At 43.3% G+C, this 69,696-nt stretch overlaps 1 protein-coding gene across 3 annotated transcripts; it reads right to left on the bottom strand.

Annotated features, from left to right (window-relative positions):
* Positions 1 to 18,250: 18,250 nt before the first annotated feature.
* ric8b (RIC8 guanine nucleotide exchange factor B) lies at positions 18,251 to 60,588 on the bottom strand. 3 transcript variants are annotated; one of them, XM_046310181.1, is made up of 10 exons: positions 60,457 to 60,588; positions 43,876 to 43,923; positions 43,140 to 43,760; positions 37,935 to 38,029; positions 37,127 to 37,277; positions 36,227 to 36,325; positions 31,229 to 31,373; positions 23,058 to 23,202; positions 22,387 to 22,506; positions 18,251 to 18,517 (listed from the first exon to the last, which is right to left on the bottom strand). In XM_046310181.1, the coding sequence occupies exons 1-10, from the start codon at positions 60,472 to 60,474 to the stop codon at positions 18,415 to 18,417; spliced, it is 1,545 nt and encodes a 514-aa protein (XP_046166137.1). In that variant the 5' UTR covers positions 60,475 to 60,588; the 3' UTR covers positions 18,251 to 18,414. The 3 variants fall into 3 exon arrangements, with proteins under 3 accessions (XP_046166137.1, XP_046166129.1, XP_046166121.1); XM_046310173.1 differs by lacking the exon at positions 60,457 to 60,588 and adding an exon at positions 44,641 to 45,368 and having other exon boundaries at positions 36,227 to 36,322; XM_046310165.1 differs by lacking the exon at positions 60,457 to 60,588 and adding an exon at positions 44,641 to 45,368.
* Between the last annotated feature and the right edge of the window lie 9,108 nt (positions 60,589 to 69,696).

Consider the following 69,696-nt stretch of genomic DNA (forward strand, 5'->3'; position numbering starts at 1 on the left):
TGTAATGCATATATGATACATACAGATCTGTATGTCCAAGTTAGTAGTATTGGGAAGGATTGAGAACCATTGGAATTACTGATAGCCTACCTGGAGTTTGACTCTGGAGCCTGGTTACAAATTATATACCGCAGAGATTGCAGCCTCAAACTGCAGTTGGATTGAGCGTGTTTCTGTTATACTTCAAATGTATACGAAGACTCCTGGACATCAACCATGCAAAATGACTGTCACACCAAGAACAATAGATATACGGCCACCATCATCACATCTGCACTAGCCATCATATTCCTATCCAATATCGGCACCTTTACCTGTAATATCCTGGGAGGCCAGCAGATGACAGTGCATTCTAACAGCCTCTGTCATAAGTGAACCATCAAATTCAGTTTTCACAGTTCCACACAGTTTACATACCAGTCCAATGAGCCGTATCCAATAAGTAGTCTATGACAGGTAGCTGCTACTAGTAGTCCTGAATGTTGAGTGGTTGAGTTATTCATGTGGTCAAATTTTTGAAGATTTCCCGAGTGGACCATATTGAAAATTGTGATGAGCATAAACAGGCAACTAATGACCATCGTGCTTAATCTTACACTTTGAACCGCCCTTTATTATACTGTCCATTCTCATTTGGTTTGATTTGGTTTGCCTACAAGCATTACTTGTTTGTTAAAAACAATAGCTTTACTTTTGTGAAGATTGATCAAATACCAACAAGCCAGTTACTGCTCTTTCTGTCCTATAACTACAGAGAGCAAGAAAATCCATGCCTTTTATTCATTCTGCTGGCAGTACTTCATTAGAAAGGTAACTGGAGTCAACAAAAAAAGAAGTAACGAGTCAGAGGTGGTAGTCATTTGTGTTGACTTAGAAATCACACTACTAGGCAACGCGGCTCTCCCCCACCCAACCTTCCCTTCCCTTCCTTTCTCTTTCTTTCTTTCTCTCGCTCTCTCTCTCTCTTTGAGCAAACAATATACCCAACACAAATGAGTTGCTTTGTGCCAATTGAGAATACAACACAGATGCAACACTAAGTTATATGTCATTAGTGCAGGGGGGACGACGACAACGACGGACCCTTTTGCCTCTTCAGAAGTGTTCAAGTGGTCTCCATGGTGACTGACCTGCCTGTCAATTCCGATCCTTGCCATAGAGGGGCAGCATTGATCGACAGGTTGGCCGGGGGGAAGAAGTGAAGTTTGGCAGCAACCAGAGGGTTAATGATTTTAAGTAACATTTTTACTGCCTGTCTTTTGGCCTCTGACTGTGTCTTCTGGTTTATTAGCGTGCAGAGTATTCGTTAAAACACACCAGGATTCTGCGACGCTCTCTCTCTCAACTTCTCAGTGTCTCTTTAGTAAAACACCATGTTCAGCTACATCTTTGATATTGCATAATTAGTGTGGCACTTTTTTCTCTCCACATAAGGCAAACTTTTCTTGTGAAGTAGCGGGTATAGGCTATTGTGGGATCCTGGCTGGATCTACATGACATGTTTTTTTTTGTTGGGGGGGCAGAGCAGTTTTGGAGGACAGCTCTAATTAGATTACTGTAACCACCATACGAGGGGCCACCTCACCCCTGGTGGTCCCTGCACCCCACTCCGTCACTGAGGCAAGACCGGGGCACTGGGGAGCGGATTGGGACAGGGGAGACTGAGCTTTAGGCTGGGGAGAGGTAGCTGCCCCAACTCATAGGCCATGTCGAGGGCTCTCAAATCCTCTTAACCTTTTGTCATTTATACAGGGATTTATTAGTCATTAAAGAACAATCATGGGATCAGAGCAGCATCAAGTAGCATAATTACATATAATAAGAGTTTTATTATGGGGAAAAACACATCCTTACTGGCCATTCAATGTAGCCTAACCCATTTTGCTAGAGAGATTATCAACGCACTGGCTATTCATATATTTTTTCTGTGTTTGGTTCTATATTCAGAGGTGTTATGGATGGTTATGTCCCATGAATACGGCGAATTGGAATTCACCTGCTGCACTTGTGCTGCCAGTCAGGCCTAGGCTAAAGAAATAATCAATTTGTCAACACAAACAGCTGACCGATTATTCCCAATCTCTCTCATCGCTTGGGTCAACTCTGTGTATTTCCCCCAGTGTCTAGTTACCACTTCTGTGGGGCTGCTCATTCCATTACTGACAGGCGGTTGCTAGCCTCCTCACCATGGTTTCCTCCAACTCCGGCGACCATGTTGGTTTTCCCCTCCCCTTTGGAGTTAAGCCCCCATGTTCAGGCTAGTTAAGTCTCTCTTTAGCACAAGACAACTTTCTCCCCCCTCACTCACAATAGAGCGGACCTCTGGAGCATGTATCAGCTGGACATTACCATTCAACCTCCCACTGTAGCTGTTGTTTTCTGATCTAGTTTAGCATTTATTAGACTAACCTGTGCTCAAGTTGAAGGTGAAATTGACCACAATTATATTTACGTTCATTTTCGTTTTAGTGTGATAATCTTTCTCTGAGATTCATACTTACCTAGTCCTTAAGGTCCCTTAATATTCATACTTAACATATCCTTAACTAGGCCTTTCTTTACTATTGAATGGATAGGCTACCCATTCTTTAAAGTTAAGACATAGTTAACGATTTTCAGTTATTAAGCTCATACGATCACATTATCTATACAAATTCTCCAACCAATTTTCATGAGGTCTAAACTAAAGTCCCCATTTATCCTGGTCCTCCTCTAGAGCAGTGTCATGTGGTTTAATAAGATCAGCCATCAGGTATGTTGACATGAATGTGTTGAGGTGAGTTATGGTTGTAATTAACCCACTTTTCTGTTCACAAGCCAGGCTATATGTGTGGGAGAAGACCAATGAAGCATTCAGCCTACTGCTTAATTTATTGTCCCCAATCATTCCACCCTAATGAAACTTGCCCTCCCCCCTTCATCATGGCTCTCTGGAATGCCCCTCTGCACAAAAAAGGGCAAACAACATCAGCACACACACTCTCGTTGCTGTTTCTTGCTTCTGCTGTTCCTTTACTTGAATATGACTGTAATACCATGTCTTATGCCAGGGGACTGGGTGCTGGGAATGAGTCTACTAGCCCGTAACCCTGCACCATCTGTGTGGGACCTTAATAACCAGTGCAGTGATTTATTGGCCCTACTCAGCAGTGCCTTTCTGGGGGGACCACGGACAAAGCCAGTAACCCCCCCCCCCCACGACCCCCTGTGGTTTTTAATAGTACTGCAGGAACATACATTAAAACAGTGGTGATGTGGAGGCTTCAGCCTTTCAGGACAAGATGCCACTGGTCTGGTGGTTAAAAAGATTAAACACCCTGAAAATGAGCTTGGCGTGTTTTCTTGGCCAACATTTTTTCCCCCTAATAGTCAAGTTGCTGTAATTGTCCTTCTAAGCAGGCCTATTTCTTCTTCAAGAACACCAGCCGTACGTTGACTACAATATTTTCTACCATGTCAATGCTACCCACCATAGATGCACTTACAGCAGAGCGTTTATCTCCCCCTTCCCTCAGTCAGTAGCCTAAATGTTTTTATGGCCTTGTTGTGTATTGCAGCATTGTCATGTGAACTGCTTTCATTAAGCCCCCCCCCATGTCTCCTCCTGAGGCCGATAAGGAGCCCTAGTGAAAAGCGGGGTCTTATCTCCTCCTCATGCTCTGACGCTGGCCCTGCTTTATGGGTATTAGCTCTTTTGTCCCCCCCCCGATCACTCTCACCCATTGCCCATGGAAGTTTGAAGGCCCAGAAAAGCTTTGCAAAAGACACCCACACCCACCCTCCTTCCCTCCCTCAAATCCGCTGTCTTCCTCCTAATTTATCTCTGCACCCCCCCCCTTTTCTCCTCCATTTGAGGGGGCTTTTGAAGGGGCATCCTCCTTTTTCTTCCAGCTGAGTTTGTTGACACAGTCAATCTAGGGTTCCCTTTCACCCCTGTCCACCACCCCTCTTTTTACCCTCGCCTTTGCCACCCTAACCCCACCCCACCCCACCCCTCCTCTCTCTCTGAACAGTAAAGCTGCTACAGCTGTGGACTGTATTAGCATAGCTGCTGAAGAGGAGGAGGAGGAGGGGGATGCTAAATATATCACAGCCATTACCTTTTGTTTGAGCGGTGACAGTTTTAAAACATTTCAGGTTTTCACAGGGCCAAGGGAGCGAGCACAAGGAGCGCTACTATGATTTTATTGTAACTGCTTTTTAAATATGGGTCAAAAAGCTATCAAGAGAGCAGGAGGGGGTTCAGAGTGGTAGAAGCTGTGTGAATCCTGTTGGAGCCAAAAACAAGTGAGTAAGTCATTTGTTATAGACAAATGGATTAAGAACAAATTCACATTAAAAAAGTGGCTGAACAACAAACAAGTCTGGTGGCCTTTACATCCTGCAGATGTTTCTACAACTTCCACCTGTGGTAAATTGAATTGATTGGACATGGTTTGGAAAGGCACACACCTGTCAATAGTTGACAGTGCATGTCAGAGCAAAAACCAAGCCATAAGGTCGAAGGAATTGCCTATAGAGCTCCGAGCTCCTTCTGCAGCATTGAAGGTCCCCAATAACACAATTGCCTCCATCATTCTTAAATGGAAGAAGTTTGGAACCAACAACTCTTCCTAGAGCTGGCCGCCCAGCCAAACTGAGCAATCGGGGAATAAGGACCTTGGTCAGGGAGGTGACCAAGAACCCGGTGGTCACTCTTACAGAGCTCTAAAGTTCCTCTGTGGAGATGGGAGAACCTTCCAGAAGGACAACCATCTCTGCAGCACTCCACCAATCAGGCCTTTATGGTAGTGGCCAGACGGAAGCCACTCCTCAGTAAAAGGCATATGACGACCGCTTGGAGTTTGCCACAACGCACCTAAAGACTCTCAGACCCTGAGAAACAAGATCTCTGGTCTGATGAAACCAAGATTGAACTCTTTGGCCTGCATGCCAAGCATCACTTCTGGAGGAAACCTAGCACCATGGCTTGAGTAAAGATTGAACTCAAGCCAAATCACTTATGTAAATGTGATTTATTTTGATAAATTAGCAAACATTTCTGAACTGTTTTTGCTTTGTCATTCTGGGGTATTGTGTGTAGATTGATGAGGGGAAAAAACTATTTGAAACACAAAAAGTCAAAGGGTCTGAATACTTTCTGTACTCACTGTATTGAGTTCAGTTGCTTAACAGGGGTAAACATTTTTAAAAAAAATTGCTGATCTTAACCAGATCACAAATCCTAGTTTGGATGAAACAACTTCACCCTAGGTCGAAAATAAGTAACAACTAAAAAAAGTGAATATTATTTTTAATGATCAAAACAACAACATTCTTTGATGTATCTGACTTGCCATGTCTCACATCACATGGTTCTTACCAGATTGAGCCCTTTGCCATCTTGGTGAACACATTGAGGTCCACGGTCCAAGACGCAATGGGTTAACAGTTTCATCCAGCCCAAGTAAGTAACTAAGACTGAGCATGTCCCCTGGGTCTGAGAAATACACTTTTATTGGTACTGCAAAAAATGATCAGTGTCTGCTTGTGTTTAGCTGGTTTTACTATCAGATGTGTATGTGCATGGTGTACAGTATGTATGTTTCATATCAATGCAAATTGGAAGCACTTGTTTTTGTTGCCATGCAGTCACATTTTCAGAAATTAGAGGTTGGCATTTCTTTCCTCGTTGTCTGAAATGAGGGGGGTGTAGAAGGGTTTTCAGGGTTTGGGAGGGGGCAGGAACTTGGGCTTGGGCCCAGCTCAGGACAGTGGTAAATTACCATGGATGGCGTGAACCCCGAGTGTGCAGTGCCCCACTGTGTTTTCACAGGCACCGCTGCCACAGAGTGGGGGGGCTCCCTCCAAAACTATCATAAATGTCTTTGCCCCTCAACAAAGGAGCCAATATCTGTTTCTGTGTGTGATCGTGTTGTTGTTTGTATGGAAGAGGAGAAACATGCAGAGTTTGCTCTGAGAGACAGGTTCCATGCTCTATCAATGTTGGTCAAATGCAAGTATTCCATTTTGCACAGACTCCATACACACGATTGTCCACAGGTCATTTGTACACCCGTCTACGCACTACTACTCTAGGGTTCAACACTTCACATTGTACATTTAAAGGCTGTTGAGCACTTGAATTTATGACAATGTTATCAGATGACCTAATGATAGTTTAGAAATATTTGTTAGGTTTTGACTTGCATAAATGGTCTAGTAGAGCACTTTCCTTTTTCATCATGCTCTTTTGAAAGGTTCAGAAGTTTACAATTTCAACGCAGCTACAGCTTGTTATTTTTTCAACTACAGTATAAGGGTTGTGCTTTAATCCCTTAAGGTCGATGTCCATGCCCCTGGGGAATCTAATTAGCATAACATACAAATCCTCATACAAATATGTCAGTCTAAGCTAGAGATATGGTATCTGTGTTTTTGCATTGGATGCCTCGCAATGTAGCACCATTTCTCTGTAAACAGGAAACAGGAGTGTCAAGAAATGATCAGACTTGCTGAAGGGGGGTTGGGGGAGGGTCTTATATGCTTTCTTTTGGGTTGAGTAACAGTGGCCTAGGACTTTATCACCCCTAGTGGAGAAGGAGATGTGTTGATAAATTGGACATCACGTGTCTTAGTGACGTGGAATTCAAATTGCCAGCAACAAGAAAAGCAGCGTCCGGGTATATGGTTTCCAGCTTGTTTTTAGTCTCATACAGTTCACTAAGTGCCAGCTTGTTGTTGTCCTGAGGTGGAATGTATACAGCAGTCAAGAAAACACAGGAAAACTCTCTGGGGAGGTAGAAGGGTCGGCATTTGACCATCAGGTATTCCAAGACGGGTGAACAATAGGTCGAGAGTCTGCATCAAGGGTTGGAACCAGTTCAGGGAACAGAACCGAAAACCAGAAAATAACTAAATGATTTGAGGAGTAGAACCCGAACCAGAAACGAAAATGATCTATACTGTTCCGGAACAGAATCGTTCATTTAAAAGCATGGGAACCGGTTAATAACATTTTACGTTCTGGGCATTTTATTCAGTCCCACAAAAAACGCAACAAAGCGCCTATGCAAAGCCCTCTGTCACTCAAACATATTCCAGAGTTTGCCTGCCAGAAGGTAATGCAGACTTACCTGCCTTTCCCCTCTGAAGCATAGGTTGCTGTAGTCTACTGACAGCGTTACAAGCATGATTCAGAAATTAGGGAGAGATGTTTAAATTAATGGATTAACTTTTTCAATGCTAGGTCAGGATACTATAGTTATCACGTTTCACATAGGATTGATTAACTACAGAAATACATGTTTTTAATTCTAGTGCTGCTCTGCACACACAAGTTGCTAATGTTTTCTCTGGTCCAATGTTAAACCAACTCGGGAGTTCAAAGACATTATCGATTCCTTCATAGAAGCCGCTCCTCCATATAATTCTGTTGGCCTAATTCAGATAATGCATGTCATAACAAGATGCCCAGCGCTTCCATTATCCTCTCTTGCACTCTCCTCACCCGCAAAATTTCAGTTGCATCTCGCACCCAACACTGTGACTGGCAGGACAGTGTGTGTGTTTGTCTTTCATTATGATTAAACTACCTGCCCCCCAGGACACCTACAGCACCCTATGTCACAGGAAGGCCAAAAAGATCATCAAGGACAACAACCACCCGAGCCATGGCCTGTTCACCCCGCTACCATCCAGAAGGCGAGGTCAGTACAGGTGCATCAAAGCTGGGACTGAGAGACTGAAAAACAGCTTCTATCTCAAGGCCATCAGACTGCCATTCAACATTCCACAGGCCACAATCAACAGCCTGATCAACTCTATGCGAAGGAGATGTGTCGGGCTGCATGAGGCAAATGTTGGTCACACCAGATACTGACTGGTTTGCTGATCCATGTCCCTACTTTTTATTTTAAGGTATCTGTGACCAACAGATGCATATCTGTATTCCCAGTCATGTGAAATCCATAGATTAGAGCCTAATTTATTTATTTACGTTTCCTTATATGAACTGTAACTCAGTAAAATATTTGAAATTGTTGTTCACTATACATATAAAATCCTTTGTTTACAGTGGTTACATTTTCTGTCAGAACAAATGTACAAAAAGAACACTCACATGAAAAGAATACACCCCTTGAAAATACATTCTTCCTTCCAAACTGGAACTCAAAGTGCTCAACAGTTTTTTTTGTGTGTGGAGGCGACTGACAAGAATATGTAGTTCAAATTGTATTATTTTACAAGTTACTTCTGTTGTTCTAGCTAGGGCATGAGCAGGTAGTGGTCATTTACCAAGGAAAACTACTAGGCCTAGATTCAGTCACATCAAGAGTTAATTAACCGGTGATAGCTGACACCTGCATAGCTGATGTTTTGGAGGTGTCCAAGGTGGAACTGCATTGGAGCTGTCAAATCGTCGAGCAGCTGCTCTTGATCATTGTCAGGAAGCCACTCCCATCCCACTCCAGCGTTAGAAGTTCAGAACAAGAAAGTGTAGGCTACATAGAAATAATGAAGTTCAATTTGAAAATCATTCAACAAAGTTAGGATTTCTATCAGCCTAATCAAGCTGTAGATTACATCTCACATTCCAGTGTTTAAACTTGTAAACAAGGCTGCATGAGATTTATCTTAATTATACTCAACAGCCAATGGCAATTCCCCCACTTTAGGTAATGCCAATAGCCGCTTGTGGATTTGACAGCTCTATTACAGTGTCACCCCCGACACCGCCAAAACAACCGCTCTGCGGATGTCTTTGGTGGTGTTCCTGCATGACTACATTGCAAACACCTTCCAGATATCACAACACGTGGATACGTGTTTAATATATCAGCAAACCACATATCTTATGATACAGCAATCTGGTGCCCAACTGCATAACATGTGGTTGTCGTGATCTAATCAAGGTGATCAATCACTATCTGTTCAAGGTTAAATCAGAACACAAGATCCATGTTAGCACCAGGTACTGTATGTACAGAGCTAAAGGAATACTCTCCTTCACACATGCCATGATTGCCAGAAATAATATTCTAAGGGACACACTAGAGACAGTGCTGCTGTGTACTAACCAAAGAACCAAACCTCAACCATGCCATTTTCTTCAAATGGAGTGATGGTCAACAATATTACAAACTCCACGACCTATACAGAAGGCCTATGCATCTATTCAATATGCAGCAATGTAACTCCGTATCTATATATCAGTAGATTACACATATATAAAATACATTGAGTCTCCAAAATATATTTTTTCTATCGTTTTAATGCCATGCGGAATCGGCTAATGAAAGTTACATTTAGAAAAGTCATTTTAATAAACATTTCTGAATGTCAAGAGTCCCCAATGGGTAAGGCAGAAACAATCCAAATACTTATCGCCCACCAGAGGAATATACAGTGCCTTCAGAAAGTATTCATACCCCTTGACCTTTTCACACATTTTGCTGTATTAGAGCCTGAATTTAAAATGGATTAAATTGAGATTTTGTGTCACTGGCCTACCACACACAATACCCCATATTGTCAGTGGAATTATGTTTTTAGAATTTTTAGAAATGTAATTAAAAAATAAAGCTTAAATGTCTTGAGTCAATAAGTCTTCAACCCCTATGTTATGGCAAGCCTAAGTAAGTTCAGGAGTAAAAATGTGCTTAACAAGTCACATAATTTGAATGGACGCATTCTGTGTGCAATAATAGTGTTTAATAGGATTGTTGAATGACTACCTCATCTCTGTACCCCACACATACAATTATCTGTGAGGCCCCCAGTCGAGCAGTGAATTTCAAACACATATTCAACCACAAAGACCAGGGAGGTTATCCAGTGGCTCGCAATGAAGGGCACATATTGGTAGATGGTAACAAAAAAGAAAAGCAGATATGGAATATCCCTTTGTGCATGGTGAAGTTATTAAATACACTTTGGATGGTGTATCAATACACCCAGTCACTGCAAAGATACAAGCTTCCTTCCTAACTCTGTCGCTGGAGAGGAAGGAAACCACTCAGGGATTTCACCATGAGGTAAATGGTGACTTTAACACAGTTACAGTTTAATGGCTGTGATAGAAGAAAACTGAGGACGGATCAACAACATTGTAGTGACCTAACTGACAGAGTGAAAAGGAAGCCTGAAGAGGATAAAAATATTCCAAAACATGCGTCCTGTTTGCAACAAGGCACGAAAGTAATACTTCAAAACATGTGGCTAAGCAATTCACTTTTTGTCCTGAATATAAAGTGTTGTTTGGGGCAAATCCTGCTACGGGTATGGTTGTAATCGTTAAGGACTGGGATGTTTTAGAGGATAAAAAAAATATGATGGAATGGAGCTAAGCACAGGCAAAATCCTAATGTAAAACCTGGTTAAGTCTGCTTTCTAAAAGACAGAGATGAATTCACCTTTCAGCGGGACAATAACCTAAATCACAAAGGCCAAATATACACTGGAGTTGCTTACCAAGACGACATTGAATGTTCCTGAGTGGCCTAGTTAGTTTGACATAAGTCAGGTTGGAAATGTATGTCTAGCAATTATCAACAACCAACTTGACAGAGCTCGAAGAATAATGTGCAAATTTGTGTGATTTGTACACAATCCAGGTGTGCAAAGCTCTTAGAGACTTACACTGAAAGACTCAGCTGTAATTGCTGCCAAAAGTGATTGTAACATGTATTGACTCAGGGGTGTGAATACTTATGTAAATAAGGTATTTCTGTTTTTTTAATCTTTAAATTTGCAAAAATAGTCTAAAAACCTGTTTTCCCCTTTTCATTACGGGGTATTGTGTGTAGATTGAGGATTTTAAAAATATGTAATCAATTTTAGAATAAGGCTGTAATGTAACAAAATGTGGAAAAAGTGAAGAGGCTGAACTCGTTCCAAATGCACTGTATACAGAAAGTATTCCTACCCCTTGACTTATTCCACATTTTGTTGTGGAATTCAAAATGGATACAACTTTTACAATTGTCACCTATCTACGCAAAATACCCCTTAATGACAAAGTGAAAACATGTTTTAAGACATTTGGCAAATTTTTTGAAAATTAAATACAGATATCTTATTTACATAAGTTCAGACCCTTTGCTTTGAGACTCGAAATTGAGCTCAGGTGCATCCTGTTTCCATGACTTGGGTGTCCACCTGTTGTAAATTTAACTGATTAGACCTGGAGACACACCGGTCTATATAAGGTCCCACAGTTGACAGTGCATGTCAGAGAAAAAAACAACAGATGAGGTCGAAAGAATTGTCCGTAGAGCTCCGAGACAGGATTGTGTTGAGGCACAGATCTGGGGAAGGGTGCCGAAAAATGTCTGCAGCATTGAAGAGCCAAGGACACAGTGGTCTCCATCATTCCTAAATGGAAGAAGTTTGGAACCACCAAGACCCTTCCTAGAGCTGGCCTCCCGGCAAAACTGAGCAATCGGGGGAGAAGGGCCTTGGTCAGTGAGGTGACCAAGAACCTGATGGTCACTCTGACAGAGCTCTATAGTTCCTCTGTGGAACCTTCTGGAAGGACAACCATCGTTGCAGCACTCCACCAATCTGGCCTTTATGGTAGAGTAGCCAGATGGAAGCCGCTTTTCAGTAAATGGCATGACAGCCCACTTGGAGTTTGCCAAAAGGCACCTCAGACCATGAGAAACAAGATTCTCTGGTCTGATGAAACCAAGATAGAACTCTTTGGCTTGAATACCAACAAGTGTCACATCTGGAGGAAACCTGGCACCATCCCTACGGTGAAGCATGGTGGTGGCAGCATCACGCTGTGGGGATGTTTTTCAGCGGAAGGGACTGGGAGACTAGTCAGGATCAAGGCAAAAATGACTGGAGCAAAGTACAGAGAGCCTTGATGAAAACCTGCTCCAGAGTGCTCAGAACTTCAGACTGGAGCAAAGGTTCACCTTCCAAGAGGACAACAAACCTAAGCACACAGCCAAGACAATGCACGCTTGGCTTTGGAACAAGTTTCTGAATGTCCTTGAGTGGCCCAGCCAGAGCCCGGACTTGAACCCGTTCAAACATCTTTGGAAAAACCTGAAAATAGCTATGTAGCAACACTCCACATCCAACCTGACAGAGCTTGAGAGAATCTGCAGAGAACAATGGCAGAAACTCCCCAAATACAGGTGTACCAAGCTTGTAGCATCATACCCAAGAAGACTCAACGTTGTAACCGCTGCCAAAGGTGCTGAGTGAAGGGCCTGAATACTAAATGTGTAAATAGTAAATGTGATATTTCTGTTTTCTTTATACATTTGCAAACATTTCTAAAAACCTGTTTTTGCTTTGTCATTATGGGGTAGTGTGTGTAGATTGAAGAGGGAATAAAAAATAAAAATAATTCTAGCATAAGGCTGTAATGTAACAAAATGTAAAAAGTCAAGAGGTCTGAATATTTTCGGTATATATAAATATATACACACCACACACACACACACACACACACACACACACACACACACATATATACATACGCACACACGTGTGTTTAGATGAACTCAGCAAAAAAAGAAATGTCCCCTTTTCTTGGACCGTGTCTTTTTAAGATAATTTGGAAAAATCTAAATAATTTCACATATCACTTCATTGTAAAGGGTTTAAACACCGTTTCCCATGCTTGTTCAATGAACCATACACAATTAATGTGTCGTTTCGACACTAACAGCTTACAGACGGTAGGGTATTAAGGTCACAGTTATGAAAACTTAGGACACTAAAGAGACCTTTCTACTGACTCTGAAAAACACCAAAAGAGCTACAGGGAGACAGGACGGACAGCTGATCGTCCTCACAGTGGCAGACCACGTGTAACAACACCTGCACAGGATCGGTACATCCGACCATCACACCTGCGGGACAGGTACAGGATGGCAACAGCAACTGCCCGAGTTACACCAGGAACACAATCCCTCCATCAGTGCTCAGACTGTCCGCAATAGGCTGAGAGAGGCTGGACTGAGGGCTTGTAGGCCTGTTGTAAGGCAGGTCCTCACCAGACATCACCGGCAACAACGTCGCCTATGGGCACAAACCCAATGTCGCTGGACCAGACAGGACTGGAAAAAAAGTGCTCTTCACTGACGTGTCACGGTTTTGTCTCACCAGGGGTGATGGTCGGAATCGCGTTTACCGTCGAAGGAATGAGTGTTAACACCGAGGCCTGTACTCTGGAGCGGTGTGTCACAGCATTATCGGACTGAGCTTCTTGTCATTGCAGGCAATCTCAAAGCTGTGCATTACAGGGAAGACATCCTCCTCCCTCATATGGTACCCTTCCTGCAGGCTCATCCTGACAATACCCTCCAGCATGACAATGCCACCAGCCATACTGCTCGTTCTGTGCGTGATTTCCCGCAAGACAAGAATTTCAGTGTTCTGCCATGGCCAGCAAAGAGCCCGGATCTCAATCCCCATTGAGCACTCCTAGGACCTGTTGGATCAGAGGGTGAGGGCTAGGGCCATTCCCTCCAGAAATGTCCTGGAACTTGCAGGTGCCTTGGTGGAAGAGTGGGTTAACATCTCGGAGCAAGAACGGGCAAATATGGTGCAGTCAATGAGGAGGAGATGCAGTGCAGTACTTAATGCAGCTGGTGGCCACACCAGATACTGACTGTTACTTTTGATTTTGATCCCCCCCTTTGTTCACGGACACATTATTCAATTTTTGTTAGTCACATGTCTGTGGAAGTTGTTCAGTTTGTCTCAGTTGTTGAATCTTACGTTCATACAAATATTTACACATGTTAAGTTTGCTGAAAATAAACGCAGTTGACAGTGAGGACATTTCTTTTTTTGCAGAGATATATATATATACACACACGTATGTATGTATGCATATACAGTGGGGCAAAAAAGTATTTAGTCAGCCACCAATTGTGCAAGTTCTCCAACTTAGAAAGATGAGGCCTGTAATTTTCATCATAGGTACACTATGACAGACAAAATTAGAGAAAAAAAATCCAGAAATTCACATTGTAGGATTTTTTATGAATTTATTTGCAAATTATGGTGGAAAATAAGTATTTGGTCACCTACAAACAAGCAAGATTTCTGGCTCTCACAGACCTGTAACTTCTTCTTTAAGAGGTTCATCTGTCCTTCACTAGTTACCTGTATTAATGGCACCTGTTTGAACTTGTTATCAGTATAAAAGACACCTGTCCACAACCTCAAACAGCCACACTCCAAACTCCACTATGGCCAAGACCAAAGAGCTGTCAAAGGACACCAGAAACAAAATTGTAGACCTGCACCAGGCTGGGAAGACTGAATCTGCAATAGGTAAGCAGCTTGGTTTGAAGAAATCAACTGTGGGAGCAATTATTAGGAAATGGAAGACATACAAGACCACTGATAATCTCCCTCGATCTGGGGCTCCACGCAAGATCTCACCCCGTGGGGTCAAAATGATCACAAGAACGGTGAGCAAAAATCCCAGAACCACACGGGGGGACCTAGTGAATGACCTGCAGAGAGCTAGGACCAAAGTAACAAAGCCTACCATCTGTAACACACTACGCCGCCAGGGACTCAAATCCTGCAGTGCCAGACGTGTCCCCCTGCTTAAGCCAGTACATGTCCAGGCCCGTCTGAAGTTTGCTAGAGAGCATTTGGATGATCCAGAAGATTGGGAGAATGTCATATGGTCAGATGAAACCAAAATATAACTTTTTGGTAAAAACTCAACTTGTCGTGTTTGGAGGACAAAGAATTCTGAGTTGCATCCAAAGAACACCATACCTACTGTGAAGCATGGGGGTGGAAACATCATGCTTTGGGCTGCTTTTCTGCAAAGGGTCCAGGACAACTGATCTGTGTAAAGGAAAGAATAAAATGGGGCCATGTATCGTGAGATTTTGAGTGAAAACCTCCTTCCATCAGCAAGGGCATTGAAGATGAAACATTGCTGGGTCTTTCAGCATGAAAATTATTCCAAACACACCGCCCGGGCAACGAAGGAGTGGCTTCGTAAGAACCATTTCAAGGTCCTGGAGTGGCCTAGCCAGTCTCCAGATCTCAACCCCATAGAAAATCTTTGGAGGGAGTTGAAAGTCTGTGTTGCCCAGCAACAGCCCCAAAACATCACTGCTCTCGAGGAGATCTGCATGGAGGAATGGGCCAAAATACCAGCAACAGTGTGTGAAGACTTACAGAAAACATTTGACCTCTGTTATTGCCAACAAAGGGTATATAACAAAGTCATTGCCAACAAAGGGTATATAACAAAGTATTGAGATAAACTTTTGTTATTGACCAAATACTCATTTTCCACCATAATTTGCAAATAAATTCATTAAAAATCCTACAATGTGATTTTTTGGATTTTTTTCTTCATTTTGTCTGTCATAGTTGAAGTGTACCTATGATGAAAATTACAGGCCTCTCATCTTTTTAAGTGGGAGAACTTGCACTGACTAAATACTTTTTTGCCCCACTGTATATATACACACACCACCGTTCAAAAGTTTGGGGTCACTTCGAAATGTCCTTGTTTTTGAAAGAAAAGCATTTATTATAACATCAAATTGATAAGAAATATACTGTAGACATTGTTAATGTTGTAAGTGACTATTGTAGCTGGAAACGGCAGATTTTTTATGGAAGGCATATAGAGGCCCATTGTCAGCAATCATTACTCCTGTAATCCAATGGTACATTGTGTTAGCTAATCCAAGTTTATAATTTTAAAAGCCTTTTGCAATTATGTTAGCACAGCTGAAAACTGTTGTCCGGATTAAAGAAAAAAAAAAACGTGCCTTCTTTAGACTAGTTGAGTATCTGGAGCAATCAGCATTTATGGGTCCGATTACAGGATCAACATTTCCAGAAACAAAGACCTTCTTCTGAAACTCGTCAGTCTATTCTTGTTCTGAGAAATGATGGCTATTCCATGAGAGAAATTGCCAAGAAACTGAAGATCTCATACAACGCTATGTACTACTCCCTTCACAGAACAGCGCTAACTGGCTCTAACTAGAATAGAAAGAGTAGTGGAAGGGCACAGTGCACAACTGAGCAAGAGAAGAAGTACATTAGAGTGTAGTTTGAGAAACAGACACCTCACAAGTCCTCAACTGGCAGCTTCATTAAATAGTACCCGCAAAACACCAGACTCAACATGATAAAGCTAACACAACGTGCCATTGGAACACAGGAGTGATGGTTGCTGATAATGGGCCTCTGTACGCCTATGTAGATATTCCATTAAAACTCAGCTGTTTCCAGCTACAACAGTCATTTACAACATTAACAATGTCTACACTGTATTTCTGATCAATTTGATGTTATTTTAATGGACAAGAATGTGCTTTTCCTTCAAAAACAAGGACATTTCTAAGTGACCCCAAACTTTTGAACTGTAGTGTATGTATACACATACACACAAAAATACACTAACAGTCAAAAGTTTGGACACACTTACTTGTTCAAGGGTTTTGACTATTTTCTACATTGTAGAACAATAGTGAAGACCTCAAAACTATGAAATAACACATATGGAATCATGTCGTAATCACCCGACCTCAACCCAACCCAACTGAGATGGTTTGGGGTGAGTTGGACTGCAGAGTGAAGGAAAAGCAGCCAACAAGTGCTCAGCATTTATGGGAACTCCTTCAAGAATGTTGGAAAAGCATTCCAGGTGAATCTGGTTGAGAGAATTCCAAGAGTTTGCAAAGCCTTAGTCAAAGCAAAGGATGGCTATTTTGAAGAATCTCAAATATATTTGAGATAACTTTTTGTTACTACATGATTCCATATGTGTTATTTCATAGTTATGTCTTCACTATTATTAAACAATCTAGAAAATAGTAAAAATAAAGTAAAACCCTTGAATGAGTAGGTGTGTCCAAACTTTTGACTGGTACTGTATATACACACACGCACGCGTTCTTTTACAACTTATTCCGTGAGCACCCATCCTAATAAATAGTCACACGTTCAACATATAAAGAACAAAATCAACATATTTATATATCTAAGGAATGATTTCCTATCCAAATTCAATTACAATTTGGCCAAACCCCACCCTGTCAACCATGCTTTTAGTGATTCACATCTATACAGCAATTTGATTAAGAACTATCTTTCATTCTATCAAGTTTGAGAGGCATGATCGGAGAAATGGTTCATTTAAAAAATTCAAACTAAACATTAAAGTAGTAACAATGCTGTGGTTGGGAGGATGTGCTCAACCGTAACCCTATCTTTTCCTCTTTTCCTGTGTCGTATCAAGTCAGGCTTAAAAATCAGCTTTTTTGTTGTATCAAGTCAGGCTCAAGTCAGCTTTAGAGAACAGAACAGCCTATGGAGAAAGGGTGAGACCCCTTCAGTCTCTGACAGACAGAGGAAGACAGACAGCAAGTGAGGGGAGGGAGAGAACCTCTGTGCTGGACACAACCTACTGTAGGTACAGTGCCTTCAGAAAGTATTCACACCACTTTTTCTTTGTTAGAGTGAATTTAAAATGGATTACATTTAGATTTTTTTTGGTCAATGGCATACATACAATACTCCATAATGTCAAAGTGGAATTATGTTCTCCTGAATTCTTAGGAATGAAATAAATATGAAAAGCTGAAATGTCTTGAGTCAATAAGTATTCAACCCCTATGTTATGGCAAGCCTTAACCAGTTCAGAAGTCAAATGTGCTTAACAAGGCACTAAAGTATAACTGCAAAAAAATTTGGCAGAGCAATTAACTGTTTATCTGGGGCAAATCCAATACAACACATTACTGAGTAACACTCCATATTTTCAAGCAGAGTGGTGGCTGCATCATGTTATGGGTATGTTTGTAATCGTTAAGGACTGGGGAGTTGTTCATGATAAAAAGAAACAGAATGGCACTAAGCACAGGCAAAATCCTAGAGAAAAACTTGGTTCAGTCTGCTTTCCACAATAACCTAAAACACAAGGCCAAATCTACACTGGAGTTGCTTACCAAGAAGACAGTGAATGTTCCTGAGTAGCAGAGTTACAGTTTTGACTTAAAGCTGCTTGAAAATCTATGGCATGACTTGAAAATTGTTTAGTAATGATCAACAACCAATTTGACTGAGCTTGAACCATTTTGAAAAGGATAAATGGGAAAATGTTGCACAATCCAGGTGTGCAAAGCTCTTAGAGACAGCTGTAATTGCTGCCAAAGGTGATTATAACATCTATTGACTCCGGGGTGTGAATACTTATGTAAATTAGATATTTCTGTATTTTCAATAAATTTGCAAAAATGTTAAGAACCTTTATTTCACTTTGTCATTATGAGGTTTTGTGTGTAGCTGGTTGAAAAATAAATTATATTCAATCCATTTTGAATTCAGGCTGTAACAACTAAATGTTGAATAAGTAAAAGGGTATGAATACTTTCTGAGGGCACTGTGTAGGGTGGTCTGATCTGTGTCGTAGTGGCTCTAGTCGGAGTCTGAGCTGTCAGCCGTGGGCTGTCTAAGAGCCTCCTCTAGGGGTGCCAGTGTGCCGTCCCTCCTCACCCCCATTGGTCTGATCAGCTGCTGCCTGTGGAGCACAAAAACAGACACAAACAACATCACAACTGGGTCGTATTCACTAGGCAACAAACTGAAACAGCCCGGGACTACCTGGACGTGTCCAATAAGAAACACTTGTTTTCATTTTCCATTTCAAAATTAATTCGACCCTGGTCTGGAGAACCGTGTTTGACGGTGATTAGAAACCACGGTTGGGCTCAACTTGAATTGAAGGCAGTAATTCAGGAAGTAAACAAAAATTAGAATTCAATAAATGAAAGAAGGTCATTTATTTTCAATGACTTCTCAATAAACTGAAAAGTAGAAGCTATTTCAAAACATTTTACTTTTTAAATTCAAATCACATCCCGAATTTACTATATTCTATTCAAATTGAGCACACCCCGTTAGAAACAAGAATATTACTTTGTGATATTCACAACAGTTTGGAAATCACAGCAGGAGAAAACAAATATTCACCAATAAAGACTAGGGGGAGTGCAGAGGAAAACAAACATGTTACAAACCAGAAGATGTCTCAGTCACTCAAGGTTGAGAAGAGGATGCACCCCAGAAGGATGAAGGATGATTGTCAAGCAGTAGAAGGGCGCATTTGCCGATGTACTGTTAGCTTATGTTTACTTTGCTACCGGTAGAAATGTAGTAAAGTTGGCTAAACATAGTGGTAAGTAGAACTAATATAATGTTTTCTCCAACCAGCATAGGCCTACCAAGCGAAGTTTAGCTAACATTATCCCATTTCAATGTTTTTAAGAGTTTAATCACAAATTGTCTATCTAGCTAATAACTGATCATGTCAATATGGCTTAGTTAACATGCTAACTTTCAGGGGATAAACTAGATGTCTATTTTAGCTTGCCATCTACAGTGGTGCTGACAGTAGTCTTGACTGACAACTACCAGGATGAGGACTTGTCGATGTCAAGGTCTTTCCGAAAGGTCAGATCTCTTATAAAACGAGCTAAATGGCACGTATGCTTAGCTAGCGAGCTCCATGCCAAATGGATAGGCTACCCTCACGTATCTGAAAAATAATTGATCAATTGATGTTTACTGATCATGAAGAGCATTCAGTTACTTGCTGTATAAATGATGGTAGAGATACATGTGGAATAATAGAAAATGCGTAGTTCTGACTGTGCTCTTCAAGAGGTGTTGATATTAAAACCAAACAGTTATAACATTTATTTAAAAATCTCTTAAAAACGGCATGCAGTGGTCAATGGTTTTAGCGGAGCTGGGGGTCTCCTTGCCCCACAGCAGCAAAACCGAACACGCTACACTGTATTGTAACGTTTTATCGATAACAACCTGTAATGGAACCGAACAAGAAGCATATAAAACATTTGTTATTTAAGCAGATGCTTAGTCCCAGTGTATGGATTCAGAAATCTTCCCCTTCAACATTTGACACAATAGTGTACAACGCCCACATGTTTCATTTGGTAGACAAATCTGTTGCTGCCACAATCCACATGCGCTGCTTTGAACCTCAAAACCCTTTGTGTCATGCATTCTACACTTTCTAAAGAGGACCGTTGTTGAGTGGTGGTGGCACTTCTTTTTTTCTTACATCTGGCGCTCAAGAACCCTGGCTGACGACCCGTCTCCCCCTTCATTCACTCAAACACATGTGAACACACACACAAACTCTTATTGTTGGTCATCTCCCCTTCCACGCTCTCCTCTCCTCTGTGGGTCAGTTTAATTACAGGATCAGTGCTCTGTGTAATCTCCTCAAAGCCACACCAGGCCCTCTATCCTAATCCAATTATATCTGCACTGTGTGCCACCAGCTCCCTCTCAGATGTGTTATCACAGAATTAGCCAATCAAAGTCTTAAAACCATGGCTACATTTGCATTCATTTGCACAATTCAAACACAAATTAACATATAACTCCTCATTCCTCTTCATTCCCCCCAAAAAACAGAGTAAAGCTCTGGAGGAGGACTATGATAAAGAAGACTTGGAGGTGAGCCATGTAATATGATTGTGCGGTATGAATACGGCACAAAGGAAATTTGAAGATCTTATCTCATGTCCTTTCAGTGGAAAGCACTAAATCATTTGTTTTATATTTTTTTAAAGATACGTAAGCTGGGGTGAGTTCTGACGACTACGCACAACCCTGTTTCACGGCGCCACATCCTCTATCTAATGTGTAATGAAACCATCAACAATAACCAAGACCAAAAAAATATTAGAAACACTTGCTCTTTCCGTGACATAGACTGACCAGGTGAATGCTATGTTAAATCACCTGTCAAATCCACTTCAATCAATGTAGATGAAGGGGAGGAAACAGGTTAAAGAAGGATTTTTAGTGAGACATTGATTGTGTACTGTATATGGCAGGCTATGGCGGAAAGATGGCAGGTTAACGGTTATGGGGTCAGTGTTGTTGAAAGATACGTTTTTGAGGTTTAGCCTCCTTCAGGACACTTCAGTATCTCCAGACAGAGAGTGCCATTCAGCCAACCACCTGTCCCAAGCCAATCCCAATCACATCAACCAGAGATGGGCTTTATAAAGATATAATAACTTCTAACAGGGTGAAAAACAAGATAATGAGAGAGGAGAAAGAAAAAGAGAAGAGAAAGAAAAAAAACACCCACTCACGGACAACACTCCTACATTGTAGTCCGTTCTACCAATTAATCCCATGGTGCATCCTGTCCTGTTCCCCACTCTGCAGGATCTGAGGACCCAGGCAATCAGATATGGTTTGTGTAGGGGGTCAGTTTCAGAGCATGTGCTAATTGGAGGAGCAGGTAAGCTGCGAGGGGAAGCACATTCTTGCAGGGCCCTGAGCCATCTCCTGAGAGCCCATCGTGGCATGTTGGATAGGAAAGGCAGCAGCTGGGGACTGTGGTTGCAGCAGCTGGTGACTGTGGTTGCATCACAAATGGCACCCTATTCCCTATATAGTCCCAGCTCTGGTGAAAAGTACTGCACTATGTAGGGAATAGGGTGCCATTTGGGATAAAAACCTGTGTCATCACCCTCTCCCTTTCGCCATGTCTACTTGACACTGACCGACACAGCAGAATAGAGAGCTGGAGGGATACAGGAGGAGGAGGATCTGGCTTCAGAGGAAAGGAATCAACCTCTTGTAGACGGGCACACGCGTCTCATTACGACTCAACCCCCTCTCTGTGGCTGAACAATGACAACGTCAGCTTTTCTTGTGTCTGTAAACATAGTCACCCCTCCACCCCAAAACCAATGCCTCTTCTTTCTAATTGTGCCTATGTCTCAGTCCTACTCCCCTGTCAGTTAGTGTACAATGTTTGGCTCGTGGGCTGAATGAAGAGAAAGGTGAATAAAGGGAAGTAGACATGTTATTAAAAACCCTGACATAAAGTACCACATAAAGGAGTAGAAAGGAGCCGAGGGCTTCCGACCCCACTGTGTGGGCCAATTAGGACGCTAATTAATGGCGTTCTGGTAATGATGCAGCAGCGGCACGCCAACAGCAGCAGCTTCCATTGACTCCAGCTGAATGCAGCGGCAGCCGAGGTGGTATGGCCGGGGCCTAATTGAGCACCGGGGCTAACGGCAGGAGATTCTTCGTCAAATGAACTGGTTGGCAGGGAGCGCGCTCAGTGTCACTCAGCCTCGCATCCACATCATTCTCTGAGTAGCGCTAGGTTCTGCTTGCTAAGGAAAGGCCAGTATGAATGAAGACAGCAGACGTTCAGGTTCAGGGGGACAAATAATAAGCCATAGGGAATCATTCAAACAGGATACAAAGCTATATAATTCAGAAAGGTTAATAATCTGGCATTGAGGGTTACAATGAATAGAAACACTGCTGGCAAACACAGTTGTTGTTGCATTCATACATGATGAGGCTGTGTGGTGGTTGGTTTACCTTGACAACTTGTCAAACATGTTGACCAATTTCTGGGCCTCGTACTCTTTCTGCTCCTCAGTCATGTCTTCGATGGGGTTAGGCATGGGCTCCTCCACGTGACCCGTGATGGGGTTGATGCTGAGACAGACAGAGATAGGACAGACATAATGTGTGTAACATTTATTTAACTAGGGAAGTCAGTTAAGAACAAATTCTTATTTACAATGACAGCCTAATAATGATGGTGAAAATGACCCAATGCTTGACTGTCCTGAATGTTTGGCTAGAACGCAGGGCTGTTAAATTCTGGAAGGCCAAAACACTTCTGTTTTTTGTTAATACCTGGTAGATAATGGCACTCACCTGGTGTCCCAGGTCTGAATAAGTCCCTTGTCCCAGGTCTGAATTAAGTCCCTTTTAAGAAGGAGAGGGTGAAAGCCAGAAGTGTTTCGGCACTCCAGAACCAACATCGAACAGCCCTGGCCACTAGAGTGGCACTTAAGTGGTGTCACGTAAAAGTGATTGATTGAAACACCTCTTGGCCCAATGGATTCTGTTGTAGTTAAATAAATGTTGTGGCACTCCCATGATACACCTAAAGCCAACACAACATTTAATCCAAACATTTAGTCATTCAAAGCAAGGCATGTGTGTCTATGGTCATGTATTCAAAGCTTCTGCCTACTCACAAAGGTTTAGCCGATTTGTACTCTTCGGTGTCCGAGTCTTCGTCGTCTGAGTACAGAGTCTCTCCTCGCCCCCCTGCCAGCAGGCCTCGAGCCACCAGGAGTCCTGCTGCATTACCATACCCAGTGTACTTCAACAGGTGGTCCACTGGAGGATTAGAGGGGGAGAAATCAGTACAACACCATGGACAACTGTACTTTATGTAGGGATGGGGGTTTGAAATCATTTCACTATTCGAATAGTGTCATACATTTTTGTTGGATATTCAAAAAACCGCTTAAAGACAGACATAACAAGGATCATTTTGGTATTTGATTTAGATTTTAGACCCCTTGAAGTATATAAAAATAGAGTTTCAAACATTTTACTTGGCCTTACTGACATTAGCCCATAGAAACACATTCACTACATGGAACAACAGAACAAAATTCCTTTTGATTTTTTTGGGTTGGACTGAAGTCTGTGGATTCAGACCCCTCACCTTTTTCCATTTTTTTTGCCTTACAGCCTTATTCTAAAACAGATTAAATAAATAAAAATTCCCCTCAATTTTTTGCCAGTTAAAACAAATATATATTTTTTTAAATACTGTATTTATATAAGTATTCAGATCCTTTGCAATGAGACTCGAAATTGAGCTCAGGTGCATCCTGTTTCCATTGATTATCCTTGATGTTTCTACAACTTGATTGGAGTCCACCTGTGGTAAATTCAATTGATTGGACATAATTTGGAAAGGCACACAACTTTTTACAGAAGGTCCCACAGTTGCTGGTTTTGCTCTGGCGAGCAGTAAGCCACGAGGTTGAAGGACTTGTACATAGTGCTCCAGGACAGGAAAGTGTCGAGGCACAGATGTGGGGAAGCGTACAAAAACCTTTATGCAGCATTCAAGGTCCCCAAGAACACAGTGGCCTCCATCATTCTTAAATGGAAGAAGTTTAGAAACACCAAGACTTCCTAGAGCTGGCCGCCCGGCCAAACTGAGCAATCAGCAGAGAAGGGCCTTAGTCAGGGAGGTGACCAAGAACCCAATGATCACTGACAGAGCTTCAGAGTTCTTCTGTGGAGATGGGAGAACCTTCCAGAAGGACAGAAATCTCTGCAACCCGCCACCAAATGAGGCCTTTATGGTAGCGGCCAGATGGAAGCCACTTTCAGTAAAAGGCACGACAGACCACTTGGAGTTTGCCAAAAGGCACCTAAAGGACTCTCGGACCACGAGAAAAAATATTCTCTGGTCTGATGAAACCAAGATTGAACTCTTTGGCCTGAATGCCAAGCATCACTCTGGAGGAAACTTGGCACCATCCCTATCATCCCTAAGGTGAAGCATAGTGGTGGCATCATCATCATATTGTAGGGATGTTTTTCAGCATCAGGGACTGGGATACTAGTCAGGAACGAGAAAAGATGAACAGAGTAAAGTACAGAGAGAGATCCTTGATGAAAACCTGCTCCAGAGCACTCAGGACCTCAGACTGGGGCAAAGGTTCACATTCCAATAGGAAAATGACCCTAAGCACACAGCCAAGACAACACAGGAGTGGCTTCTGGACAAGTCTCTGAATGTCCTTGAGTGGCCCTGCCAGAGTCCGGACTTGAATCTGATCAAACATCTCTGGAAAGACCTGAACTAGCTGTGCAGTGACAATCCCCATCCAACCTGACAGAGCTTGAGAGGATCTGCAGAGAAGAACGGGAGACACTCCCCAAATATAGGTGTGCCAAGCTTGTAGTGTCATACCCAAGAAGACTCAAGGCTGAAATCACTGCCAAAGGGGCTTCAACAAAAAGTAAAGGATCTGAATACATATGCAAATGTGATATTTCAGTTTTGATTTTGAATACATTTGCAAAAAAAATAGAAAAATCTGTTTTTGCTTTGTCATTATGGGATATTGTGTGTAGATTGAGCTGGGGGGGAAAACAATCGAATCCATTTTAGAATAAGGCTGTAACATAACAAAATGTGGAAAAAATCAAAGGGTCTGAATACTTTCTGAATTGCCTGTACATCTGAGAGATAAGAAAGATCAGGAAAAATGTTATTAATTATAGTTTGTTTTGTTACATGTCTGTAACCCCTTATTTCTGGCACTAAACAGTCTCCACAGTATCAGTCAAATGTTAGAACACCTACTCATTCAAGGGTTTTTCTTTATTTTTACATTGTAGAATAATGTTGAAGACATTAAAACAATTAAAAAAACACATATGGAATAATGTAGTAACCAAAAAATATTGGATTAGATTTGAGATTATTCAAAGTAGCCACTCGTTGCCTTGATGACAGCTTTGCACACTCTTGGCATTCTCTCAACCAGCTTCACCTGGAACACTTTCCCAACAGTTTTGAAGGAGTTCCCATATATGCTGAGCACTTGTTGGCTGCTTTTCCTTTACTCTGCAGTCCAACTCATCCCAAACCATCTCAATTGGGTTGAGGTCGGGTGATTGTGGAGGTCAGGTCATCTGATACAGCACTCCATCCCTCTCCTTCTTGGTCAAATAGCCCTTATTGGGTCCCTGTTGAAAATCAAATGAGAGTGGGACTAAGCACAAACCAGATGGAATGGCATCTTGCTGCAGAATGCTGTGGTAGCAATGCTGGTTAAGTGTGAATTGAATTCTAAATAAATCACAGACAATGTCACCAGCAAAGCACCTCTACACAATCACTCCTCCTTGCTTCACGGTGGGAACCACACATGGAGATCATCCATTCACCTACTCTGTGTCTCACAAAGAGACAGCGGTTCCAACCAAAAATCTACCATTTTGACTCCAGACCAAAAGGACAGATTTCCACCGGTCTAATGTCCATTGCTCGTGTTTCTTGAGCCAAGCAAGTCACTTCTTCTTATTGATGTCCTTTAGTAGTGGTTTCTTTGCAGCAATTCGACCATAAAGGCCTGATTCACACAGTCTCCTCTGAACAGTTGATGTTGAGAAGTGTCTGTTACTTGAACTCTGTAAAGCATTTATTTGGGCTGCAATTGCTGAGGCTGGACACTCTAATGAACTTATCCTCTGCAGCAGAGGTAACTCTGGGTCTTCCTTTCCTGTGGCGGTCCTCAAGAGAGCCAGTTTCATCATAGCACTTGATGGTTTTTGCAACTGCACTTGAAGAAACACAAAGTTCTTGAAATTTTCTGTATTGACTGACCTTCATGTCTTAAAGTAATGATGGACTGTCATTTCTCTGCTTATTTGTGCACGACCGGCTCAAAATGGGTTAATTTGATTTTTTATTTATTTTTACATTGGATAAAAGTAGAGACTCAGAGCTACAAAATGGTATATCATACAGAGAGTCGACCGATTAATCGGAATGGCCAATTAATTAAGTTTTCATAACAATCAGAAATCTGTATTTTTGGACACCGATTTTGCCAATTTGTCTTTTTCTTTTACACCTTTATTTAACTAGGCAAGTCAGTTAAGAACACAATCCTATTTTCAATGACGGCCTAGGAACAGTGGGTCAAACTGCCTTGTTCAGGGGCAGAACGACAGATTTTTACTATGTCAGCTCTGGGATTCAATCTTGCAACATTACGGTTAACTAGTCCAACGCTCTAACCACCTGCCTCTCATTGCACTCCACGAGGAGCCTGCCTGTTACGCAAATGCAGTAGAAACCAAGGTAAGTTGCTAGCTAGCATTAAACATCATAATCACTAGTTAAACTAGTAATATCATCAACCATGTGTAGTTATCTAGCGTGTCCTGCATTGCATATAATCGATGCAACGCTGGGGGATGATTTAACAAAAGCGCATTTGCGAATAAAGCACAATCGTTGCACAACTGTACCTAACCATAAACACCAATGCCTTTCTTAAAATCAATACACAGATGTATATTTTTTTAAACCTGCATATTTAGCTAAAATAAATCCAGGTTAGTAGGCCATATTGACCAGATGAAATTGTGTCACTTCTCTTGCGTTCATTGCACGCAGTCAGGGTATATGCAACAGTTTGGGCCGCATGGCTCATTGCGAACTAATTTGCCAGACTTTTACGTAATTATGACATAACATTGAAGGTTGTACAATGTAACAAGAATATTTAGACTTATAGATGCCACCCGTTAGATAAAATACTGAACGGTTCCGTATTTCACTGAAATAAAAACGTTTTGTTTTCTAAATTATAGTTCCCGGAATAGACCATATTAATGACCAAACGCTCATATTTCTGTGTGTTATTATGTTATAATTAAGTCTATGATTTGATATTTGATAGAGCAGTCTGACTGAGCGATGGTAGGCAGCAGCAGGCTTGTAAGCATTCATTCAAACAGCACTTTCGTGCGTTTTGACAGCAGCTCTTCGCAAGCACAGCACTCTTTATGACTTCAAGCCTATCAGCCTAATGGCTGGTGTAACCGATGTCAAATGGCTAGCTAGTTAGCGGGGTGCGCGCTAATAGCGTTTCAAACGTCACTCGCTCTGAGACTTGGACTAGTTATTCCCCTGGCTTTGTGGAGTGATGCGTAACGCTGCTTCGAGTGTGGCTGTTGTCGATGTGTTCCTGGTTCGAGCCCAGGTAGGCGCGAGGAGAGGGACAGAAGCTATACTGTTACACTGGCAATACTAAAGTGCCTATAAGGACATCCAATAGTCAAAGGTATATGAAATACAAATGGTATAGAGAGAAATAATCCTATAAATACTATATTAAATACAACCTAAAACCTCTTACCTTGGAATATTGAAGTCTCATGTTAAAAGGAACCACCAACTTTCATATGTTCTCATGTTCTGAGCAAGGAACTCATGGCACATATTGCACTTTTACTTCTCCAACACTTTGTTTTTGCATTATTTAAACCAAATTGAACATGTTTCATAATTTATTTGAGGCTAAATGGATTTTATTGATGTATTATATTAAGCTGGTTCTGTAGCTCATTTGGTAGAGCATGTCGCTATTACAAACAAAAAATTAATGGGTTCGATCCCTTTGGACCACCCATACGTAGAATGTATGCACACATGACTGTAAGTCTTGGATAAAAGCGTCTGCTAAATGGCATATATTATTATTATTATATTATAAGCTAAAATAAGTGTTCATTCAGTATTGTTGTAATTGTCATTATTACAAATAAAAAATTAATCGGTATCGGCTTTTCTTTGGTCCTCCAATAATCGGTATCAGCGTTGAAAAATCATAATCGGTCGACCTCTAATCATACACTACAGTTGAGGAACAATGGGAAAGTTATTCTGCTTTGAAAGTTGATTAACTTTTAAATTCACTTTTGAGAAAATGGCCTTTGAATGTTTTGGTCCTACTATTGGAGAACGCTTCTTTGTCTACACCCATTTAGCATCGTTCACACCCTCTTAAGCTTTTCCCCCACTCATCTCTTTAAGGGTGGATCAACAGCAGTCATGTACTAACATCTAAGTGAGAGAGAACAGCAGTCAAGCATGGTTAGGCCAGAGTGTTGGTGACTAAACTGTGCTGTCAGTTACTTCCAGACATCTAAGTGAGAGAGAACAGCTCACTGAACATTATTCACCCTAGCAGAGCTGGTTAGGCTGTTTTCATGTTATCCAGAGCACTGGTGACCGTCACTGTGCTGCTGGCAACAATTTAACTACACTTTTTTGCTGATGTTTACTGACAATGGCCAATTTCAATGGGTGTTGAGCATTTGTAAATTCATCAGATATTCAGCACTCTCTGCCACACTCAGACTAGTGCTCTGAAATTGGAGTAGATGGCCAGACTGAATTTACGAACACACCCAAAATAGTTACTTGCATAGTGAAGTCTTTTATTAAGATGTGTAGCTAGAAAGCTAGCTTGGTAAACAATGAACCATAATCCCTACTCATGACGTTATTACCCTGCATGAATCTGCAGGTAGCTAACCAACCAGGTTCAATGTTAGCTAGCTAACATTAGTCTATAGCTAGCTAAGTAAATGGCTCTGAGATATGAATAATAAGGTCATACACATAACATTAGCTCGCTATCTAGCCAGCCAGCTAACATTACATAGCTAGCTAAGTAAACAATGAACCCAAATCGCAACTCATGGCGTCACTACCCTGCATGAATCTGTAGGTAGCTAACCAACCAGGTTCAATGTTAGCTAGCTAACATTAGGCTATAGCTAGCCAGAAAAATGTCTGCTAAAATTAGAAACGTGTAATGTCTGAAAAAGTAGCTAGCTAGACTATCTTATCATTCATGGTTGGACACGTCTCCTGTCAGATGCCATCGTTGCCCTTCGTTTTAAGATGTAATCCTGAGACAGGCATTGTCTCCATCTCCTTAGCTATCATACTCAAATTCCACTGACTTCAGTCCTCCAGAAAGTGGTGAGCAACACTTATGCAGTTTTAATACAAGATACATGTTTTTTTTAAAAGCCGTGTTAGACAGGATTACCTAAACATACTGACCAGCTCAAATAGATAAAAGCATGCTATATGGCAGACCAATCCAAACACATCTCTCGGCATGTCCAGCCCACTCATCTCAGCCAATCATGGCTAGTGGGAAGGTTGCTCACTTTTTCTTTGGCTAAACCAACTAGGCTCGTAAATTAACAATTGTATTAGTATTTACAGATGGCATACGTGTTTGTTATTAAGGCATATGAAAGTTCACAAGTTCGAAAAGGCATTTAAAGCAAAAAAGAAAATGCATTTTGATAAAATATATTTTTTTTAACGTTCAAACAACCCTCCTGTTAAATAGTGACCCACGACATATACATAGTTTCCTGAAACGGATCACATTTGAGCTGTTCTTGCCATAATATGGACTTGGTCTTTTACCAAATAGTTATATCTTCTGTATACACCCCTACCTTGTCACAACACAACTGATTGGTTCAAATGGATTAAGGAAAGAAATTCCACAAATTAACAAGGCACATCTGTTAATTGAAATGCATTCCAGGTGACTACCTTATGAAGCTGCTTGAATGAATGTCAAGAGTGTGCAAAGCTGTCAAAGGCAAAGGGTGGCTACTTTGAACAATCTCAAATATATTTGGATTTGTTTAACACTTTTTTGGTTACTACATGATTCCATGTGATATTTCATAGTTTTGATGTCTTCACTATTATTCTACAATGTAGAAAATAGTAAAAATAAAGAAAACCCTTTAATGAGTAAGTGTGTCCAAACTTTTGACTGGTACTGTATACTTCCATTAATTCTTTTCAACTGGTACCAGGGGACATTCAGATGAGGCCTGTAGGCGTCCTAGAGCATAACAACTGACATGTACGTCTCACCTTCCCATAGAGTCATCATAATAGTTTATAGGCCAAACCGTTCGGACCCTACATACAATTTTGTGAGAAGACCAATTTGTGGGATGTCCATGGTCTGACAGACACCGCATCAGATATAAAAACAAAACATCTCTAGCTTAAACTGACAGATTTGCATTTTTTTTCATGCTAATTATATTTCCGCAGGGGCAGAGACATCAAACTTGGGGGGTGAAGAAGATATTTTTAGCTAGCCAGCCAGCTATTGCTAGCCAGGATAGGCAGCTATAGCTAGCCAGCCAACTATTGCTAGCCAGGATAGCCAGCTATAGCTAGCCAGCCAGCCAGCTATTGCTAGCCAGGATAGCCAGCTATAGCTAGCCAGGATAGCCAGCTATAGCTAGCCAGGATAGCCAGCTATCGCTAGCCAGGATAGCCAACTATCGCTAGCCAGGATAATTGAGGCCACATGCTGCACTTTCTCCGCCACCCCATTCAGTTAAAACAACAGTTGGTTAATTGTTGTAGCCTACTCCTTCTCATTTTTGCTAAACTTTTAATTCCGTTATTTTATTCCATCATGCATTGCATTAAGTGAACAGTCACTCCACTTGCTACGCATTAAGCATCTTTGCCGCTTTGATTGGCCAACATAAACAACAAGCTACACATTTACGGTGTGCAAGTCATAAAACTATAAATTATTCATTTTAAAATATCATGGTATATCCCTGTATGTAACATGAATATTTTAATTTAGAAAAAACATTTTCAGTGTTAAAATAGGTAAATCATAATTATATATTCTTTATTCTGCAAAAATGAACACACACAAGTATTCGAATACTAACGTCCGTTCGGCTATTCGAATAACCGTGCACATCCCTATCATACAGACTTCCCAGTGTCTCTCTCTCTCACCACTCTCTTTGCAGAGGACGAAGAGGAACTCTGCAGCGCTCTGCTTCACGCCCATGTCCACGTGGGTCATGAGGCGCACCAGCTTGTTCCTAACGGTGGACCCTATCTCCGGCCTGACCTTGACCTCCTTCAGCGGGGGCAGCACCTGGAGACAAATACAGCCAACGGGTGCAGAGCCACAGTGAAAATTAACACTGTAGTATACTAGACTAGTGAACTGAGTCATCAGGCCAGCTAATGATCCATCTGCCACTGCTGGAGGATATGTTAGAAGAAAAGTAATCTAGACAGATTTTATAAGGTATGTTGTAAAATATGTGAAATAAATACACAGAACAAAAATATAAATGCAACAATTTCACTGAGCTACAGTTCATATAAGGATATCAATTAATTGAAATAAATTCATTAGGCCCTAATCTATGGATTTCACATGACTGGGAATACAGATATGCATCTGTTGGTCACATATACCTTTAAAAAAAGGTAGGGACATGGATCAGGAAACCAGTCAGTATCTGGTGTGACCAACATTTGCCTCATGCAGCGCGACACATCTCTTTCGCATAAAGTTGATCAGTCTGTTGATTGTGGCCCATGGAATGTTGTCACGTTTCTCTTCAAAGGCTGTGCGAAGTTGCTGGATATTGGAGGGAACTGGAACACGATGTCATACACGTCGATCCAGAGCATCCCAAACAGGCTCAATGGGTGATATGTCTGATGAATATGCAGACCATGGAAGAACTAGGACATTTACAGTTTCCAGGAATTATGTACAGATCCTTGTGACATGGGGCTGTGCATTATCATACTGAAATACTGTATGAGGTGATGGCAGTAGATGAATGGCATGACAATGGCCTCAGGATCTTGTATCGCTGTGGATTCAATTTGCCATTGATAAAATGCAATTGTGTTAGTTGTCCATAGCTTATGCCTGCCCGTACTATATAACCCCACCTCCACCATAGGGCGCTCTCTGTTCACAATATTGATATCAGCAAACAGCTCGCCCACATGACACCAAACACACCGTCTACCATCTGCCCGGTACAGTTGAAAACGGGATTCATCCAAGAAAAGCACACTTCACCAGCATGCCAGTGGCCATTGAATGTGAGCATTTGTTGCCCACTGTAGTCAGTTACGATGCCAAACTACAGTCAGGTCAAGACCCTGGTGAGGACGACGAGCAGACAGATGAGCTTCCCTGAGACAGTTTCTGAAAGTTTGTGCAGAAATGATTCGGTTGTGCAAACCCACTTTTTAATCAGCTGTCCGGGTGGCTGGTCTCAGACGATCCCGCAGGTGAAGAATCCGGATGTGGAGGTCCTGGCCTGGCTTGGTTATACGAGGTCTGCGGATGTGAGGTTGGACGTACTGCCAAATTCTATAAAACCGCTATTCCCAAACTGGGGTATGCGCAATGCCGTCGGGGGTATGCCAAATAAAAATGTGATTCACATTTTAAAATAGTCCATTTAGATTTTCCAATGGGCCTATACATTTAAGTGATGTTTTTTTTTTCTCGAGCAGCCACGTTTCACTGCCAAAAATAAAATGAAACCATATAGTGTTCAGCGAAACAACAATGTCAAATACAGGTAGCCTAGTCAAATAATTAACATCCAATCACAGTAACAGTTACTCTCTTGCAGGAAATCCCCTAACTGTAAGTATGTAGCCAAACGGAGCTGCTGCTCATTCCGTTTGCTCGAGAATAGAGAAAAGAAGTAAGGCCCACGTCCATAGAGCCACATACCAGCTCTACTGGTAGTACTGCTACTACCAGCAGTACTACACCTGTCGACGACACAAGTTGTTCTGCTTCCACGAGCACATCCAATGCTAGCATCAGTAATTCTACATTTGTTGCTAGCCCAGCTAGCATGGACACTGACAGTTGTGAATTTGATGCAGCTGAAGAGCTACTGCCCCCTTACCCGGGAAAGCACCAAACAGACAGAGACGTTGGACCATCGAAGAGGCGCAAATATGATGAGAACTACATTGATTTGGGGTTCACTTATATTGGGAGTAGTGCCTTGCCTCAGCCACAGTGTGTTATATGTGCAAAAGTACTATCTCACAACTCAATGACACCTTCACTCTTGCACAGACATTTAGAAGCAAAACATGTCAATTTGAAAAATAAGCCACGAGTTTGAGCGAGAATTAAGACGACTATCGAGTAGTAAGACATGTGTAAAAGCAACACATATCATTAATAAGAAGGGGCTAGAAGCATCGTTTTGGTTAGCTACTGAGTTGCTATGACAGGCAAGCCCCATACTATTGTGAAGGACTTAATTCTTCCTGCTGCCGCAAATATGGCTGGGACAATGCTGGGGGAAAAGGCAAAAAAAAACCTATACAGACAATGACTTCATCAAACAACACTGTTTCACAGCACATCAGTGACATGACAGGAGATGGTTTGAAACAATTACTGTTTTGCATCCAAGCCAGTGAATTCTATGCGTTACAGCTGGATGAGTCAACAGACGTGGCGGGCCTGGCACGGCTCCTGGTACAGTTGAAGTCGGAAGTTTACATACACCTTAGCCAAATACATTTAAGCTCAGTTTTTCCACAATTCCTGACATTTAATCCTAAAAATTCCCTGTCTTAGGTCAGTTAGGATCACCACTTTATTTTAAGAATGTGAAATGTCAGAATAATAGTAGAGAATGATTTATTTCAGCTTTTATTTCTTTCATCACATTCCCAGTGGGTCAGAAGTTTACACACACTCAATTAGTATTTGGTAGCATTGCCTTTGAATTGTTTAACTTGGGCCAAACATTTTGGGTAGCCTTCCACAATAAGTTGGGTGAATTTTGTCCCATTCCTCCTGACAGAGCTGGTGTAACTGAGTCAGGTTTGTAGGTCTCCTTGCTCCAGCTTCAACTTCCTGACTGATGTCTTGAGATGTTGCTTCAATATATCCACATAATTGTCTGTATTGTGAAGTGCACCAGTTCCTCCTGCAGCAAAGCTCCCCCACAACATGATGCTGCCACCCCTGTGCTTCAAGGTTGGGATGGTGTTCTGCAGCTTGCAAGTCTCCCCCTTTTTCCTCAAAACATAACGATGGTCATTATGGCCAAACAGTTCTATTTTTATTTCATCAGACCAGAGGACATTTCTCCAAAAAGTACAATCTTTGTCCCCATGTGCAGTTGCAAACCGTACTCTGGATTTTTATGGCGGTTTTGGAACAGTGGCTTCTTCCTTGCTGATTGGCCTTTCAGGTTATGTCGATATAGGACTCATTTTACTGTGGAAAAAGATACTTTTGTACCCGTTCCCTCCAGAATCTTCACAAGGTCCTTTGCTGTTGTTCTGGGATTGATTTGCACTTTTTGCACCAACGTACGTTCATCTCTAGGAGACAGAACGTGTCTCCTTCCTGAGCGGTATGACGGCTGCATGGTCCTATGGTGTTTATACTTGCGTTCTATTGTTTGTACAGATGAACGTGGTACCTTCAGGCGTTTGGAAATTGCTACCAAGGATGAACCTGACTTGTGGAGGTCTACAATTTCTTTTCTGAGGTCTTGGCTGATTTCTTTTGATTTTCCCATGATGTCAAGCAAAGAGGCACTGAGTTTGAAGGTAGGCCTTGAAATACATCCACAGGTACACCTCCAATTGACTCAAATGATGTCAATTAGCCTATCAGAAGCTTTTAAAGCCATGACATTTTCTGAAATGTTCCAAGGCACAGTCAACTTAGTGTATGTAAACTTCTGACCCACTGGAATTGTGATACAGTGAATTATAAGTGAAATAATCTGTCTGTAAACAATTGTTGGAAAAAGTACTTGTGTCATGCACAAAGTAGATGTTCTTACAGACTTGCCAAAACTATAGTTTGTTAACAAGAAATATGTGGAGTGGTAGAAAAACTTGTTTTAATGACTCCAACCTAAGTGTGTGTAAACTTCCGACTTCAACTGTACCTATGTGAGAGTGGATTCTCAGCCCTCACTAGCATGAAAACTAAATACAGGCACAGACTGTGTGTGGAAAATTATTTAAGGCTGAGACTCTCTCCAGTACAACATTGCAGAGTTATGTGCACCCTTTCAAGTACACCCTTCTTTTTAACCTGTAGTGAGTTATTCTCAATTTCTGATGAACAAATAAGGTTTTATATATAAGACGGCTAAATAAAGAGCAAAATTATTGATTATTATTATTTGTGCCCTGGTCCTTCAAGAGCTCCTTGTCACTTCCCACGAGCCGGGTTGTGACAAAAAATTCACACTCATTCTTATGTTTTATAAAGGTATCGTGTGTGTGTGTGTGTGCAGACTTACAATGATGGCAATAAAAAAACATTTGAGAGTGCGATGGAGGTTGTATGTTTGAAGGGGTACGGGACTATAAAAAGTTTGGGAACCACTGCTATAAAACAACGTTGGAGGCGGCTTATGGATGGTAGAGAAATGACATTACATTCTCTGGCAACAGCTCTGTTGGGACATTCCTTCAGTCACCATGCCAATTGCACACTCCCTCAACTTTAGACATCTATGGCATTGAGTTGTGTGACTAAAGTGCACATTTTAGCGTGTCCTTTTATTGCCCTCAGCACAAGGTGCACCTGTGTAATGATCATGCTGTTTCTTGATAGCTTCTTGATATGCTACACCTGTCAGGTGGATGGATTATCTTGACAAAGGAGAGGTAATCAATAACAGGCATGTACACAAATTTGTGCAAAATATCTGAGAGAAATATGCTTTTTGTGTGTATGGAACATTTCTGGGATCTTTTATTTCAGCTCATGAAACATGGAACCAACACTTTACATGTTGCATTTAGATTTTTGTTCTGTATATATGTATTTCACACTGATTAAGTAGTTTCACTAATTTTGAAGATCTTAATTTTGCATCACTTTTTATGTATAAGAACAGGATAGATTAGAACATGCCCTTAAAGTGTATGTTCAAGCTCAAGCCCCCTCTAGCTCCAGCCCACTACCTGTGTCTTGATGTATCTGCGGATCTCCCTGTGGTACCTGGAACCCTCGGTCAGCAGGCTGAGCACTGGGGTCAGCCCCTCTTTGTAGTTGGCACCCTGCTTGGAATGAGACACACATGAGGCGAGTGACGACAGGCATGCCCACAGAGGCACTGTAGCAGTTGGTTTGTGGATCATTAGCAAGATAACTATTCAGGAATGTATTAGTAATTCAATGTCTATGTTGTGTGGACAGCTTCTAATAGGATGGCCAGGATTGACACATTTCATTGGCTTGTTCGTTACTACATAAACAGCCATATGAATTTCTGAATGGCCTCTAACAGTTAGATAGTCAGTTCCTTAAATGGCGGGTGAGAAGTCACTGGTGGACTGCATCATTGAGGTTAATTCTACTTTGGCTTGAAACATTGTTTTATTTAACTTGTTGGTCAAGAGGAAATGCAAAAGTGTTGGCATGGTTTGTAATAGCAGCCACGGAGATCAAGCAATCAGTTTGAAGAAAGATGCAGAATCGGCAAGTCTTGGTTTGTAGATAAGTGATTCTGTGCAGTCCAATATCTCAAACACACACAATGGGGTGAATCCTAACTTCCACTGAAGTCAAATTTTCACTTACATGTGCATTGATATCAGCGAGAGACGTTTAAGTTATTTAACAGACGCTCTTTTCCAGAGCGGCTTACAGGAGCAATTAGGGTTAAGTGATTTGCACAAGGGCACAGACAGATATTTTACCAAGTCAGCTTGGGAATTTGAACCAACAACCTTTCGGTTACTGGCCCAATGATCTTAACCGCCAGGCTACCTGCCGCCTCAGTGAAAATGTAAGTCACTTTAAGTAAACATTTGACTTAAGTGGAAGGATTCGCTTAATGTCTCTGGTCCACTAGTTCTTACCTTGTCTATCCTCTTCTCCATAAAGTCCAGTAGCACCTGCACAGCGTCCATGTTCTTCCCGCTGTACTCCTCCTGGCCCCCCTGGACCGGCAAGTCAATCAGCACATCCAGACATGACACTGGAAGGTTACTCAGCAGGTTGATGGCATGGCTGGAGGAGAAGAAGGAAGACATGAGGAAAAAGAAGGAGAAAGGACAGTGGTTAAGTCATTGGTTATAGCATGTATGAAGGATTAACACATAATAAATATGGTTTCGTTCTTAAGAATAGGCTACATGCATGTCATTGTTTTCTACCAATCATGAGACTTTTTAAAGACTACTTGTCTGTTAAAAGCACTTTCATCTAGCATGAAGATACGTTGGGTAGTTATCCCTCTTATTGTTGTGTTTGCGTCAAGACCACAAGGCATTCCATCAGTCTAAACAGACAAGGACCTAAGGTCAACTTTGGATTTAGGACAATGGGCTAACCCCGTGACCAGAGGGACACAACAACATAATCCATAGGACCACAGGGAGCAATATCAATCACTTTTACATGACACATTCTTTACATTCTCGCATGTCCTTCAAAAGAAAGCTTTGTAGTTAATTTGCATCAATGAGATGTCCAGAAAAGACATACTGTCGTATGACTTCTAAAAACAGTCTTGGCTTAAAGTTTGAACTTTCTCATGAGCTGGATGCTGTCACTGAGTGATTATTGGATGGTGATTAATTAGCATAAACCAAACGATAAATGTGTACTTTCAGGATGCAGTTTTGCCCTGTTGTGTGGAGAGCAGTGAGGAGAAGGGTTGCCAACCTGTGTGCTTCCTCTGTTTTGTCCTCTGCCTGAGTCTTAAGCATCAATAGATGGCGCATGATGGCGGTGACAAGGCGGAGCTGGTGGTCACCACCCTATCAAATGAAGGATGGAAATCAAATTTTATTGGTCACATACACATATTTAGCAGACGTTAATGCGGGTGAAGCAAAATGCTTGTGTTCCTCGCTCCAACAGTGCAGTAGTATCTAACAATTCACAAAAATACACAAATCTAAAAGTAAAAGAATGGAATTAAGAAATATATAAATATTAGGACGAGCAATGTCGGAGTGGCATTGACTAAATACAGTAGAATAGAATGCAGTATCAAATCAAAGTTTATTTGCCCAGTGCGCAGAATACAAGATTTCACCTTACAGTGAAATGCTTACTTACAGACTCTAACCAATAGTGCAAAAAAAGGTATTTGGTGAACAATAGGTAAGTAAAGAAATAAAATGAGTAAAAATACAGGCTATATACAGTAGTGAGGCTATAAAAGTTGTGAGGCTACAAACAGACACCGGTTAGGCAGAATGATTGAGGTAATATGTACATGAATGTATAGTTAAAGTGACTACGCATATATGATAAACAGAGAGTAGCAGGTTAGGGGGAGGGGGGGGTGAGTAAAGCAGTTTGTAAAAATTATTAAAGTGGCCAGTGATTAATTGTCTATGTACACTGCTCAAAAAAATAAAGGGAACACTTAAACAACACAATGTAACTCCAAGTCAATCACACTTCTGTGAAATCAAATGGTCCACTTAGGAAGCAACACTGATTGACAATAAATTTCACATGCTGCTGTGCAAATGGAATAGACAACAGGTGGAAATTATAGGCAATTAGCAAGACACCCCCAATAAAGGAGTGGTTCTGCAGGTGGTGACCACAGACCACTTCTCAGTTCCTATGCTTCCTGGCTGATGTTTTGGTCACTTTTGAATGCTGGCGGTGCTTTCACTCTAGTGGTAGCATGAGACAGAGTCTACAACCCACACACGTGGCTCAGGTAGTGCAGCTCATCCAGGATGGCACATCAATGCGAGCTGTGGCAAGAAGGTTTGCTGTGTCTGTCAGCGTAGTGTCCAGAGCATGGAGGCATGGAGGCGCTACCAGGAGACAGGCCAGTACATCAGGAGACATGGAGGAGGCCGTAGGAGGGCAACAACCCAGCAGCAGGACCGCTACCTCTGCCTTTGTGCAAGGAGGAGCAGGAGGAGCACTGCCAGAGCCCTGCAAAATGACCTCCAGCAGGCCACAAATGTGCATGTGTCTGCTCAAACGGTCAAAAACAGACACCATGAGGGTGGTATGAGGGCCCGACGTCCACAGGTGGGGGACGTTTGGCATTTGCCAGAGAACACCAAGATTGGCAAATTCACCACTGGCGCACTGTGCTCTTCACAGATGGAAGCAGGTTCACACTGAGAACATGTGACAGACGTGACAGAGTCTGGAGACGCCATGGAGAACGTTCTGCTGCCTGCAACATCCTCCAACATGACCAGTTTGGCGGTGGGTCAGTCATGGTGTGGGGTGGCATTTCTTTGGGGTGCCGCACAGCCCACTATGTGCTCGCCAGAGGTAGCCTGACTGCCATTAGGTACCGAGAGGAGATCCCCAGACGCCTTGTGAGACCATATGATAATTTGTGTGATTTTGTTCAACATTCAACTATGTAAAGAAAAAAAGTATTTAATAAGAATATTTCATTCATTCAGATCTAGGATGTGTTATTTTAGTGTTCCCTTTATTTTTTTGAGCAGTGTATATAGGGCAGTAGCCTATAAAGGTTGAGCAGCCGGGTGGTACCCAGCTAGTGATGGCTATTTAACAGTTTGATGGCCTTGACATAAAGGCTGTTTTCCAGTCTCTCGGCCCCAGCTTTGATGCACCTTCTGAATGATAGCAGGGTGAACAGGCTGTGGATCGGGTGGTTGATGTCCTTGATGATTGATGATTAAACCCCTACAACTCATCCAGAACGCCGCAGCCCGTCTAGTGTTCAACCTTCCCAAGTTCTCTCACGTCACCCCGCTCCTCCGCTCTCTCCACTGGCTTCCAGTTGAAGCTCGCATCCGCTACAAGACCATGGTGCTTGCCTACGGAGCTGTGAGGGGAACGGCACCTCAGTACCTCCAGGCTCTGATCAGGCCCTACACCCAAATAAGGGCACTGCGTTCATCCACCTCTGGCCTGCTCGTCTCCCTACCACTGAGGAAGTACAGTTCCCGCTCAGCCCAGTCAAAACTGTTCGCTGCTCTGGCTCCCCAATGGTGGAACAAACTCCCTCACGACGCCAGGACAGCGGAGTCAATCACCACCTTCCGGAGACACCTGAAACCCCACCTCTTTAAGGAATACTTAGGATAGGATAAAGTAATCCTTCTCACCCTCCCTCCCCCCCCTTAAAATATTTAGATGCACTATTGTAAAGTGGCTGTTCCACTGGATGTCATAAGGTGAATGCACCAATTTGTAAGTCGCTCTGGATAAGAGCGTCTGCTAAATGACTTAAATGTAAATGTAAATGATCTTTTTGGCATTCCTGTGACGTTGGGTGCTGTAGGTCCTGGAGTGCAGGCAGTGTGCCCCCAGTGATGCGTTCGGTAGACCGTACCACCCTCTGGAGAGCCCTGCAGTTGCGGGTAGTGCAGTTGCCGTACCAGGTGGTGAAACAGCCCAACAGGATACTCCCAATTGTGCATCTGTAAAAGTTTCTGAGGGTCTTAGTAGCCAAGCCAAATTTACTCAGCCTCCTGAGGTTAAAGAGGCGCCTTCTTCACCACATTGTCTGTGTGGGTGGACCATTTCAGATTGTCAGTGATGTGTATGCCGAGGAACTTGAAGCTTTCCACCTTCTCCACTGCGGTCATGTCGATGTGGATAGGGGAGTGCTCCCTCTGCTGTTTCCTGAACTCCACCATCAGCTCATTCGTTTTGTTGACGTTGAGAGAGAGGTTATTTTCCTGGCCCCACTTTGCCAGCTCCCTCACCTCCTACCTGTAGACTGTCTTGCCATTGTTGGTAACCAGGCCTACTACTGTTGTGTCGTCTACAAACTTGATGATTGAGTTGGAGGCGTGCCTGGCCACACAGTCATGGGTGAACAGGGAGTACAAGAGGGGGCTGAGCACGCACACTTGTGGGGCCCCTGTGTTGAGGATCAGCAAAGTGAAGGTGTTGTTTCCTACCTTCGCCGCCTGGGAGAGGCCCGTCAGGAAGTCCAGGACCCAGTTACACAGGGCGGGGTTCAGACCCAGGGCCTCGAGCTTAATGATGAGCTTGGAGGGTACTATGATGTTGAAGGGTGAGCTATAGTTAATGAACAGCATTCTGATATAGGTATTCCTCTTGTCCAGATGGGATAAGGCAGTGTGCAGTGCAATGGCAATTGCATCGTCTGTGGATCTATTGGGGCGGTAAGCAAATTGAAGTGGGTCTAGGGTGTCAGGTTAGGTAGATAGGTGATATGATCCTTGACTAGCCTCTCAAAGCACATCATGATGACAGAAGTGAGTGCCTTGGGGCGATAGTCATTTAGTTCAGTCACCTTTGCTTTCTTGGGTGGAGGAACAATGGTGGACATCTTGAAGCAAGTGGAGACAGCAGACTGGGATAGGGAGAGATCGAATATGTCCGTAAACACACCAGCCAGCTGGTCTGCGCATGCTCTGCGGACGCGGCTAGGGATGCCGTCTGGGCCGGCAGCCTTTGCCAGGGTTAACACGCTTAAATGTCTGACATTGGCCACGTACAACAGACTGATCCTTATGGAAGCATTTCATTGCTAGGCAGGTAGGGGTAAGAAGGATGAAATTAGCTATGGATGAACCGGAAAGGGGAGGAGGTCATGTAAAAAAGAAAACATAGGAAGATATTGGTCATAGGGGCGGCAGGGTAGCCTAGTGGTTAGAGCGTTGGACTAGTAACCAAAAGGTTGCAAGTTCGAATCCCCGAGCTGACAAGGTACAGACCTGTCGTTCTGCCCCTGAACAGGCAGTTAACCCACTGTTCCTAGGCCGTCATTGAAAATAAGAATTTGTTCTTAACTGACTTGCCTACTAAAAAATATTTTAAAAAATAAATAAAGGTAAAATAGCTCATAACCTGTAACATTTACTATGCCAATACAGGGGTAAAATGTTGTTGTTTTTTAAATAAAAAAACATTAACAGAGTGAGAGAGAGAAAGGAGAAAGGGAGGGACTGTAACTATGGAGAGATTGAGGAAAAATTAGAGGAATTAGGGATTTCCAGACGTGGAAGTCAGACCTAAGAGCTGTGAGTCACTGAGCACAGGCTTTCCATTCCATGCAAATGACCATGTGGGATTGACTCATGAGATGAACAAAGGGCTTTTCTGATCAACGCCGCAGATTATCCATTATATTGACCATATACTCAAGTGGCCGCTTTGACAATGAAAAGAAATGGAAGTTAGTCGGGAGGCAAGATCAGGTGGGGCCATTCTAGCCAATGAGAGGGCAGATACGCGTGTGAACAACAGGTACACATTTTTTTCTCAATGTTGCCGGGATGTCACGTGTTCCTACTTATATCAGTACACTCGTAACAACCAAGGCGTTACAAGATTTATATTCGATTAATAAGCCATACGATTATTTCACTAACTCCCCCTGGCTAATCAAGAAAGCTGTAAAGGTGCCAAAGGAGCTTAAGCGAGGTCAGATAGCTGATAAACCTCTTATTGCTGCACAGGCTTAGTTAGGGCTTTCTATTTAAGGGATGTCACTGAATAAAGACAAGTGTCTTGCTGTAAAACTATCTGTAAATAATATCCTTCAACCCAAGCATGCAAAGTTTGGTGACTTCAATGCTGAATTCAAAATATGCAAGGAGATGTGTCCATCCACAGCCAGTGAGATGCAAAGAATTTATGTTTATGCAGCAACTCTAAATGCTGTGTGATGCTGTGAAACTATAGGCTGTGCTCATGGCTGCAGCGTCTAGCCCTCTTTGAGCTCTGAATAATAACAATAATAAATGCCATTTAGCAGATGCTTTTATCCAAAGCGACTTATAGTCGTGTGCATACCTTCAACTGAGCCATACAGGACCATGTGACTGCCATGTTACAAGTACAGCGTACATATCCTCTTTAAAAATGAAAAAAAAAACTCCAAAAGGAGAACAACATTCTGTAACAGACAGAGGGTGTAACAGTGTAACTCACCTCATCACTAGTGTCAGACAGCGTAAGGTTGAACAAGGCTTTCAGTGCCTCCATGGCCCTCTCGTTGTCTTCAGCAGGGATAGGCAAGGCCTGGAGGCCTGGATGGGCCACCTCGTAGGGGCCCACCCAGCGTAGGTCCAGGGTACGCTCCAGCACCTCTGTGAGGAGGCCCACGGCATGCAGCTCTCTCTGGAGCCCCCCCCGGACGTCTGGCCGCAGAGCCGAGAGCAGGAAGAGCAGGCGCAGGGAGAACAGGCCCACCTCGTGACACCCGGCACGGGCGGCGTGCAGGCGGGCACACAGACCACGTGCCAGCTGCACGTCGGCACCCACCTGCTGTGCCGCCACGCTGTTAAACACCACGTTACACAGGCACTTAAGGGCCTCCACCACCACCCTCTCTTCCTCCTCTGTCTGGGCATCCTCTTGCAGACTGTCACCTCCCTCCTCTCCCGCCTGCAGCCGAGCCAGCCCGGCCAGGACCAGCATGCCCTCCCGGGTGCCCACAGGGCCCAGAACCCGCTTGTCCCTGGACAGGATGCGAAGGGTCTCCAGGCAGGTGCTCTGGCAGCAGGACCCAACCTGCCTCCCCAGCACAGTCAGCAGACCCTGACACAGCCTCTGCACAGTGAGAGAAGGTTGGTTCATCATAAAACACACAGGGGGCAGAAGCATTATCTAGGCTATAAGTAAAAGTGAAGCACCAGACAAGGCAGAGTGTTTACTGTTTACTTACACTTCGTAGGTCCTCCTCTTTTGGGTCAAAGGTGAATGTGCGACTATTCTGAAAAAGACAGTATACATTAGTCTTGCTGAAACTCCGTGTTCCCAGCAGTTCTCCTTCGCTGTGTACCATGTGAGTTACGTCAGCAAGGTTAAGTACTAATGAGAGAAAAGTCAAATGCATATGCTAAATGTGCTTTGTCAACTTCATCTGTGCATGATTCTCAGAAATGTTATCTAGAAGTAATTTGTTTCTATGATACAGTAAATAGCTTGTGCAGACAGATAGGATATGCGAGTGTGATGCAAAGTATATCGCCATTTGGCTCTAGATTATCAGTGACAGCGGCTAACGACGTTAGCTAGCAAACTTACCTAGCTAGCTAGCTCAAGTTACAGCAGGAAGTGCAGCAATAGCTATCACCAAATGGGAGCTAGCTAGAATTGTTCATTATATACGCATGCTGTCATTGTATGCTTAGCTAGCTACAGTACATGATTAGAAAGTTATACCATACAATGTTTGGCCACAACACTAGCTAACGTTAGCTAGCTAGCAACCCAGCTAGCCAGGATGAAAATATGCTTCCTACAACACAGCAATAGGTTTTAAATTCGTTGATTCCTTTCAAAATGAAAGGGGAAATGCAAGTTCTAGATAGACATAGTTTCAGTACTAATTTTAGCAGCTATGATTATGTAAACTTTTTTAGATGGCTGGCGAGCCAGCTAATAACTTTGTTTTGGTTGACGTCAAATCGAGGAGAATTACACCCACCTCTACGTTGTACTGGTGCAAAAGCCTTTTAATTTCCTCTTCATTGTTAGTCTCGAGCTTTGACAAGATACTGTTTAAATCCATTCTTAAAATATTTCGATGACAATTCAAGAATTGTAACGTTATAGAGTACGTTTCTGAATAATTTGCAGCACCCTATTTTTTTATTCGTCTGACATTCAGTTACATACAGAAGGCTACATACACCCTTCTTCCTTGTTTCAACTTTCACCGGTTAACGTCACGATCTCATCGAAACCGTGCGAGCACAGCGTGCAAGGTCGGTGATCCGCCTATAGTCCCCCACAGTGGACTCGTTATAATACCTATACAACCTAGCATTCAAACAGAATTGGTTCCAATCGTCTTTCCAACATAATTTTTTCCCCACATACTTTATTTGAATTATTTGTAAAATGCATTATATGTTTAGTGTGGGCTTACCTTGGCGTTACGTTTTGCTAACCGTTTAATTCTCTCTCAGACAAGGTAAGGTTTACCAATATATATACGCCTCAATTTACTCTTAAAAATCCAAAATGCTAATTTGCAACAGAGAAAACCTCAGCAAGACTACAAATGCCAGCAGGAAGCTCCTGCGCTTCATATTGTATTTTATTTAACTAGGTAAGTCAGTTAAGAACTAATTCTTATTTACAATGACGCCTACCAAAAGGTATTACAAATAAAATTATAGGACAAAACACACATCACAAGGAGACACCACAACACTACATAAAGAGAGACCTAAGACAACAACATAGCATGGCAGCAACACATGACAACATAGCATGGTAGCAACACCACATGACAACAACATGGCAGCAACACAACATGGTAGCAGCACAAAACATTGTACAAACATTATTGGGCACAGACAACAGCACAAAGGCAAGAAGGTAGAAACAACAATACATCACACGAAGCAGCCACAACTGTCAGTAAGACTGTCCATGATTGAGTCTTTGAATGAAGAGATTTTTGCAGCTCATTCTGGTCACTAGCTGTAGCGAACTGAAAAGAGGAGTGAACCAAGGATGTGTGTGCTTTTGGGACCTTTAACAGAAGGTGACTGGCAGAACGGCTGTTGTATGTGGAGGATGAGGGCTGCAGTAGGTATCTCAGGGGGAGTGAGGCCTAAGAGAGTTGTATAAATAACCATCAACCAGTGGGTCCTGCGATAGGTATACAGAGATGACCAGTTTACAGAGGAGTATAGATTGCAGTGAAGTGTCCTACAAGGAGCATTGGTGGCAAATCTGATGGCCGTATGGTATCAAATCAAATTTATATATATAGCCCTTCGTACATCAGCTGATATCTCAAAGTGCTGTACAGAAACCCAGCCTAAAACCCCAAACAGTAAGCAATGCAGGTGTAGAAGCACGGTGGCTAGGAAAAACTCCCTAGAAAGGCCAAAACCTAGGAAGAAACCTAGAGAGGAACCAGGCTATGTGGGGTGGCCAGTCCTCTTCTGGCTGTGCCGGGTGGAAATTATAACAGAACATGGCCAAGATGTTGAAATGTTCATAAATGACCAGCATGGTCAAATAATAATAATCACTTGAAAAACAGTTGAAACTAGTGCAGCAGCACGGCCAGGTGGACTGGGGACAGCAAGGAGTCATCATGTCAGGTAGTCCTGAGGCATGGTCCTATGGCTCAGGTCCTCCGAGAGAGAGCAAGAAAGAAAGAGAGAATTAGAGAGAGCATACTTAAATTCACGTAGGACACCGGATAGGACAGGAGAAGTACTCAGATATAACAAACTGACCCTAGCCCCCCGACACATAAACTACTGCAGCATAAATACTGGAGGCTGAGACAGGAAGGGTCAGGAGACACATCTAGCACATCTAAAGAACATCTAGCCGCTCGAGAGCACCCTTACCTGCCAAACTATAAATGACGTCTCTGTAATCTAGCATGGGTAGGATGGTCATCTGCATCAGGATTAGTTTGGCAGCTGGGGTGAAAGAAGAGCAATTACCTTAGAGGAAGCCAAGTCTAGATTTAACCTTAGCCTGCAGCTTTGATATGTGTTGAGAGAAGGACAGTGTGCCGTCTAGCCATACTCCCAAGTACTTGTATGAGGTGACTACCTCAAGCTCTAAACCCTCAGAGGTAGTAATCACACTGGTGGGGAGAGGGGCATTCTTCTTACCAAACCACATGAACTTTGTTTTTGAGGTGTTCAGAACAAGGTTAAGGACAGAGAGCTTGTTGGAGACATCTAGCTGACACTGTCATCTACCGTTCAACAGTGTGATCAGAGACCTATTCTCAGTTAAAATATTATTAGAAATATTATTAGTTAATCATTCCATTCACTGGCAATGGATCAGCGTTCTCATCATGCCTCCTGGCAGTACTTGTTTCCAGGGAAGCCAATGGTCCAAAAATACTCCATAGTTCATACACACACACACACACACACTAGGCTCCCAGAATAGGTTATATTAGATACATGTTTTGCGCAAAGCAGCCAACTAAAGTAATGTAGTTAACTTCATCATGGGCGCAGTGGGAATTATATGTATATAATTTCTTACCCCTTACTTGCTGAAAGCCCCAGTTATCCCTGCCTGTACATGACATTGTTGAAAAACAAGTGAACAATGAATAAAGATCATACACAAACAATAGGCTCCTAGAATAGGTCATATTACATACACGTTTTGCTCAAAGCGGACAACTAAAGTTATGAGAGAGAGAGAGAGCAAGCATCTAATGATAGCCATCACTTCCAGCAGATCTCCTTGCTGAGGGTGGTGTTGATCATGCACTGCTTCTCGTGGGGTGAGCCTGATGTTCCACATGTCACACCCCATGTCTAAAACTCAGGCTCGATGTGCTGTAGTTTCACAACTGGATGCTTGTGCTCAGATCACACTGGCACAGGATGTCCATGCCCCGGATGGCCTGAGGGACTCCTGTTGGACTGAAAAGCAAAGAGACATTTGGATTAGTGGTGTTTTTTTCCAATGCCGTATCATCATCTTTATATGGACAGAAAATGTCATCTTTATCAGAACACAAATCCATCTTGGGCAATTGTTTGTTCTTATTTTCCAATCAACAGCTACTTCACTGATGAGTGGGTCTTGCAGGTTTACAAGTGCACAGCAAGTCTGCACCGGCACATTACTATCACAACGCTTGTAAATGGAGAAATGTTCACAGTGACTCGTGCAGACATCAAGCTCTGGATCAATAAGCCTTTGTCTGTGATACCATGTATCCAAACGTGATCTTCTCAAACCCCTACTGTCATGCAGGTGAATGAGGACCCAAAAGCGACTTGGCGAAAACAGAGTCTTTAATCCAGTAAAGTAAATCTACAATCATAAGACATAATTCCACTCGTAATGACGAGAACAGACTGGAGACTCGATCAAGAACTGCAGGTTGCCTCGGGAAGGCACTTGAACGTAGCAGACTCAGACACCTGCTCACCACGCAGCATCTGAGGGAAACACGACACGACAGGGCGATACACAGACACAGCACGGTGAACAATAGACAAGGATCCGACAGGGCAGAAACGGAAAACAAGGGGAGAAATAGGGACTCTAATCAGGGAAAAAGATAGGGAACAGGTGTGGGAAGACTAAATGATTGATTAGGGGAATAGGAACAGCTGGGAGCAGGAACGGAACGATAGAGAGAAGAGAGAGAGGAAGAGAGAGAGAAAAAGGGGAACGAACCTAAAAAGACCAGCAGGGGGAAAACGAACAGAGGGAAAAGCAAAATGACAAGACAATCTAAGACAAAACATGACACCTACTTCTGGACAATGGCTTTGTCCGACACAGATCCTGGATACAGATCGCTGCAGTATGTTACAACCACATTAGTTGCAACTCTGAGGGGTAGCGTGAAGGAGTGCATTGAACGATACATAGAGTAGGATTGCTTCTGCAGATCCATCTGACTTGGAGTAGAAACATCTATGTCAGTACAGTCAATGACCATCCTGCAGTTTCTGCTGGGCCCATGAAAAGATGCAGTCAAGAACATTTGGTTAAGAACATTTGGTTAATCTCCTGATGGAACAGTCTTCATGATGCTAATGAAAAAATGCTTGTGGATCACGTGAATGAAAGTGATGCTAATATTTCTGACAGTGCTTGCACTATAATGGAATAGTTGAGAAGGTGCCAGTTGGTGTAGCTGTGACACAGCTTCATAAGTGCCATAAACACTTGATCCTCAAGTGACAGCACCTCAACCCTCCACTTGGCAAAGTAGGCAACGCAGTCCTTGTAATGTTCCAAATATTCAAGAATGATAATGAGTGGCCTCCCGGGTGGCGCAGTGGTTAAGGGTGCTGTACTGCAGTGCCAGCTGTGCCATCACAGCTGACTCTGGGTTTGCGCCCAGGCTCTGTCATAACTGGCCGTGACTGGGAGGTCCATGGGGTGACGCACAATTGGCCTAGCGTCGTCCGGGTTAAGGAGGGCTTGGTCGGTAGGGATGTCCTTGTCTCATCGCGCACCAGTGACTCCAGTGGCGGGTTGGGCGCAGTGCGCGCTAACCAAGGTTGCCAGGTGCACGGTGTTTCCTCCGACACATTGGTGCGGCTGGCTTCCGGGTTGGATGCGCGCTGTGTTAAGAAGCAGTGCGGCTAGGTTGGGTTGTGTATCGGAGGACGCATGACTTTCAACCTTTGTCTCTCCCAAGCCCGTACGGGAGTTGTAGCAATGAGACAAGATAGTAGCTACTACAACAATTGGACACCATGAAATTGGGGGGAAAAAGGGGTTAAAAAAACCCAATATTGAACATGTCTTTTTCTGGAAGTACTTTATCAGACAGCTGTGATGCTGAATATCTGTTGCGGGTATACAGCTGTATAACCTTCAACTATGCTAATGTTTCCTCAAGATGCACTTCCGTGACAACATTCTGCAACTATGGAGACAGCAGCCTCCCACATTCTTCAGCGGCCGAGAAGCCTGGAACTTCAACGTCTGCTATGGTGGATGTGTGGATCTTCCTCTTCTGCATTGGTGGATGAACTACCTTTTCTGGTAAATAGAGGGCCATTTCTTTTCCCAATGGAAAATGGCAACTGCAGTGTTGTCACTGGGTTTCTGGTTCTGCCCGTCTGAAAGACAAGAAAATTGTTAATTTTAAAGCTAGCTAGGTTGATTACTAAAATGGTAAGATCTATATTTAAATATCATAACCCACAGACTTGACTACAGTAACAGTAAAATAGACTGGACTTTGGTCTATCTGCAAACCTAAACCCCTACTATGTGGGGTTAAGGGAGCTGTACTGCAGCGCCAGCTGTGCCACCAGAGACTCTGGGTTCGCGCCCAGGCTCTGTCGTAACCTGCTGCGACCGGGAAGTCCGTGGGGCGATGCACAATTGGCCTAGCGTCGTCCGGGTTAGGGAGGGCTTGGCCGGTAGGGATATCCTTGTCTCATCGCGCACCAGCGACTCCTGTGGCGGGCCGGGCGCAGTGCACGCTAATCAAGGTTGCCAGGTGCACAGTGATTCCTCCGACACATTGGTGCGGCTGGCTTCCGGGTTGGATGCGCGCTGTGTTAAGAAGCAGTGCGGGCCGGGCGCAGTGCACGCTAACCAAGGTTGCCAGGTGCACAGTGTTTCCTCCGACACATTGGTGCGGCTTGGTTGGGTTGTGCATCGGAGGACGCATGACTTTCAACCTTCGTCTCTCCCGAGCGTGTACGGGAGTTGTAGCGATGAGACAAGATAGTAGCTACTAACAATTGGATAATACGAAATTGGGGGGAAAATGGTGTAAAAATTATTATTTTTTTTTTTTATTTAAAGGTAAGACCCAAGTGCAGATTGTGTGAAGTAACCATGTTTATTGTAACAACAGGGGCAGGATGACGAGAGAAAAGAATAGGCTTGGAAAAGACATGCGCTGAGAGAACAAACGCTGGTAAACTTGACAAACAAGACAAACTGGCACACACAGACAGAAAACACAGGCATAAATACCCAGAGGATAAGTGGGGAAGATGGGCGACACCTGGAGGGGGTGTTGATTTAGTTATATAAATTGATCTATAATAGTGCTTTGATCCGCAATGCTTTATGCTAGAAACAAGCTCTATGATACCCTGGGAAAGACGTGACTCCAATGGATATTGGGATATCATTGTTTAATTTCTTTGACTATCAAATTGAGGTGCAACAGAAGATGAAAACTTTTCTTGGGAAAATAATTAAAGCTAATTTTCTGTCACTATCAAATTGATTATATTCAAATAGGGATAGTTTCTATTAACTTTCTTCCTAGTGCAACAGAAGATGTTTAAAATGTTTAATAAAGGCCAAAAATATGATGATAGAATCCTATTCTTTTCACCCCTATTCTTGTCCAAGGTGGTCTGCGAACCCACAACCTTCTGGCCTGCAGCCCTGTGCACTACCAAAATTCCCACATTGCCATGTAATTCTTACAGGACGAAGAACAGTTTCTAAAACTGCATATCTAAGGCTCTGGTCTCTCCAAGAAGTGAGGGTAAACGGTAGTCATGTTCTCTGCTAACCACTGTTTTAATTATTATTTTGGTTGTAGGGGAGGGCCACTTGTTTTGTTTTTTTAAGTGTTCAGGGATAGTTTAGGTAAAATATATTTTGCTGAAGGGAGTGCCATCCATTTTCATTTCAGAGATCCTATTTTATCCATGTAACACTTTTTTTTTTACTTCTTTTTTTTTTAACTTCCACTCCCTTAGCTTTTGCCGAAGCTGCAGTTATTCTTCCCTAGGTCCACACAAAATCATAAAATACAACAAGCAACAAAACACTGATGCGCAGGTAGAAATTGAAAATACAACGATATACAAACAATACAACCAAAGAATAATTTGTGTAGATTGTGTGTGTTCGAGTCTGATTGTGTGTGTTTCATTTCACAGTCCAATTGTTTTATAAAAAAAGGTCCTTTTTCTGTTTGCTTAAGTAATTGGAGATGGAAGGGAGTTCCAAGCGATCATGTATGTTATTTGATTATCTAGAAAATCTGGAATTTCCATCACAGTAATATTTCTCATAACTCGAAGAGAAGCAGTTAATCTCTTGTCAATCCTCAACCAGTGGAGACTGGCATGCATATTGTTGATTTTTGTTCCATATGTCAAATAAAATACAAGTATATTTGTCACATGCTTCGTAAACAGCAGGTGTAGACTAACAGGGAAATGCTTACTTACGGACACTTCCCAATAATAAATAGACAATGAGCAACGATAGCTTGGCTATATACAGTACGTGGGATACCAGTACCGAGTCGATGTGCAGGGGTAGAAGGAAATTGAGGTAGATACAGTACATATATGTAGGGGTAAAGTGACTAGGCTACCGGATAGATAATATATTGACAGTAGCAGCAGCATATGTGATTAGTGTGTGTGTGTGTGTGGCAAATGTGTGCCTGTTTGTATGTGTTATGTGTTGGAGTGTCAGTGTAAGTACACTACATGGCTAAAAGTATGTGGACACCTTCTCGTCGAACATCTCATTCCAAAATCATGGGTATTAATATGGAGTTGGTCCCCCTTTGCTGCTATAACAGCCTCCACTCTTCTGGGAAGGCTTTCCACTAGATGTTGGAACATTGCTGCGGGGACTTCCATTCAGCTACAAGAGCATTAATGAGGTCAGCAGTGCTTCATTGGTAAATCAGAGGGGCCGGAACAAAAAAGTGAGGGGAGCCGCTACCCAAAACCCCGGATAAACCTCCAGTAGTAGTTGGCAAACATTATAAACCGCTGCATCTCCTTTACCATGGTTGGAGTCGGCCAATTACGCACGGCTGAAATGCAGTCATTCTCCATCTCCACCCCTGATGCGGAAAAGCAGTAACCTTGGAAGGAGACGGACTGTTGGAAGAACAGACATTTCTCCGGCTTGATGTACAGTGGGGCAAAAAAGTATTTAGTCAGCCACCAATTGTGCAAGTTCTCCCACTTAAAAAGATGAGAGAGGCCTGTAATTTTCATCATAGGTACACTTCAACTATGACAGACAAAGTGAGAAGGGAAAAAAATCCAGAAAATCACATTGTAGGATTTTTAATGAATTTATTTGCAAATTATGGTGGAAAATAAGTATTTGGTCACCTACAAACAAGCAAAATTTCTGGCTCTCACAGAGCTGTAACTTCTTCTTTAAGAGGCTCCCCTGTCCTTCACTCGTTACCTGTACATGTAGAAATGGTTAAAGTGACTATGCATATATGAGGAACAGAGTAGCAGTAGTGTAAAAGAGAGGTTGGCGGGTGGTGGGAGGCGGGACACAATGCAGATAGCCCGGTTAGCCAATGTGCGGGAGCACTGGTTGGTCGGCCCAATTGAGGTAGTATGTACATGAATGTATAGTTAAAGTGACTATGCATATATGATAAACAGAGAGTAGCAGCAGCGTAAAAAGAGGGTTTGGGGGGGGCACATTGCAAATTGTCTGGGTAGCCATTTGATTACCTGTTTAGGAGTCTTATGGCTTGGGGGTTAAAACTGTTGAGAAACCTTTTTAATCCTAGACTTGGCACTCCGGTACCGCTTGCCATGCGGTAGTAGAGAGAACAGTCTATGTCTGGGGCCTTTGACAATTTTTAGGGCATTCCTCTGACACTGCCTGATGTAGAGGTCCTGGATGGCAGGCTGCTTAGCCCCAGTGATGTACTGGGCCGAGCAATTGCCGATGTTGCAGATGTAGAACCTTTTGAGGATCTCAGGACCCATGCCAAATCTTTTGAGTTTCCTGAGAGGGAATAGGATTTGTCGTGCCCTCTTCATGACTGTCTTGGTGTGTTTGAACCATTCTAGTTTGTTGTTGATGTGGACACCTAGGAACTTGAAGCTCTCAACCTGCTCCACTACAGCCCCGTCGATGAGAATTGGGGCGTGCTCAGTTCTTCTTTTCCTGTAATCCACAATTACCTCCTTAGTCTTGGTTACATTGAGGGATAGGTTGTTATTCTGGCACCACAAGGCCAGGTCTCTGACCTCTCCCTATAGGCTGTCGCGTCGTTGTCTGTGATCAGGCCTACCAATGTTGTGTCGTCTGCAAACTTAATGAAGGTTTTGGAGTCGTGCCTGGCCATGCAGTCGTGGTTGAACAGGAAGTACAGGAGTGGACTGAGCACACATCCCTGTGGAGCTCCAGTGTTGAGGATCAGCGTGGCAGATGTATTGCTACCTACCCTCACCACCTGGGGGCGGCACGTGAGGAAGTCCAGGATCCAGTTGCAGAGGGAGGTGTTTAGTCCCAGGATCCTTAGCTTAGTGATGAGCTTTGAGGGTACTATGGTGTTGAACGCTGAGCTGTAGTCAATGAATAGCATTCTCACATAAGTGTTCCTTTTGTCCAGGTGGGAAAGGGCAGTGTGGAGTGCAATAGAGATTGCATCATACTATTTGAGTGTATGTAAACTTCTGACCCACTGGGAATGTGATAAAAGAAATAAAAGCTGAAGTAAATCATTCTCTCTACTATTATTCTGACATTTCACATTCTTAAAATAAAGTTGGGAACCTAACTGACCTAAGACAGGGAACTTTTACTCGGAATAAATGTCAGGATTTGTGAACAACTGAGTTTAAATGTATTTGGCTAAGGTATATGTAAACTTCCGATTTCAACTGTATATATTGTATTGAGACCCAATCACTGGACACTTCCAAAGGCTTTAGATATAAGGGCAGGTGTCTTTTACTTTAAAAACAAAAATACAATTTTTTCATGATTATTGTAGTCATTAATAGTCCCTATTATCACTTTACACCTTTTTTAGTTTGTTGTAATGCTCCATTTAAGAAAACAAAACCTTCCTACAATGACACCACATTCAGGAAGTGTCTTTGTTTTCTTGGTGGGAAAACAATGATGCAAAGCTAAATAAATATAAACACCCCATTTGTATCTATTTGTCCATGTTTCATGTTGTTAGTCTGTATGTCCCACTCGTGAGCTAAATTATAGAGATCTGAATGAATGAAATATTCTTATTAAATACTTTTTTCTTTACATAGTTGAATGTGCTGACAACAAAATCACACAAAAATGATCAATGGAAATCAAATGTATCAACCCATGCAGGTCTGGATTTGGAGTCACACTCAATATTAAAGTGGAAAACCACACTACAGGCTGATCCAACTTTGATGTAAGGTCCTTAAAACAAGTAAAAATGAGGTTCAGTAGTGTGTGTGGCCTCCACATGCCTGTATGACCTCCCTACAACGCCTGTGCATGCTCCTGATGAGGTGGCGGATGGTCTCCTGAGGGATCTCCTCCCAGACCTGGACTAAAGCATCCGCCAACTCCTGGACAGTCTGTGGTGCAACAGACTGTCCAGGATGGTGGATGGAGCGAGACATGATGTCCCAGATGTGCTCAATTGGATTCAGGTCTGGGGAACGGGCGGGCTAGTCCATAGCATCAATGCCTTCCTCTTGCAGGAACTGCTGACACACTCCAGCCACATGAGGTCTAGTATTGTCTTGCATTAGGAGGAACCCAGGGCCAACCGCACCAGCAAATGGTCTCACAAGGGGTATGAGGATCTCATCTCGGTACCTAATGGCAGTCAGGCTACCTCTGGTGAGCACATGGAGGGCTGTGCGGCCCCCCAAAGAAATGCCACCCCACACCATGACTGACCCACCGCCAAACCGGTCATGCTGGTTGTGCTAATGTTCTCTGGGAACTCTGTCAGAACATGTGGATAGGTTAACAAGCCAACCAGCACTTCCCCTGGCTAGCTGAGGTCATGACTTCATGAATTTAAAATGTTAATATCTTCGTCTGTTTATTTTTTATTTTTTATTTCACCTTTATTTAACCAGGTAGGCTAGTTGAGAACAGGTTCTCATTTGCAACTGCGACCTGGCCAAGATAAAGCATAGCAGTGTGAACAGACAACACAGAGTTACACACGGAGTAAACAATTAACAAGTCAATAACACAGTAGAGAAAAAAGGGGAGTCTATATACAATGTGTGCAAAAGGCATGAGGAGGTAGGCGAATAATTACAATATTGCAGATTAACACTGGAGTGATAAATGATCAGATGATCATGTACAGGTAGAGATATTCTTGTGCAAAAGAGCAGAAAAGTAAATAAATAAAAACTGTGGGGATGAGGTAGGTGAAAATGGGTGGCTATTTACCAATAGATTATGTACAGCTGCAGCGATCGGTTAGCTGCTCAGATAGCTGATGTTTGAAGTTGGTGAGGGAGATAAAAGTCTCCAACTTCAGCGATTTTTGCAATTCGTTCCAGTCACAGGCAGCAGAGTACTGGAACGAAAGGCTGATGGGATGATCAATGAGGTACACCTGCTGGAGCGCGTGCTACGGATGGGTGTTGCCATCGTGATCAGTGAGCTGAGATAAGGCGGAGCTTTGCCTAGCATGGCCTTGTAGATGACCTGGAGCCAGTGGGTCTGGCGACGAATATGTAGTGAGGGCCAGCCGACTAGAGCATACAAGTCGCAGTGGTGGGTAGTATAAGGTGCTTTAGTGACAAAACGGATGGCACTGTGATAAACTGCATCCAGTTTGCTGAGAAGAGTGTTGGAAGCAATTTTGTAGATGACATCGCCGAAGTCGAGGATCGGTAGGATAGTCAGTTTTACTAGGGTAAGCTTGGCAGCGTGAGTGAAGGAGGATTTGTTGCGGAATAGAAAGCCGACTCTTGATTTGATTTTCGATTGGAGATGTTTGATATGGGTCTGGAAGGAGAGTTTGCATCCCTAGGTACTTATAGGTGTCCACATATTCAAGGTCGGAACCATCCAGTGTGGTGATTCTGATGTCTGTGAGTGATAGAAGAAGAAAAAAAATGGCCTCGTGACAATAAATTGAATAATTCAATGGATGTGTTGTACACAAAGTTGATGACTAAAGTGTTACTAGGAATTATCAAATTTGACTTCTCTATGGGGTTGTCAATGGGAATTGTCTTTCTCGGACATGATTCAGTTAAACTGCAGTTGTCATGCAGGTGAATGAGGACCCAAAAGCGACTTGGCGAAAACAGAGTCTTTAATCCAGTAAAGTAAAATACAATCAAAAAACACAACTTTCACTCGAAATGACGAGAACCGACTGGAGACTCGATCTTGAACAGCCGGTTGCCTCGGGAAGGCACTTGAACCAAACTGACTCTGACACCTGCTCACCACGCAGCATCTGAGGGAAACACGACACGACAGGGCGATACACAAACACAGCACGGTGAATTCTAGACAAGGATCCGACAGGGCAGGAACGGAAAACAAGGAGAGAAATAGGGACTCTAATCAGGGAAAAGGATCGGGAACAGGTGTGGGAAGACTAAATGATTGATTAGGGGAATAGGAACAGCTGGGAGCAGGAACGGAACGATAGAGAGAAGAGAGAGCGGGAGAGTGAGAGAGGGAGGGGGAGAGAGAGGGATAGAAAGAGGGAAAGAACCTAATAAGACCAGCAGAGGGAAACGAATAGAAGGGGAAGCACAGGGACAAGACATGATAATCAATGACAAAACATGACAGCAGTACACAATCAATACTGTAGGTGCAGTCAAAACTGTGCTTCCAGACTGGAACCCTGGCCCCATGGGTTCCACCCATTATCTTACATCTGATAGTGTGTTGATTCCGCCTGCCCTGATCTTTCTCATGTCTCGCAAAGTAATGGGAGAGATCAAAAGTAGTCCGGCTACAATGGGCTGCTTTAGCATTCTGAAAATATAACCTAGGTGACATTGTCTGCTGAACCTCATTTCTGCCTCAAAGCTGTCCAAATTAATCCACGCTAAAAAAAATACATATGTCAATAATGTTGATGGTTTTTTGGGGTGAGGAAGCCTTAGTTGCCTCATTTCACATCTAGCTAAGGACGCTGCTACATGCTTCTATATCTGCATTGCTTACTATTTGGGGCTTTAGGCTGGGTTTCTGTATAACACGTTGTGACAGCTGCTGATATAAAAAGGGCTTCATAAATTAATTTGCTTGCTTGATTGAACACTTTATTTGATTTGATTGTTGGGCTTCAATTAGCAGTATTATTGAGGTTTGTCAGGATTTGGCCAGGGTTGTTCCGGTTTTGGTCACTAGATGCCCCCATTGTGCTTTTTGACCCTTTTGTTTTCCCTTGTTCCCAGTTATTATTTGCACCTGTGCCTCGTTTCCCTTGATTGCATTTAAACCCTTAGTTTTCCACAGTTCTTTGCTCTGTGTTTGAATGTTGCCACACAGCCCCAGTGATGCTGTGAACATTTGTTGCTCCAGTCGGACTCGCTTGTGGTACTCTGTTTTTGTTTATTTATTTTTGATTATCTTTTGAGGCTTTTTTCTGCTGTACCTACCACTTTGTGGATTTACCTTTTTGACTTGGAGGATTACCTTTGTTCTCTTGGAATTACTTTTGACGTTGTGGATTTATATTTTTGCCTGAAGAACTTTCCTTTTACTTTATTAAAACACCGTCTCAAGTACTGCTGTGTCTGCCTCATCTTCTGGGTTCTGCCGACTATTCGTGGCTCAGTTTGCTAAGTGACTGTTTCTCATACCGGAGACCCGGGTTCGTAACCGGGTCCTGACAAGGCTAGTACAAATCTGTCCAGCAGCTGAGCCAATCACTGAAATCATCTTTGACTGAAACAATCCTGCTCACCAACCAGCAACAGTGCCTTGCAAAAGTATTCATCCCCCTTGGTGTTTTTCCTATTTTGTTGCATTACAACCTGTAATGTAAATGGATTTTTAATTTGGATTTCATGTAATGGACATACACAAAATGGTCTAAATTGGTGAAGTGAATTATAAAAAAAGCTTGATTAAAAAATGTCATAAACAGAAGTGGTGCGTGCATATGTATTCACCCCCTTAGCTATGAAGCCCCTAAAGAAGATCTGGTTTGACCAATTACCTTCAGAAGTCACATAATTAGTTATATAAAGTCCACCTGTGTGAAAGTGTCACATGATCTGTCACATGATCTCAGTATATATACACCTGTTCTGAAAGGCACTAAGCAAAGGGAACCACCAAGCGAGCTGCACCATGAAGACCAAGGAGCTCTCCAAACAGGCCAGGGACAAAGTTGTGGAGAAGTAAAGATCAGGGTTGGGTTATAAAATATCTGAAACTTTGAACATCCCACGGAGCAACATTAAATCCTTTAGCAACATTAAATCCAAGAGAGGGCCGCCCACCAAAACTCACAGATCAGGCAAGGAGGGCATTAATCAAAGAGGCAACAAAGAGACCAACGATAACCCTGAAGGAGCTGCAATGCTACACAGCAGAGATTGGATTATTTATCCATAGGACACCACTTTAAGCCGTATTGACCGCACAGCTGGGCTTTATGGAGGAGTGGCCAGAAAAAAAGCCATTGCTTCTATAAACAAAATAAGCAACATGTTTGGTGTTCGCCAAAAGGCATGTGGGAGTCTCCCCAAACATATGGAAGAAGGTACTCTGGTCAGATGAGACTAAAATTGAGCTTTTTGGCCATCAAGGAAAATGCTGTCTGGCGCAAACCCAACACCTCTCATCACCCCGAGAACACCATCCCCACAGTGAAGCATGGTGGTGGCAGCATCATGCTGTGGGGATGTTTTTCATTGGCAGGGACTGGGAAACCGGTCATAATTGAAGGAATAATGGATGATGCTATATACAGGGAAATTCTTGGGGGAAACCTGTTTCAGTCTCCCAGAGATTTGAGGTTCACCTTCCAACAGGACAATGACCTCTAAGCATACTGCTAAAGCAACAGTTGAGTGGTTTAAGGAGAAACATTTAAATGTATTGGAGTGGCCTAGTCAAAGCCCAGACATCAATCCAATTGAGAATTTTTGGTGTGACTTACAGATTGCTGTATACCAGGGGAACCCATCCAACTTGAAGGAGCTCGAGCAGTTTTGCCTTAAAGATTGGGCAAAACGGTCAGAGACTAAAACGTGAGCTTGTTTTGCCCAGTTTTCTTTATTTTTTACATTTGATTCACTTCTACATAAAATGATTATTATTCATTTTTTTTATTTTAAAGCTATGTAAACTTTTTATTTTTGGTCCAGTGGAAGGTCGGTCTGTGGTCGGTCTATGAGAGGGGTGGAGAAATACAACCAATCTCTTGACTGTTTACAGGAACAATGGTGAGGTGTTTGCTCTGTCCTTGTACGAAATAGATTGCCCTTTAACCTTCGTAGCCTTCTGCCTGGTGTGTTTAACTTGTCTAAAGTTTGGTATCCTTAAAGCTATTTTTTTTTATGTATTATTTGTATTTTTTCTAGTTGAGTATATTATTTAGATTGGTGTGTGTGTGTGTGTGTGTGTGTGTGTGTGTGTGTGTGTGTGTGTGTGTGTGTGTGTGTGTGTGTGTGTGTGTGTGTGTGTGTGTGTGTGTGTGTGTGTGTGTGTGTGTGTGTGTGTAAAACTTAATGAACAGAGTTTTCAAAAGAATAGGCCAAAATCCCAGAGACATGCTGCTGTAATTGTTGCAAAAGGTGTTTCAACAAAATATTGACCTTGTGAGGGTGAATAGTTATGCACGCTCAAGTTTTCAGTTTTTTTGTCTTATTTCTTGTTTGTGTCACACAAAAAAAATATTTTGCATCTTCAAAGTGGTAGGCATGTTGTGTAAGTAAAATGATACAAAACCCACAAAAATCTATTTTCATTCCAGGTTGTAAGGCAAAACAATAGGAAAAATGCCAAGTAGGGTGAATACTTTCGCAATTCACTGTACCTATTTAAGGCTGCACACACTGCTGAATCTTTCAACAGAAGCTAGTAAGCTACTGTAGCTAGTAGTGCTAATGCTTACTTTATTAGGAGTTTTCATGGAGCAGCTGTTCTTCTTCCACGAGTCATTGCAGTAGCCTGTGTTCAGCTGGCCCAACGATACAATCGCGGAGAAACATACTGATCCACGGACTTATCTGATGTCCGAAAGGCACTGCATAGTGGGAGGAATGACCCATTTGTCAACTTGTGCACACTTTCTCTGTCCTTCACGTCAGAGTGCTGCTGCAGGCTCTTTGGGAATCTTGACCAACCAAATTCACGGAAATCGCAGGTTGCGCAGACGTGGCAAAATGCACAAAGCTCAAGGCACTCTTTCCACTTTTCTCCGGTATTTATTTAGCAAGCGTGAATGATAACACATCACCTGACAGACACAAGCCTTCACCCTTATGTAAATGTAGCCACCTACACACCTAAACATTAGTGATCTGATTACACACCTGATTCAAATGATCAAAGATTGATTATTAGTTGATTATTTGAATCAGCTACGTAGTTGTGTTTGTGCAAAACCCCAACATGTCCACCACTTGGGGTCCCCAGGTCGAGTTTGGGAAACGCTGCTATAGGTCCTTAGCCGAGTCAGCAGTCCAATCAAACAACTCTGGAAGGTCCTGAAAGATACAGGTGCTTGACTAGTGGGGAGTTGCAGCTGGTCAGTGGTAGAACAGGACAAGCAGGGTTGTCTTAGATTGACTCAGAATGGACAACTCTGTGGGAACAGTAGGAATATAATAACAATATTGAGTTAGATGTCAACTGGGCTGCCCAAACCACTTGTTACACAGCACAAAACATTTTAAATGGCATGTTGTTAAGCTATTTCATCAAGCTTATAAACAGGAGTCACACAGTAAAAGGAGGCAAAAGGACTACATGCTGGAACCCAAGCTAATAGCACACGGTTTTTGTTCCTGATTACATTGTGTCCTCCTCCCAGAGCGCTAAGAACCTTGGCGTGATCCTGGACAACAAACTGTCGTTCTCAACTAACATCAAGGCGGTGGCCCGTTCCTGTAGGTTCATGCTCTACAACATCCGCAGAGTACGACCCTGCCTCACACAGGAAGCGGCGCAGGTCCTAATCCAGGCACTTGTCATCTCCCGTCTGGATTACTGCAACTCGCTGTTGGCTGGGCTCCCTGCCTGTGCCATTAAACCCCTACAACTCATCCAGAACGCCGCAGCCCGTCTAGTGTTCAACCTTCCCAAGTTCTCTCACGTCACCCCGCTCCTCCGCTCTCTCCACTGGCTTCCAGTTGAAGCTCGCATCCGCTACAAGACCATGGTGCTTGCCTACGGAGCTGTGAGGGGAACGGCACCTCAGTACCTCCAGGCTCTGATCAGGCCCTACACCCAAATAAGGGCACTGCGTTCATCCACCTCTGGCCTGCTCGCCTCCCTACCACTGAGGAAGTACAGTTCCCGCTCAGCTCAGTCAAAACTGTTCGCTGCTCTGGCTCCCCAATGGTGGAACAAACTCCCTCACGACGCCAGGACAGCGGAGTCAATCACCACCTTCCGGAGACACCTGAAACCCCACCTCTTTAAGGAATACCTAGGATAGGATAAAGTAATCCTTCTCACCCCCCTTAAAATATTTAGATGCACTATTGTAAAGTGGTTGTTCCACTGGATGTCATAAGGTGAATGCACCAATTTGTAAGTCGCTCTGGATAAGAGCGTCTGCTAAATGACTTAAATGTAAATGTTAAATGTACTTGTTAACGCCTTCCTTGTGTGTGTGTGAATGGATGACATTGTGTCAATGTGTGTGAATTAGTGCATGTAGTGTTTCTGACCAATATCCCATCATTATGCAGTTGTACATATTCATAAGCTTGATCAAGTTGTCACAGGTTTACTTTCATACTTTTAAAAATGTTCTTCATAATAATGATCAGATTATCTTGAAACATCATCATAACATGGCCTGTGCACTATTACACAATTAAACCCTCATGTTATTATAGTCAGATTAATGATCTTTATAGTATAACTTTGTATATAGTATATAGTATAACTTTATAACCTTTTTTAACTGGTAACATTGCCCAGCCCGTCAACCTAATGGTGAAACACAATACAGAGAGAGGGAGGGAACTGACAGTAATCATACACGGAATGCATGCTAGGAAACTAGGAAACAAATGTAGCTAAGGATTCACAACAAATGACTTGTATAGCTAGCAATGGAACAGAAAACAGCTAGCTGAATTTCTAACATTTGCAATAAGATAAGGTTACAATTTCTTACGCCACACCAGTTGGGAAAGAGTGCTCTGTCCTGCCAAAGCATTAATTGCTTTGTTTAGTGTCTGAAAGAAAACAGATTGAAAAGTATGATTTGCAACACTTCTTATTAGCTGGCTAGCCAGATCACCAATTCAGGATATTAAAACTGAGTGGTTCTTCAAAATGGACAAATTCCTGAATTAACAAAGCTAACGATCGTCTGCTAGCTAACGGTAGTGTCCAACATTAGCTAGTTAGCTAGCTACAGAGCCTTCAGAAAGTATTCACACCCCTTGACTTTTTTGACATTTTGTGGTGTTTTCTACAGAAAATACTCTGTAATATCAAAGTGGAAGACAAATTCTAACATTTGTAAAAAATTTAAATAAATCATAGAAATAAACCCCTAATATATTGGTTACATAAGTATTCAACCCCTGAGTCAATACATGTTAGAATCACCTTCGGCAGCGATTCCAGCTATGAGTCTTTCTGGGTAAGTCTCTAAGAGCTTTCCACACCTGGATTGTGCAACATTTGCCCATTTATTATTTTCAAAATTCTTCAAGCTCTGTCAAATTACTTGTTGATCATTGCTAGACAACCATTTTCAGGTCTTGCCATAGATTTTAAAGCAGCTTTATGTCAAACTTTAACTCAGAAACATTCACTGTCTTCTTGGTAAACAACTCGAGTGTAGATTTGTGTAGATTTGGCCTTGTGTTTTAGGTTATTGTCCTGCTGAAAGATGAATTTGTCTTCCAGTGTCTGGTGGAAAGCATTGTTATGCAGGTGAATGAGGACCCAAAAGCGACTTGGCGAAAACAGAGTCTTTATTCCAGTAAAGGAAATAGGCAATACTCCTAGACAAATCGGAGCAGAAAACAAAACATAAAAAACTAATTCCACTCGTAGTGACGAGGACAGACTGGAGACTCGACCATAAACTGTAGGTTGCCTCGGGAAGGCACCGACCGTAGCAGACTCAGACACCTGCTCACACGCAGCATCTGAGGGAAACAAGACACGACAGGGCGAGACAAAGACACAGCACGGCGAACAATATACAAGGATCCGACAGGACAGAAACGGAAGACAAGGGGAGAAATAGGGACTCTAATCAGAGGGCAAGATACGGAACAGGTGTGAAAAGATTAGATGATTGATTAGGGGAATAGGAACAGCTGGGAGCAGGAACGGAACGATAGAGAGAAGAGAGAGGGAGAGAGGGAGGGGGAGAGAGAGGGATAGAAAGAGGGAAAGAACCTAATAAGACCAGCAGAGGGAAACGAATAGAAGGGAAGCACAGAGACAAGACATGATAATAAATGACAAAACATGACAGTACCCCCCCACTCACCGAGCGCCTCCTGGCGCACTCGAGGAGGAACCCTGGCGGCAACGGAGGAAATCATCAATCAACGAACGGTCCAGCACGTCCCGAGACGGAACCCAACTCCTCTCCTCAGGACCGTAACCCTCCCAATCCACTAAGTATTGGTGACCCCGTCCCCGAGAACGCATGTCCATGATCCTACGTACCTTGTAAATAGGTGCGCTCTCGACAAGGACGGGGGGAGACGAACGGGGGTGCGAAGAAAGGGCTTGACACAGGAGACATGGAAGACAGGATGGACGCGACGAAGATGTCGCGGAAGAAGCAGTCGCACAGCGACAGGATTGACGACCTGGGAGACACGGAACGGACCAATGAACCGCGGAGTCAACTTACGAGAAGCTGTCATAAGGGGAAGGTTGCGAGTGGAAAGCCACACTCTCTGGCCGCAACAATACCTAGGACTCTTAATCCTACGTTTATTGGCGGCTCTCACAGTCTGTGCCCTGTAACGGCAAAGTGCAGACCTCACCCTCCTCCAGGTGCGCTCACAACGTTGGACAAACGCTTGAGCGGAGGGAACGCTGGACTCGGCAAGCTGGGATGAGAACAGGGGAGGCTGGTAACCCAGACTACTCTGAAACGGAGATAACCCGGTAGCAGACGAAGGAAGCGAGTTGTGAGCGTATTCTGCCCAGGGGAGCTGTTCTGCCCAAGACGCAGGGTTTCTAAAAGAAAGGCTGCGTAGTATGCGACCAATCGTCTGATTGGCCCTTTCTGCTTGACCGTTAGACTGGGGATGAAACCCGGAAGAGAGACTGACGGACGCACCAATCAAACGACAGAACTCCCTCCAAAACTGTGACGTGAATTGCGGACCTCTGTCTGAAACGGCGTCTAACGGGAGGCCATGAATTCTGAACACATTCTCGATGATGATTTGTGCCGTCTCCTTAGCGGAAGGAAGCTTAGCGAGGGAATGAAATGTGCCGCCTTAGAGAACCTATCGACAACTGTAAGAATCACAGTCTTCCCCGCAGACAAAGGCAGACCGGTAATGAAGTCTAAGGCGATGTGAGACCATGGTCGAGAAGGAATGGGAAGCGGTCTGAGACGACCGGCAGGAGGAGAGTTACCTGACTTAGTCTGCGCGCAGTCCGAACAAGCAGCCACGAAACGGCGCGTGTCACGCTCCTGAGTAGGCCACCAAAAGCGCTGGCGAATAGAAGCAAGAGTACCTCGAACGCCGGGATGACCAGCTAACTTGGCAGAGTGAGCCCACTGAAGAACAGCCAGACGAGTAGAAACAGGAACGAAAAGAAGGTTACTAGGACAAGCGCGCGGCGACGCAGTGTGCGTGAATGCTTGCTTAACCTGTCTTTCAATTCCCCAGACTGTCAACCCGACAACACGCCCATAAGGAAGAATCCCCTCGGGATCAGTAGAAGCCACAGAAGAACTAAAGAGACGGGATAAGGCATCAGGCTTGGTGTTCTTACTACCCGGACGGTAAGAAATCACAAACTCGAAACGAGCGAAAAACAACGCCCAACGAGCTTGACGTGCATTAAGTCGTTTGGCAGAACGGATGTACTCAAGGTTCTTATGGTCTGTCCAAACGACAAAAGGAACGGTCGCCCCCTCCAACCACTGTCGCCATTCGCCTAGGGCTAAGCGGATGGCGAACAGTTCGCGGTTACCCACATCATAGTTGCGTTCCGATGGCGACAGGCGATGAGAAAAATAAGCGCAAGGATGAACCTTATCGTCAGACTGGAAGCGCTGGGATAGAATGGCTCCCACGCCTACCTCTGAAGCGTCAACCTCGACAATGAATTGTCTAGTGACGTCAGGAGTAACGAGGATAGGAGCGGACGTAAAACGTTCTTTGAGAAGATCAAAAGCTCCCTGGGCGGAACCGGACCACTTAAAACACGTCTTGACAGAAGTAAGAGCTGTGAGAGGGGCAGCAACTTGACCGAAATTACGAATGAAACGCCGATAGAAATTAGCGAAACCTAGAAAGCGCTGCAACTCGACACGTGACCTTGGAACGGGCCACTCACTGACAGCTTGGACCTTAGCGGGATCCATCTGAATGCCTTCAGCGGAAATAACAGAACCCAGAAAAGTAACAGAGGAGACATGAAAAGAGCACTTCTCAGCCTTCACGTAGAGACAATTCTCTAAAAAAGCGCTGGAGTACACGTCGAACGTGCTGAACATGAATCTCGAGTGACGGTGAAAAAATCAGGATATCGTCAAGGTAGACAAAAACAAAGATGTTCAGCATGTCTCTCAGAACATCATTAACTAATGCCTGAAAAACAGCTGGCGCATTGGCGAGACCAAACGGCAGAACCCGGTACTCAAAATGCCCTAACGGAGTGTTAAACGCCGTTTTCCACTCGTCCCCCTCTCTGATGCGCACGAGATGGTAAGCGTTACGAAGGTCCAACTTAGTAAAGAACCTGGCTCCCTGCAGAATCTCGAAGGCTGATGACATAAGGGGAAGCGGATAACGATTCTTAACCGTTATGTCATTCAGCCCTCGATAATCCCACGCAGGGGCGCAGAGTACCGTCCTTCTTCTTCCCCGCCCCGGCAGGAGAGGAAGAAGGCACTACGGTGCCGGCGTCAAGAGACACAGACAAATAATCCTCGAGAGCCTTACGTTCGGGAGCCGACAGAGAGTATAGTCTACCCCGAGGAGGAGTGGTCCCCGGAAGGAGATCAATACTACAATCATACGACCGGTGAGGAGGAAGGGAGTTGGCTCTGGACCGACTGAAGACCGTGTGCAGATCATGATATTCCTCCGGCACTCCTGTCAAATCGCCAGGTTCCTCCTGAGAAGTGGGGACAGAAGAAACGGGAGGGATAGCAGACATTAAACACTTCACATGACAAGAAACGTTCCAGGATAGGATAGAATTACTAGACCAATTAATAGAAGGATTATGACATACTAGCCAGGGATGACCCAAAACAACAGGTGTAAAAGGTGAACGAAAAATCAAAAAGGAAATAGTCTCACTGTGGTTACCAGATACTGTGAGGGTTAAAGGTAGTGTCTCATATCTGATACTGGGGAGATGACTACCATCTAAGGCGAACATGGGCGTAGGCTTCTCTAACTGTCTGAAAGGAATGTCATGTTTCCGAGCCCATGCTTCGTCCATAAAACAACCCTCAGCCCCAGAGTCTATCAAGGCACTGCATGTAGCACCCGAACCGGTCCAGCGTAGATGGACCGACATAGTAGTACAGGATCTTGATGGAGAGACCTGAGTAGTAGCGCTCACCAGTAGCCCTCCGCTTACTGATGAGCTCTGGCTTTTACTGGACATGAATTGACAAAATGTCCAGCAAGTCCGCAATAGAGGCACAGGCGGTTGGTGATCCTCCGTTCCCTCTCCTTAGTCGAGATGCGAATACCTCCCAGCTGCATGGGCTCAGTCTCTGAGCCAGAGGAGGGAGATGGTTGCGATGCGGAGCGGGGAAACACCGTTAACGCGAGCTCTCTTCCACGAGCTTGGTGACGAAGATCTACCCGTCGTTCTATGCGGATGGCGAGAGCAATCAAAGAGTCCACACTGGAAGGAACCTCCCGGGAGAGAATCTCATCTTTAACCTCTGCGTGGAGTCCCTCCAGAAAACGAGCGAGCAGCGCCGGCTCGTTCCAGTCACTAGAGGCAGCAAGAGTGCGAAACTCTATAGAGTAATCCGTTATGGATCGATCACCTTGACATAGGGAAGCCAGGGCCCTAGAAGCCTCCCTACCAAAAACTGAACGGTCAAAAACCCGAATCATCTCCTCTTTAAAGTTCTGGTAATTGTTAGAACAATCAGCCCTTGCCTCCCAGATAGCTGTGCCCCACTCTCGAGCCCGGCCAGTAAGGAGTGATATGACGTAAGCAACCCGAGCTCTCTCTCTAGAGTATGTGTTGGGTTGGAGAGAGAACACAATATCACACTGGGTGAGAAAGGAGCGGCACTCCGTGGGCTGCCCGGAGTAACAAGGTGGGTTATTAACCCTAGGTTCCGGAGGCTCGGCAGACCAGGAAGTAACAGGTGGCACGAGACGAAGACTCTGGAACTGTCCAGAGAGGTCGGAAACCTGAGCGGCCAGGTTCTCCACGGCATGACGAGCAGCAGACAATTCCTGCTCGTGTCTGCCGAGCATGGCTCCTTGGATCTCGACGGCAGTGTTACGAGCGTCTGTAGTCGCTGGGTCCATTCTTTGGTCGGATCCTTCTGTTATGCAGGTGAATGAGGACCCAAAAGCGACTTGGCGAAAACAGAGTCTTTATTCCAGTAAAGGAAATAGGCAATACTCCTAGACAAATCGGAGCAGAAAACAAAACATAAAAACTAATTCCACTCGTAGTGATGAGGACAGACTGGAGACTCGACCATAAACTGTAGGTTGCCTCGGGAAGGCACCGACCGTAGCAGACTCAGACACCTGCTCACACGCAGCATCTGAGGGAAACAAGACACGACAGGGCGAGACAAAGACACAGCACGGTGAACAATATACAAGGATCCGACAGGACAGAAACGGAAGACAAGGGGAGAAATAGGGACTCTAATCAGAGGGCAAGATACGGAACAGGTGTGAAAAGATTAGATGATTGATTAGGGGAATAGGAACAGCTGGGAGCAGGAACGGAACGATAGAGAGAAGAGAGAGGGAGAGAGGGAGGGGGAGAGAGAGGGATAGAAAGAGGGAAAGAACCTAATAAGACCAGCAGAGGGAAACGAATAGAAGGGAAGCACAGAGACAAGACATGATAATAAATGACAAAACATGACAAGCATACTGAACCAGGTTTTCCTCTAGGATTTTGCCTGTGCTTAGCTACATTCCATTTCTTTCTTATCCTGAAAACCTAATCAGTTCTTAATGATTATGAAAACACCCATAACATGATGCAGCCACCACTATGCTTGATAACATGGCGAGTGGTTCTCAGTAATGTGTTCTTTTTATTTATTTAACTTTATTGATCTAGGCAAGTCAGTTAAGAACATGTTCTTATTTACATTGACGGCCTACCCCGGCCAAACCCGGACGACATTGGACCAATTGTGCGGCGCCCTATGGGACTCTCAATCACGGCCGGATGTGTTACAGCCTGGATTTGAACCAGGGTCTGGCTGCGCCACTCGGAGCCCTAATTTGTAGCCAATTTGTATGTGATCAAATGTGGTTTATATTCAAACTTGGGCTGACTAGAGTACCTAGACTTTTTTAATCCAAAGTGATTAACTGGAATTTAGCAATAAACAAAATAGCATACATAGACTGTGAGTTATTTCTACATTAGACCTACAGTTGCATAGGGCAGGAGTGTACTACACAAATCATAAAGCAAGCTCAGCCCTGTGTTTTATTGTCCAATCATGTTGCTTTCTCTGTGTCTGTGTATAGGAAACCCCCCTAGTACTTAAATATAATTCATATGAACAAATACAAGGTTGGTGCAGTTTGACAGGGTTTTCATCCTCCCCAAGGCCAAGAGTTTTTCTATGAGTTTTTGTAAAACCGTGTGACCTGACTAGAAAAACACTGGTCCCATCATAGCCCATAATAAACCTTTTTACAAAATATGAATCATGTCAAACCTTATAAGTTCCAGTGTTTTACCTGGTTAGGTTACCAGATCAGGAAAAACTACAGGC

Source organism: Oncorhynchus gorbuscha, linkage group LG02 (assembly GCF_021184085.1).
Source record: "Oncorhynchus gorbuscha isolate QuinsamMale2020 ecotype Even-year linkage group LG02, OgorEven_v1.0, whole genome shotgun sequence".
Lineage (NCBI taxonomy): Eukaryota > Metazoa > Chordata > Actinopteri > Salmoniformes > Salmonidae > Oncorhynchus > Oncorhynchus gorbuscha.

Excerpts from the sequence above, each read along its gene's own strand:
- ric8b (XM_046310165.1), bottom strand. The coding sequence starts at position 44,724 with ATGGATTTAAACAGTATCTTGTCAAAGCTCGAGACTAACAATGAAGAG. Across the intron at positions 38,030-43,139 it reads TGTCTGACACTAGTGATGAG|GGTGGTGACCACCAGCTCCG; the intron begins GTGAGTTACACT and ends TTCATTTGATAG. Across the intron at positions 37,278-37,934 it reads AAAACAGAGGAAGCACACAG|CCATGCCATCAACCTGCTGA; the intron begins GTTGGCAACCCT and ends CTTCTCCTCCAG.